At 37.9% G+C, this 72,089-nt stretch overlaps 2 protein-coding genes across 12 annotated transcripts in view; one reads left to right on the top strand and one right to left on the bottom strand.

The window, feature by feature from the left end:
- Positions 1–17,340: 17,340 nt before the first annotated feature.
- LOC139973437 (uncharacterized) lies at positions 17,341–54,145 on the top strand. 7 transcript variants are annotated; one of them, XM_071980116.1, is made up of 21 exons: positions 17,348–17,733; positions 20,633–20,767; positions 21,227–21,415; positions 22,448–22,714; positions 24,578–24,907; positions 25,608–25,670; positions 26,497–26,967; positions 29,225–29,401; positions 30,703–31,185; positions 32,311–32,517; positions 34,078–34,122; positions 35,001–35,121; positions 36,137–36,167; positions 37,150–37,191; positions 39,654–39,698; positions 40,654–40,686; positions 41,080–41,148; positions 44,190–44,225; positions 46,463–46,852; positions 47,968–48,000; positions 51,148–54,145. In XM_071980116.1, the coding sequence occupies exons 1-21, from the start codon at positions 17,646–17,648 to the stop codon at positions 51,214–51,216; spliced, it is 3,324 nt and encodes a 1,107-aa protein (XP_071836217.1). In that variant the 5' UTR covers positions 17,348–17,645; the 3' UTR covers positions 51,217–54,145. The 7 variants fall into 7 exon arrangements, with proteins under 7 accessions (XP_071836224.1, XP_071836217.1, XP_071836222.1 ...); XM_071980120.1 differs by having other exon boundaries at positions 17,359–17,733; positions 49,395–54,145; XM_071980119.1 differs by lacking the exon at positions 37,150–37,191 and having other exon boundaries at positions 17,360–17,733.
- A 2,919-nt stretch (positions 54,146–57,064) lies between these two features.
- LOC139973100 (GDP-fucose protein O-fucosyltransferase 1-like) overlaps positions 57,065–72,089 on the bottom strand; it is a 19,191-nt gene continuing 4,166 nt past the window's right edge. For 3 of the 5 annotated variants that reach the window (XM_071979506.1, XM_071979509.1, XM_071979508.1), the window contains exons 2-8: positions 69,782–70,121; positions 67,467–67,567; positions 65,070–65,244; positions 63,227–63,359; positions 62,431–62,626; positions 61,726–61,956; positions 57,065–59,434 (exon numbers count right to left, since the gene is read on the bottom strand). In XM_071979506.1, the coding sequence (XP_071835607.1) occupies positions 59,270–59,434; positions 61,726–61,956; positions 62,431–62,626; positions 63,227–63,359; positions 65,070–65,244; positions 67,467–67,567; positions 69,782–70,091 (1,311 nt within the window). In that variant the 5' untranslated portion in view covers positions 70,092–70,121 and the 3' untranslated portion in view covers positions 57,065–59,269. Of the gene's footprint in view, positions 59,435–61,725; positions 61,957–62,430; positions 62,627–63,226; positions 63,360–65,069; positions 65,245–67,466; positions 67,568–69,676; positions 69,693–69,781; positions 70,122–71,523; positions 71,736–72,089 lie in introns of those variants that run through there. The other 2 variants (XM_071979510.1, XM_071979511.1) reach the window with 2 other exon arrangements.

Below are 72,089 nucleotides of genomic sequence, written 5' to 3'. Positions count from 1 at the left end.
CACTTGAAATATTTAACCAGTTACTCATTACACATTTGTTACAATAACACCAACCATATAAGTTCGAGCGGGTACATCAATCTTCTATAACAATTCTGAATCTCGTCTTTTGATCATTTTTTTCCCTTTAAATCTTGTAATATCGTTATACAAGACGTTGCATGCTCAGTATATAGTATAAATAAAACGTTTGGAATTGTTATTTTCTCTTCACTACATGAACTTGAGATTTATTCAAACATTTCCATAAGTTGTACTTGACTTGCGTGGTCCTCAAGAGGAAGTCGTAACTTTAAAATTAATGTATTCGAAATTTTAGTACGTGCTTCATAACCCTATCAAGTGTCGTCTCGATGGGTTGAGAACTATATAGTCTTATGGGTAACGAACCGGATTCTATAACTCCTGTTTATTTGCCCGGAAACCACATAAAATTATGTAAACTTTATCTTTACTGGCTTTGAGCGCTACAACTTTATTTCACCGATAGGTACAGTCACATGAATCACACATTGTGAGCTCCCACCTTTCAGAGGATTTTCATCTGCTGCCTTATGGCATCGGGCTGAAGTTGGCGAACAATAACAGCGACCAATAGCAGCGAACGTTAAGCATTACCAGCGACCATTACCAGCGAACAATAAGAGCGAACACTAAGGGGAAAATGATACTACGGAGAAGTTTAAGGGCAATTCCAATGTGACAAGGGGAAAAGTAAAGTTTTAAAAACTAAACTAATTGACACACTTATTTAACAGAGTCATGGGTGTGTTATCAGACAATAAAAGTTTTCAAATTGTGCAAGTAATAGCTGGCAACCCTCTCTATCACCCCATCAAAACCACCTTGAGAAAAGATGTCATCAGAGAGGGCGATAATAACGCCAAAACTCGACGCAAAGTCTCATCTACCGTTTATATACGGGTTTTCAACACGATTTTTGGCTAACAAATCAAATCTGTAACTCAGTATCATTGGGGTCCCCAAAGTAGCTGACGTTACCCACTATCACCCCATGCCAACAAACCTCGGGGGACGGTATCTTTTAGGGTGTTATTAACACCCAAACTCGACGCAAAGTCTCATTTACAGTTTATATACGAGTTTTCAACACGATTTTTGGCTAACAAATCAAATCTGTAACTCAGTATCATTGGGGTCCCCAAAGTAACTGACGTCACCCTCTATCAACCCATACCAACAAACCTAGGGGGACGGTATCATTTAAGGTGTTATTAACACCCAAACTCGACGTAAAGTCTCATTTACAGTTTATATACGGTTTTTCAACACGATTTTTGGCTAACAAATCAAATCTGTAACTCAGTATCATTGGGGTCCCCATGGTAGCTGACGTCACCCTCTATCACCCCATACCATTAAACCTCGGGGGACGGTATCATTTAAGGTGTAAGTAACACCCAAACTAGACGCAAAGTATCATCTACAGTTTAAATGAGGTTTTTCAACACGATTTTTGGCTAACAAACCAATCTGTAACTCAGTATCATTGGGGTCCTCAAAGTAGCTGACGTCACCAGCTATCACCCCATACCAACAAACCTCGGGGGACGGTATCATTTAAGGTGTTATTAACACCCAAACTCGACGAAAAGTATCATCTACAGTTTAAATGAGGTTTTTCAACACGATTTTTGGCTAACAAATCAAATCTGTAACTCAGTATCATTGGGGTCCCCATGGTAGCTGACGTCACCCTCTATCACCCCATACCAACAAACCTCGGGGGACGGTATCATTTATGGTGTTATTAACACCCAAACTCGACGCAAAGTCGCATTTACAGTTTATATACGGTTTTTCAACACGTTTTTTGGCTAACAAATCAAATCTGTAACTCAGTATCATTGGGGTCCCCAAAGTAGCTGACGTCACCAGCTATCACCCCATACCAACAAACCTCGGGGGACGGTATCATTTAAGGTGTTATTAACACCCAAACTCGACGCAAAGTCTCATTTACAGTTTACATACGGTTTTTCAACACGATTTTTGGCTAACAAATCAAATCTGTAACTCAGTATCATTGGGGTCCCCAAAGTAGCTGACGTCACCAGCTATCACCCCGTATCAACAAACCTCGGGGACGGTATCATTTAAGGTGTTATTAACACCCAAACTCGACGCAAAGTCTCATTTACAGTTTATATACGGTTTTTCAACACGATTTTTGGCTAACAAATCAAATCTGTAACTCAGTATCATTGGGGTCCTCAAAGTAGCTGACGTCACCAGCTATCACCCCATACCAACAAACCTCGGGGGACGGTTTCATTTATGGTGTTATTAACACCCAAACTCGACGAAAAGTATCATCTACAGTTTAAATGAGGTTTTTCAACACGATTTTTGGCTAACAAATCAAATCTGTAACTCAGTATCATTGGGGTCCCCAAAGTAGCTGACGTCACCAGCTATCACCCCATACCAACAAACCTCGGGGGACGGTATCATTTAAGGTGTTATTAACACCCAAACTCGACGAAAAGTATCATTTACAGTTTATATACGGTTTTTCAACACGTTTTTTGGCTAACAAATCAAATCTGTAACTCAGTATCATTGGGGTCCCCAAAGTAGCTGACGTCACCCTCTATCAACCCATACCAACAAACCTCGGGGGACGGTATCATTTAAGGTGTTATTAACACCCAAACTCGACGCAAAGTCTCATTTACAGTTTATATACGGTTTTTCAACACGATTTTTGGCTAACAAATCAAATCTGTAACTCAGTATCATTGGGGTCCCCATGGTAGCTGACGTCACCCTCTATCACTCCATACCATTAAACCTCGGGGGACGGTATCATTTAAGGTGTTATTAACACCCAAACTCGACGCAAAGTCTCATTTACAGTTTATATACGGTTTTTCAACACGATTTTTGGCTAACAAATCAAATCTGTAACTCAGTATCATTGGGGTCCCCATGGTAGCTGACGTCACCCTCTATCACTCCATACCATTAAACCTCGGGGGACGGTATCATTTAAGGTGTTATTAACACCCAAACTCGACGAAAAGTATCATCTACAGTTTAAATGAGGTTTTTCAACACGATTTTTGGCTAACAAATCAAATCTGTAACTCAGTATCATTGGGGTCCCCAAAGTAGCTGACGTCACCAGCTATCACCCCGTATCAACAAACCTCGGGGGACGGTATCATTTAAGGTGTTATTAACACCCAAACTCGACGAAAAGTATCATCTACAGTTTAAATGAGGTTTTTCAACACGATTTTTGGCTAACAAATCAAATCTGTAACTCAGTATCATTGGGGTCCTCAAAGTAGCTGACGTCACCAGCTATCACCCCATACCAACAAACCTCGGGGGACGGTATCATTTAAGGTGTTATTAACACCCAAACTCGACGAAAAGTATCATCTACAGTTTAAATGAGGTTTTTCAACACGATTTTTGGCTAACAAATCAAATCTGTAACTCAGTATCATTGGGGTCCCCAAAGTAGCTGACGTCACCATCTATCACCCCATGCCATCAAACCTCGGGGGACGGTATCATTTAAGGTGTTATTAACACCCAAACTCGACGCAAAGTCTCATTTACAGTTTATATACGGTTTTTCAACACGATTTTTTGCTAACAAATCAAATCTGTAACTCAGTATCATTGGGGTCCCCAAGGTAGCTGACGTCACCAGCTATCACCTCATACAAACAAACCTCGGGGACGGTATCATTTATGGTGTTATTAACACCCAAACTCGACGCAAAGTCGCATTTACAGTTTATATACGGTTTTTTAACACGATTTTTGGCTAACAAATCAAATCTGTAACTCAGTATCATTGGGGTCCCCATGGTAGCTGACGTCACCTTCTATCACCCCATACCAACAAACCTCGGGGGACGGTATCATTTAAGGTGTTATTAACACCCAAACTCGACGAAAAGTATCATCTACAGTTTAAATGAGGTTTTTCAACACGATTTTTGGCTAACAAATCAAATCTGTAACTCAGTATCATTGGGGTCCCCATGGTAGCTGACGTCACCCTCTATCACCCCATGCCATCAAACCTCGGGGAACGGTATCATTTAAGGTGTTATAAACACCCAAACTCGACGAAAAGTATCATCTACAGTTTAAATGAGGTTTTTCAACACGATTTTTGGCTAACAAATCAAATCTGTAACTCAGTATCATTGGGGTCCCCAAAGTAGCTGACGTCACCAGCTATCACCCCGTATCAACAAACCTCGGGGGACGGTATCATTTAAGGTGTTATTAACACCCAAACTCGACGAAAAGTATCATCTACAGTTTAAATGAGGTTTTTTCAACACGATTTTTGGCTAACAAATCAAATCTGTAACTCAGTATCATTGGGGTCCCCATGGTAGCTGACGTCACCCTCTATCACCCCATACCATTAAACCTCGGGGGACGGTATCATTTATGGTGTTATTAACACCCAAACTCGACGAAAAGTATCATCTACAGTTTAAATGAGGTTTTTCAACACGATTTTTGGCTAACAAATCAAATCTGTAACTCAGTATCATTGGGGTCCCCATGGTAGCTGACGTCACCCTCTATCACCCCATACCAACTAACCTCGGGGGACGGTATCATTTAGGGTGTTATTAACACCCAAACTCGACGCAAAGTCGCATTTACAGTTTATTTACGGTTTTTCAACACGATTTTTGGCTAACAAATCAAATCTGTAACTCAGTATCATTGGGGTCCCCAAAGTAGCTGACGTCACCAGCTATCACCCCGTATCAACAAACCTCGGGGGACGGTATCATTTAAGGTGTTATTAACACCCAAACTCGACGAAAAGTATCATCTACATTTTAAATGAGGTTTTTCAACACGATTTTTGGCTAACAAATCAAATCTGTAACTCAGTATCATTGGGGTCCCCATGGTAGCTGACTTCACCCTCTATCACCCCATGCCATCAAACCTCGGGGGACGGTATCATTTAAGGTGTTATTAACACCCAAACTCGACGAAAAGTCGCATTTACAGTTTAAATACGGTTTTTCAACACGATTTTTGGCTAACAAATCAAATCTGTAACTCAGTATCATTGGGGTCCCCATGGTAGCTGACGTCACCCTCTATCACCCCATACCAACAAACCTCGGGGGACGGTATCATTTATGGTGTTATTAACACCCAAACTCGACGAAAAGTCGCATTTACAGTTTAAATACGGTTTTTCAACACGATTTTTGGCTAACAAATCAAATCTGTAACTCAGTATCATTGGGGTCCCCATGGTAGCTGACGTCACCCTCTATCACCCCATACCAACAAACCTCGGGGGACGGTATCATTTAGGGTGTTATTAACACCCAAACTCGACGCAAAGTCGCATTTACAGTTTATATACGGTTTTTCAACACGATTTTTGGCTAACAAATCAAATCTGTAACTCAGTATCATTGGGGTCCCCATGGTAGCTGACGTCACCTTCTATCACCCCATGCCATCAAACCTCGGGGGACGGTATCATTTCAGGTGTTATTAACACCCAAACTCGACGCCAAGTCTCATTTACAGTTTATATACGGTTTTTCAACACGATTTTTGGCTAACAAATCAAATCTGTAACTCAGTATCATTGGGGTCCCCAAAGTAGCTAACGTCACCATCTATCACCGCATACCATTAAACCTCGGGAGACGGTATCATGTATGGTGTTATTAACACCCAAACTCGACGCAAAGTCGCATCTTCCGTTTATGTACGGGTTTTCAACACGATTTTTGGCTAACAAATCAAATCTGTAACTCAGTATCATTGGGGTCCCCAAAGTAGCTAACGTTACCCTCTTTTACCCCATGCCAACAAAAATCGGGGGACGGTATCATTTATGGTGTTATTAACACCTAAACTCGACGCAAGCTATCTGATTTATATTCAGTGTAGAGAGAATGTGTCTCACATTATAGAAAGAAGAGAAATTAATTGAGAAAGCCGTAAATTAAAATGAAGCTATTAGGAAAGCTATGATTTTTTTACGGATTACCGTTTATTATATACAAAGATACATAAGTAAACTTAAAATGACCCTACTCATATAGTATCGTCGAAATGAAATACCAAGAAACTTCCCCGATCAGTATATCCGGACCAATTCGGAATAGATTGTAGTGTCAGTGTACAGTCACATTTCACCGTATTACAAGAGTTAGTCAAAATATAGTTAATATGTCTCCAAACTTCATTCAGTATGTGTGTAGAAGGTTATCGATATGAAACCGCAATGGAGAATAGAAGGCTTAGCGATGCTGTATTCCCTTTAAATACCAAAGGAATTAATCGCCGTGAACTAAAGATGGATTTATTTGACAGACAACAAAATCATGTCGACAGTGTAAGCAAATTGTGAAAGTTCAGGCCCGATTTTCCTAAAATGGGATCCATAGAACCAATTTGAGATAACATGTGATGGGTAGTCTAATGACAATGATCCAACTGTAAATTTGGTTTAGACAAAACATATCATATAAATTGGTTAGCAATAAATGTTATCATGGCATTTTTCTCAAATTGTCTTCAATCAACCTAATTGCATATAAGCATGTGAATTGTTTTAAGACGTTGGACCACCGAGTTGCAAACACGATGATCAAATCCATGGTTTTTTGGTTATTTCTCTCAAATACGTTTGCGTTAAAGCATCAATTCCGTCACAGGATATAACGTATCTGACCTCCTTGTTCAAATTGTGCCGAAAAAAACTTATTTTATAAATGACTGGTTAAAGTGAATAAAAAAGAATAAACGGCTCATGATTCGAAATACATAAATTTACCTAATATATTGACTCGATATCTGGCATTTAACATTGACAGCACATATACAATATGTTTCTTGTATATAATAAGGGGAATGTATATATCAAGTATGGCTTTCAATCAAGGTTTACTTACTGTATAAGTAGTTGAGATATTTTCATATTTTCAACAATGTTAAGATGATGATTTGATTGTGTACCAGTTTTTGCAATCAAACGCATAACGGCCAAAACTACGTGAAAAGCAGCTGGGCTGATATCTTTTCAAGTTATACGTACATTTCATGAAGTTTTAAGTTGCATTGACTTTTTTAGTTACACATACACACAACAAACAAACAACAAACAAACAAAGACAAACTCCACATGAATCTTTATAGATCTTCCGGCATTCAGCAGTAATCTGATAAGAACCTAATTCTTCAATAGACATGCAACAAACGACAAGTAATGAAATTAATATCTAAGTAGAAGAGAAGAGAAAAGACCATGACTTTTTAAGCAAATTACAGGGTATACTAATTATGGATTACCAAGGGCGTAGAAACCAAGGGGGCTGGGGGGCGCCAGCCCCCCAGTGAAAAATGTGGAGGGGCGGAAGTATCATTCCGCCCCCCCCCCCCGCTTCGCAAGTCAGAAAACCCCTTTTTCATTTCCAAATGAGAAAAAAAATCTCATTTGGAGCACCAAATTGCATCTAAGGCCAGGTGAAAATACAAAATTAAGTTTACAAAATTGAGTGAGTGTTGAAGTGTGCTATATTGCACCAAATTGCATCTGAGGCCACCTGGAAATGCAAAAAATTCCAAAAGGGGAGGGGGACACTCCCTCCCCTTAGACCCCTCCCCAGGCCGGCCATCAGACTTCAGCCCCCCCCCCCCTCTCAAAAGTACCTTCCTACGCCACTGAGTAACACTATGACCAACATTCTTCATAATCCAATGCAAACTGCACGAAAAGAACCTTCGGTAGTTACATACAACTTACTGCAAAAGATAAGTAGATGATCTTTGACATCCATATTTTGAACTCACCATAATTATGTCTCCATATTAAGTGAACACTATGACCCAGCATGGTGATCACCAGGGTTGTCACCACGCCGGGCGGCGCCGGGCGGTGCTACCCAGCTCTCCAAATTTCCGCCCGGTACTCAAGGTCAATTTCAGCCTTACCGCCCAGCACAAATTAGCCTACAGTACCGCCAATAAGTAACTTGGTAAAGATTAGCGCGATTCAGTGCAAAGCGCAGCTTATCTTCTAATTAACCCCGCTCCAAATAAAGGAACGCTACTTCCCCGCACTCCAAATAAAGGAACGCAAATTCCCCTCGCTCGCTATTCACCACCGACACACAATGGGAGTGAACCGATCGATACAACGCTATTCATAGCGTGGAGGTAGCGTAAACCGATCGCTTGTAACCAACACACGTTATATGCAATTGTTTATTGTAAACATCCAGAGTAGGCCTACGAGCACGAGTACGAAGTTTACGAACTTTGACTGAAAGAAAGTTTTAAACGAGAATAGTTTCATGTTGAAGGGCAAAACCTTCTTATACATGTTTATTTTATTTCCCGATATGTTCTGGTTACCAGAAGTAATAAAAAGCAAGAAGGAAACTTCGTGCCTTATCCTTTCGGGGTTACATATCACTTTTAGTAGTAACATTAGGCCTCGCGTTTTGTGTGGACTTTAGGCACATTAGGCTAGGAAACGTTGCACTGAGTACTGTTCGAAAAACATGTCGAGCCAAGACTCGGTGCATTGGATACTGTTCGCTGTTTAGCTATGCATGTAGAGACGTTCCACTGCCAATCGTTTCTTGGCGATTTGCCAAGTTTAACTAAGAACAAGTGTTTCACGCACATTGTAAGAATGTTGTACAGTACTGTAGCATGCAAATCATCAGACGACAGCCTGCTGTATCAATGATTTCCCGCGTACAATGCCGTACAGGTAAAATGTCAATTCCTTTTTGGGGGGATTTAATGGTCATGCATACTAAATGAGAACAATGTGCATTTGGAACAGTAACACTGGGGTGAGTGATGAGGGGCTCTAAATACAAAAAAATACCAAAAAAGATCCCAGGAAAATTCAGTGATCCACATGAAAAAACAAAGGTATCTCAGAAGAATTTTGAGGATCAAAACCCTTTCTAAATGCCACCATTATGCATGTAGGCACCATCAGGATTTGAAAAATTTTCAAAAGCGCGCGGATCACTGTCACAAATTACCCGGCTCTAAAAATGTTCTGGTGACAACCCTGGTGATCACCCATATAGGAGAAGCATTTTGAGTGTGTTCACATAATTAACCCAGATGACCTCTGTATAACCTTTGGCATAAACTTACTAAACACCCATATGACCCACTACTCAAGGACACTATGATCAAGTTTGGTCATCTTTCATTGATGTGTACACATGCTCTAACTTCACTGGAATGAAAATTTTAAAAATAGCTCTTTCGACTTTTAACTATTGGTGTATCATTTAGAGAGACCTGAATCCAGGTCAACAAAACGTACCTACACAAGTCTGTGTAATCAACAACCGATGAAACCTCAATTTTTTTTTCCAGTCACTATCGGTTTAATCCGTACTATATCGTTAACCAACTCCTTTAAAGGGCATAATCAACAGGCATGCAGTTACCTAAATCTTGTTTTCTATCGTCGGCTAAATTCTTCGATCTCCTTTTATGTTCCAACAAAGGTACCCTCGTGATGTTTCAGAAGACATATATTGGATATGAAGGGATCAACTTGTATTTTATAAGTTACAAACGTCATATAATGAACAAAGGGTGTATGCGTGTTCCCTTTAAAGTGCACTCAACCAATGATAATGTTTCTCTACCACAGATCTAACACCTGCTGAATACAGATCTGATAAGATACACTGACCATCAAAAATACAAAAGCAGGAGCACTAATTCAATTAGTACAATTGTATCCATGCATGATAAGGCTATTTATCCCAGGTTGTGATGATCACTCTTGTTCCATGTTCTGAAGTTGCCCTTCATGAATTTTGAATATGTATTAACCAGGTAACAACGCCAGGGTTCTCGCCAGTCCGATTTAACCGGGCGGGGCTCCAGGTTTGAATTTGATTTTGGCTCTCGCCGATCGGTTCGAAAGTTGTGCGCCCTAGCTGTTTGAAAGTTGGGTGCCTGGTTTTATAGCTGTTATAATAATCAACGTTAGCAAGTACTACTGAAACATTTTGACCTTTTTTAATGTGAATAAAACCATCGACTAAATATTCACACTTTTCAGTTCACTCTTCCTATTCCCAACTGCAACCACGGCAAATAACACATTCCAGGTATCACGTAAGCGCTTCAGTATAGTGATATCGTGACACAAACGATCCCTGCTTTTACACAGCAAAAGGTTGCGAACGAAGTTTGTGTTTTCTTGGTACTGAGAGATGCAAGAATGTTTGTATTTAAACATCGTACATAACCTAAACCAGGGCAGGAAAAAAATGAAGTCACAACTGAATCACCGTGACACACACAAAAAATAAATAGTCATTCAGTTTATGTAGCAGTTTATGTAATGTTGACTCAAGTCAATGGTCAGCTGACTATTTTTCTTTATACTGTAGAGTATAACCAACAGCAATGTCCAGGTTATTGCCATACATTTGAAAATTTAAGAAATCATAGCTTTGTAAAGTAGCGCGAATTTCAAGTGGCTTGGCTGCTGGAAGAATCACCAAGACCAGTTTATTTTGTCTTTATTATTCGGCAGTCATGTATAACTCTAAGTTATTGAAAAATATTTGAGCATTTATAAATCATAGCTCGAAAAAGTCAATTTCAAGCAGTTTGCCTACTTAGAAAAGACGAAAATCGCGGAGTTTCCGGGGGCTTAGACCCTTGGACCCACACAACGAACTTTGCCCCTTGACCACACGCCGAGAGTGCGATCGCTACGCTACGCGATCGCGCGGATACCTTTGGCATCCGAATTGATCATCGGCACTTGAGACCACCCGGTTTGACAAAAAAGCGGGCGAGACCCTGCAGGTTTTAATTTTAATGACAAATTCCAAAAGTAAGATTGATTTGTAAGCCAAAAACTGTGTTGAAAAACCGTATACTAACGGTAGATGAGACTCTGCCTCGAGTTTGGGTGTTAACACCCTAAATGATACCGTCCCCCGATTTTTGTTGGCATGGGGTAAAAGAGGGTAACGTTAGCTACTTTGGGGACCCCAATGATACTGAGTTACAGATTTGATTTGTTAGCCAAAAATCGTGTTGAAAACCCGTACATAAACGGAAGATGCGACTTTGCGTCGAGTTTGGGTGTTAATAACACCATACATGATACCGTCTCCCGAGGTTTAATGGTATGCGGTGATAGATGGTGACGTCAGCTACTTTGGGGACCCCAATGATACTGAGTTACAGATTTGATTTGTTAGCCAAAAATCGTGTTGAAAAACCGTATATAAACTGTAAATGAGACTTTGCGTCGAGTTTGGGTGTTAATAACACCTGAAATGATACCGTCCCCCGAGGTTTGATGGCATGGGGTGATAGATGGTGACGTCAGCTACTTTGGGGACCCCAATGATACTGAGTTACAGATTTGATTTGTTAGCCAAAAATCGTGTTGAAAAACCGTATATAAACTGTAAATGCGACTTTGCGTCGAGTTTGGGTGTTAATAACACCATAAATGATACCGTCCCCCGAGGTTTGTTGGCATCAGGTGATAGTGGGTAACGTCAGCTACTTTGGGGACCCCAATGATACTGAGTTACAGATTTGATTTGTTAGCCAAAAATCGTGTTGAAAAACCGTATGTAAACTGTAAATGAGACTTTGCGTCGAGTTTGGGTGTTAATAACACCTGAAATGATACCGTCCCACGAGGTTTGATGGCATGGGGTGATAGATGGTGACGTCAGCTACTTTGGGGACCCCAATGATACTGAGTTACAGATTTGATTTGTTAGCCAAAAATCGTGTTGAAAAACCGTATATAAACTGTAAATGCGACTTTGCGTCGAGTTTGGGTGTTAATAACACCATAAATGATACCGTCCCCCGAGGTTTGTTGGCATGGGGTGATAGCTGGTGACGTCAGCTACCATGGGGACCGCAATGATACTGAGTTACAGATTTGATTTGTTAGCCAAAAATCGTGTTGAAAAACCGTATTTAAACTGTAAATGCGACTTTATGTCGAGTTTGGGTGTTAATAACACCTGAAATGATACCGTCCCCCGAGGTTTGTTGGTATGGGGTGATAGAGGGTGACGTCAGCTACCATGGGGACCCCAATGATACTGAGTTACAGATTTGATTTGTTAGCCAAAAATCGTGTTGAAAAACCGTATATAAACTCTAAATGCGACTTTGCGTCGAGTTTGGGTGTTAATAACACCTGAAATGATACCGTCCCCCGAGGTTTGTTGGCATGGGGTGATAGAGGGTGACGTCAGCTACTTTGGGGACCCCAATGATACTGAGTTACAGATTTGATTTGTTAGCCAAAAATCGTGTTGAAAAACCGTATATAAACTGTAAATGAGACTTTGCGTCGAGTTTGGGTGTTAATAACACCATAAATGATACCGTCCCCCGAAGTTTGATGGCATGGGGTGATAGCTGGTGACGTCAGCTACTTTGGGGACCCCAATGATACTGAGTTACAGATTTGATTTGTTAGCCAAAAATCGTGTTGAAAAACCGTATATAAACTGTAAATGCGACTTTGCGTCGAGTTTGGGTGTTAATAACACCATAAATGATACCGTCCCCCGAGGTTTGTTGGCATGGGGTGATAGCTGGTGACGTCAGCTACCATGTGGACCCCAATGATAATGAGTTACAGATTTGATTTGTTAGCCAAAAATCGTGTTGAAAAACCGTATGTAAACTCTAAATGCGACTTTGCGTCGAGTTTGGGTGTTAATAACACCTGAAATGATACCGTCCCCCGAGGTTTGTTGGTATGGGGTGATAGAGGGTGACGTCAGCTACCATGGGGACCCCAATGATACTGAGTTACAGATTTGATTTGTTAGCCAAAAATCGTGTTGAAAAACCGTATATAAACTGTAAATGCGACTTTGCGTCGAGTTTGGGTGTTAATAACACCATAAATGATACCGTCCCCCGAGGTTTGTTGGCATGGGGTGATAGCTGGTGACGTCAGCTACCATGTGGACCCCAATGATAATGAGTTACAGATTTGATTTGTTAGCCAAAAATCGTGTTGAAAAACCGTATGTAAACTCTAAATGCGACTTTGCGTCGAGTTTGGGTGTTAATAACACCATAAATGATACCGTCCCCCGAGGTTTGTTGGCATGGGGTGATAGCTGGTGACGTCAGCTACTTTGGGAACCCCAGTGATACTGAGTTACAGATTTGATTTGTTAGCCAAAAATCGTGTTGAAAAACCGTATGTAAACTCTAAATGCGACTTTGCGTCGAGTTTGGGTGTTGGTAACACCTTAAATGATACCGTCCCCCGAGGTTTGTTGGTATGGGGTGATAGCTGGTGACGTCAGCTACTTTGGGGACCCCAATGATACTGAGTTACAGATTTGATTTGTTAGCCAAAAATCGTGTTGAAAAACCGTATTTAAACTGTAAATGCGACTTTATGTCGAGTTTGGGTGTTAATAACACCTGAAATGATACCGTCCCCCGAGGTTTGTTGGTATGGGGTGATAGAGGGTGACGTCAGCTACCATGGGGACCCCAATGATACTGAGTTACAGATTTGATTTGTTAGCCAAAAATCGTGTTGAAAAACCGTATATAAACTCTAAATGCGACTTTGCGTCGAGTTTGGGTGTTAATAACACCTGAAATGATACCGTCCCCCGAGGTTTGTTGGTATGGGGTGATAGAGGGTGACGTCAGCTACCATGGGGACCCCAATGATACTGAGTTACAGATTTGATTTGTTAGCCAAAAATCGTGTTGAAAAACCGTATATAAACTGTAAATGCGACTTTGCGTCGAGTTTGGGTGTTAATAACACCATAAATGATACCGTCCCCCGAGGTTTGTTGGTATGGGGTGATAGAGGGTGACGTCAGCTACCATGGGGATCCCAATGATACTGAGTTACAGATTTGATTTGTTAGCCAAAAATCGTGTTGAAAAACCGTATATAAACTCTAAATGCGACTTTGCGTCGAGTTTGGGTGTTAATAACACCATAAATGATACCGTCCCCCGAGGTTTTTTGGTATGGGGTGATAGAAGGTGACGTCAGCTACCATGGGGACCCCAATAATACTGAGTTACAGATTTGATTTGTTAGCCAAAAATCGTGTTGAAAAACCGTATATAAACTCTAAATGCGACTTTGCGTCGAGTTTGGGTGTTAATAACACCATAAATGATACCGTCCCCCGAGGTTTGTTGGTATGGGGTGATAGATGGTGACGTCAGCTACCATGGGGACCCCAATGATACTGAGTTACAGATTTGATTTGTTAGCCAAAAATCGTGTTGAAAACCCGTATATAAACTGTAAATGCGACTTTGCGTCGAGTTTGGGTGTTAATAACACCATAAATGATACCGTCCCCCGAGGTTTGTTGGCATGGGGTGATAGCTGGTGACGTCAGCTACCATGGGGACCCCAATGATAATGAGTTACAGATTTGATTTGTTAGCCAAAAATCGTGTTGAAAAACCGTATATAAACTGTAAATGCGACTTTGCGTCGAGTTTGGGTGTTAATAACACCATAAATGATACCGTCCCCCGAGGTTTGTTGGCATGGGGTGATAGCTGGTGACGTCAGCTACCATGGGGACCCCAATGATAATGAGTTACAGATTTGATTTGTTAGCCAAAAATCGTGTTGAAAAACCGTATATAAACCCTAAATGCGACTTTGCGTCGAGTTTGGGTGTTAATAACACCATAAATGATACCGTCCCCCGAGGTTTGTTGGTATGGGGTGATAGCTGGTGACGTCAGCTACGTTTTTGCTCCCCAATGATACTGAGTTACAGATTTTATTTGTTTGCTTGATGTGGTTTTGAATAACAGTATATATATGCTACGTTTTACTTTCAGTTGCCGAGTTAACTTAATAACCCCCTGCCCGACATCGTCCCTCACGGTTGTTGACATACTTTGGTAGAGTGTAATGTCAGCTTTAACGTTCACCCCACCCTTCTTCATGTTTCCCATTAAGCTTTGTTTCCAAATATATTATCTTTTACCCTAAACTTACGCTTTTCGCTGATATTCGGGGCAGGTCTGATATTTTAAGAGCTAAAATTTTGCTTTACCACGATAATGAGTTAGGCCATACCCTGACTTTGGGGATATTTTATACCCCGTTCCATAATTACGAGTTTGTCGGGTTTGAATCTCTTATAATAACTTATTTAATACATGGAACGTCCAAAAGCCTGTCTTTCCCTCCTAATTGCAATCGATTGAAAGCATTCGATCATTCAATTTGCTTTAAACACATCATTTTTGCCACATGGCTCATTACGAAGGCCACTACACAACTCCGTAGTATCATTTGCACTTTCTAGCATTTTTTGGTCGCCCTTATTGGTCGCTCTTATTGTTCGCTACTATTGGTCGCTCTTATTGTTCGCCAACTTCAGCCAGATCCTTATGGCGACAAAACGGTGATCAAACTTGAGGCCATCATTCAATAGCCATGCCGAGATAGTAAAGTGGGAGGAGTCAACTCTGCAGATGTGGGCCATCAGTATATAGCCATGCCGAGATAGCAAAGTGGGAGGAGTCTCCATTGTAATGTGGGCCATCAGTCTATGGCCATGTCGAGATAGTAAAGTGGGAGGAGTCAACTCTGCAGATGTGGGCCATCAGTATATAGCCATGCCACATAGTTAAGTGGGAGGAGTCTACACTGTTGCAGGGGGTATTGGCCTCAGACGTCACCCCTAACGGTAGTTGAATGCAACTCTTTTTCATAATGTTATGGCCTGGATAACTCAGCTGGTAGAGGGCTGGGCTTGTAACCGAGAGGTGGCTGGTTTGAACCCGTTCATACTAGGAGAGAGAGAGAGAGAGGTGGAGAGAGGTGGAGAGAGGGAGAAAAAAACAAATTTTTGTGAAATGTTAAAATTCTAAATCAAACTCATTCATAAATCAGACAGTATTGCATGCGTCGAGTAACTATAATGCCCTCCAAAAGCTCATTTAGTAACCTGATTACAATTTGTTATTCTATCCTTGATCTTACACTCAATCGAAGCAAAACACGCATTTACTATGGAAATCTCAGACACATTAATCGTCTTTCCGGGTGAAAATGTCCACATATATTTCCTTTCTGCTTTCAGGTTTGTTTTGTAGTTGAAACGGAAAGGAAAATATAACTGAAAATTGCTCTTTTGAAATACATTCAAATACTGGAATTTTTGGTTCGGGATGCAGCACAAGGGATAAATTTTCTCGGACTTTTTGAGATAGCTTATGCGTTTACCACTCAAATAAAGTCATATGTATAGTTGGTTACATCATGGTAGTCTGCACTTGTAAAGTTGAAATCTCTAAACATCGAAAACTCGAAACGAAGCATAGTCGAAACATCGAAATCTGGAGAAAAAAAAATCCGAAACGAAAAGGTCGAGATAATTGAAAGATATAAATCACAAAACATCGAAATCTCAAAACAATAAAGTCGAAACATCGGTATCTTGAAATATAATTTTCAAAACGCAAAATTCGACAGTTTGAAACGAGTAAGTCGAAACATCGAAAACTCGCGCAATGTCCTTCTAGAGCCAAGATACGTCCTGTTACATTTAGAGTAAATTAAATGTTGTTAAATGTTACATTATAATAGCCTAACTAAAGCCTTGGGCGTTTTGCCCTGGCGATATCACAGACTTCCTTCTGTGCTCCAGCTTCTTGGGGTAGTTGAAGCTTTAGCCAGTCAAATAGGTTATATTCAAGCAGCCGTAACTTGTCAAGACATTGAGGTAGGGTTTTCAACTATATCAATGGCGGGACTAATTTCTCTTTCATATTAGTTTCACATTGTTTATCAACAGGAAATTCTTTTAAAACCACGAAAACGTAACTACATACTTAGAAGTAATATTATTTTTACTAGAACTGGATTGGAACCGATAACCTCAACTTTGGAGGATTACAGACACTCATTTAATCGCACTGTATTTACTTAATGAGCAAATTAAACATAGTCCAACCATTTTTTCCCTTTAATTCTGCGGAATGGTACATGGTATGATAGATTCCATATCAACACCTCCTTGGTGGTGACATATGTCTTTTGAGAATGAAGGTAACGGCATTCTATTCATTTCAATGTATACACACTTTTGTGCTTAATATCATCTGAAGCAGCACAGAAAAACCGCGGTGTTAAGGTCACTGTTTATTCGATTAGATTAGGTGAAAGAAAGAAAAAAGTTATATGGATCGACTTCTATTCCACACACGTTATTATAGCGTGGCCACATAGGTTGTAAAGGTGTTTGCCGTCACGGTTGAATGGTTTCCGTAGAACAGCAACAGTTAAATGCACAGTGAAGGCTCGTCTGGTTACTCCACCTAGAGTACCTGAAACGGTTGACCGAACAGAAATAGGTGACTCACAATGCAGTCTAAAGGAAGCAACGTTTGTGTGCAGCCGCATAGCTAAATAAAGCAAGTTACGTTGCGATATACATAAACAGAATACTGTAGACTATAAACTGTACATAGGTAGTCTACTGAAGAGCAAATATTACAAATGGTAGGTAACAAAAAGTATCTCCACTGACCGGTGTCTTCAGTTTTCAGGATTCTTATTGAATTTGAAACATCATCAAAAGATAACGATGGGATTTCGTCACTCTGCAACTGCCAAAGAAGTTTGTCTCTCAATTTTACTGTTGATCTTTACCAGCCAGTGTACAGAGTGTGCAGGTAGAAGTTTTATTTATTATTGCTATATATATAGCTCAGTCTATACTTTCCTTCCATTACGATACATGTATACATTTAAGGATGACTTAAGGTATATTGAAGTCTATACATGTTAAAAGTAGAATAAAAAAATAGTTTATAGTATCATTTTTGTTTATTTATATATTCCTTTAAAATAAATCCACGGAATGGTACTTTAAGACTAAATGAATGATAACGTTGGCTCCTAATCAGTGTGTGTCATGATGTTAATATTTTATCCTTTCTCGATTAGGAACTCTAAGAAATCAACCAACACATCAATTAACTTCATAAATATAAACAGCTAGAGCGATTTATATATCGCACGACAGGTGTGTCGGTTATGTTTTCTTTATAACCCTCAAATTTTGACATATAAGTAAACGAAAAACTGACTTGGAAATTATATACAATACAAAGGAGCAAAGATATTAATGGCTAGAACAGGCTTCGAACCAATGATTTCCGGGTTGAAATCCATAAACTGTATGTTTTGCTCGTGTACATTAAAATAAAAGCTGTCTGTAAAAGTAAGTTGGCCTGACGTTTCGATCCTATAGCAGGATCTCCTTCAAAGGCTACATGACAAGTAACAGTAACATACGGTACAAAAACACACAGAATACAGACATGGTAATGAGCATGGTGAACACAAAGAGATAGATGTATAAGGGGATTAGTAGACAAGGGATGGAGAGAAGAAAGCTAGATTTCTGAGCTTCTGACACAAAGGAAAATGGTAAGACATGGTGAAAGCGGCAGCGGGATGATTAAATGATAAAAATGAAATGAAAAACTGAAACCGGCAAGAATAAAACTGCTGTATTCTGTGTGTGTATTTGAACACAATTCTATTGTGTACATGTTTATGACTGATTAATGCAAAATCTAAGAACTAAACAGAGCTGAGCCACAGGGTAATCCTGAGCACAGATACAACTGTCAATATTACAGCTAATAAACCACACTAAGTCTTGGAGCATATATAGAGCAACAACTTCCTGCTAAGAGCCGGGAGATAATCTTCTTTGAAAAAAGTAAACATGGATTTTTCAATGCATTTAAATTTGTATGACCTGGATTAATTCACTACAGCTAGTCCAGTTATGTGTCATGGTACCTGGTTCTTGGGCTCTATATATATATATATATATATATATTTTAAGACATTCACATTCCACTTTAATTTGCTATTGTGAAGGAATCGAGAGGATGAGGGAAATCAATGAGTCAGGGTTGATGGAGCCTGATAGCAGTCTTGTGTAATTCACCTTTAAATATATCATATAGTTTCGAAAGGGACAAGATATATATGTTGCCATTTATTGTACGTCAAAAGCCATAATTTCATCCTCTCAAGAATTCATACCACATGTACATTGACACTTTTTGACAATTTTTTTTTTAAACTGCCGTACAACTTAATGGGAGGGAAGCAAGAACTTGCACATAAAAAGGGGCTTTCAAAGGTGTTGTATTAAAGAAAGGAATGTAGACCATACTGTATAGGTGTATATTAAAATCTTTGAAGGATATATTTAAGAGAGTTGGACTTTAAAGAGACACTCACTTTTAATTGTAATCTATACAGTAAGACTTGAAAAACATCGTGATAGATATACGATCTCAACTTTCTTGATTCTTATTTGATTTTTCATCATTTCCAGAAACATAAGTAATTTCTCCCAGTTTCGAACTTCCGGAAGAAGCTAGTTATTTCCAATTTCATCCATTCTTCCGGAAGTAACCTGTTTCTTCCGGGAGAAACCGAACACTGTAAAGTCTTTTCATGTTTTCCAATGGAGCATTGTGTTGTATGCTTTGGCACCAGGGGCTACCATTGGATTACATTAGCAGCTCGCTGTTTAGACAGGGTTTTCAGCTAACAATGTAAAATGTGAGATATTCTCATTTATATATGAGTAGCATGCACAGTAATTGTCTGCTACCGGTGTTATCCACTTATCCCTTTAAGTGGCTGATGAAGTTTCGACAGACGTATAATAGCTGTAATAGCAGTATACGGTTTTCCATTTATTGCATAAACTACATCGGAATTTCATAAACTACACTAATAATTTTTGACATGTGATATATAAGGTTACAGATGGCGTCATTAATTTTGGAAGAAGCTATGGGCCTGCATATTTTTTTCGACTGAAATGTACGTATGGGGGACGATATGCTTACAAATCTCGTTTGTAGGCAAGGTACATAACGGCAATAGGCCCACTGTTACCCAAATCGCGTTCCATAATGTACGTCACATACGACCACGAAACGCCGACGAGGACGAACACATATCCAGGTCCAGCAAGGAATGTATAGTAATTTCATTGACAATGTAGGAACGTTACGACCATGAAATGTTGTACATACTTTAAAACAGCCTGTCAAGATGTGATTGATTCGGAATAATGACCATGAATTACAATCACGTGTAAGGGTTTTCATGTTCAACTGAAAAGTAAAAAAATAAAGTTAATCCATATTACAGTAAGACTTATTAAGAGGTCGATGTTTCATATCAAATCTACGAGTACGTAAGCCAGCTTAATCGTACTAATTGGTACTGGTAGGCCCCTAGCCTACTTTGTAACTTGTATGATATGCTTATTATAGACTTCAGGGAACCCAGAGCCTATACTTTGGTCGGCCTTTGCTAGTGTATTGCGATATTGTATTACTAATGGCTCACTCGCCTAGGACAATGGATATCAATGACTGATGATTTTCGTTTGCTACTGTACATGCTGAATGAAAGCAACAGAATGTTGATGTCTTTGTGTGACCTGATACCTTCCTGGTCTATCAATAACCCCCCCCCCCCCCACCCAAAAGGGCAAGTTTTATACAATTGCTCTTATCTTGTTCACAGATAATGATGTCCGCCTAGCTGGGAGTGCGAGATCCTTTGAAGGTAGAGTGGAAGTAGAGTTTGGTGGATCCTGGGGTACCATTTGTGCTGATGGATGGGACTTAAATGATGCCGATGTTGTTTGCCGTCAGCTTGGTGAGAAATTTGTAGCCTTAGTAAATTAAATGCCTTACACCATTCCCTGTTTCAGAAAGAAATCTTGATTTTCATATCAGATTGACATGCATGCCAAACTTAATGTTGACAAATTATTGCTTTTAGTGTTGTGAATAAAGAGAGGCAAAGAATAAAAAAGAAAAAAAGTTTTCATAATTACACCTTTTGGTTGCTTCAAGGTAATTTGGATAGTACAGTATAAAAGGGTTTCTATCATATAAACTGAAGATATTCTGTAACGGTTTACTTCTACAACTTTCAACCAATGCTTTATATTCTGTACAAATAATGAACAGTTCAGACTGAGGCTGACTTTCTTGTATGATTCTAAGCTAACATAACCTCAATCCATACAAACAGTAGGCTCCAGAACTTATTAATATCAAGTTTAGCTGAAACCATTTTTTGTAAATTGTAAGAAACTTGTTTTTCTTGCAGGATACGAAAGTGCATTGCTTTCCCAAAACAGTGGTAGAGCCTTAACTATCCAGGACAATGATATAGTATTCCTGACACAAGTCAGTTGCACAGGTACAGAGAGTCAGCTTTCAGATTGTCCGGGATATCAGATCCAGCAAGACCTGACACGTGAAAGCTGCAACCTTGATGCAACTGTCTCTTGCCAAAGTAAGTTCAGATCAGTGCAGTCCATCTCAGCCTCCTTTTGTTCAGTTCAGTTCATTTCTGTAACAGATTACAAGATATTATGATGGACATTGTATCTTGAGATGAAATTGTAGAAAAGATGTCTTATGAAGCCTGAGGTAGTAAAGTATGAATGATCTAAGCTACCTCAAATAGAGTAACAACTACTAGTGTTCCAATAATCTCAACTAGTCTCAACCTATATGTGCCAAGATAGACGCAAACCAAACAACTACTGTATATCTATATTACATATATTATATTATATACATATAGATGTATATAGATATAAAATATATCTAGATATATACTCTAGATATATACTCTACATTACTCTATGTACAGTACTGTACATACAGTACTGTATATAGAGTACTGTACGACAGTAGCTTATATAGCACCATGTGCATACTGTACTATGGTAGAAAAGGACGAACAAGATTATTGTGACACTTCTGTCCATGTTTTTAAATTATTGTGACACTCAATCTACATGTGTGTTTCTTAATGGCCTTGAAGTCATTCAAATGATTTAAGTGTGCAAGTCATTTAGCCTCTGAAGATGATCCTGCTAGGATCGAAACGTCAGGCCAACTTACTTTTACACATTCTATTACACAGGCTCTCTAGTGGATAAGCAGTTTGCTAACAGTTTTATTTTATTTTATTTTAAAATGATAATTGTGTTAATAATGTGTGACCATAGTTAGTGTCTTTATAAATTATTGTTAGTTACAGTATGAACGAAACAAACTTATATTTTAGTATACAGTATGTCATTTACACAATCACATTACTGTTACATAGCTATTGTAAAGAAATTGTAATGTTTTCGTTTATTTATTACTTTGTTTCTTCAGTTCGTTTGAGTTGTACTTTATGTTATTAGTTTTAAGTAGGTTTTTAATTACCTAATGCAGGCATGATTGTTTTTAGAAGCAAAGTAGTGAATTTTCATCATGAAAATGTGAATATTAAAGTAACGTTTATGTTTCTGTCTTTTTGTTTGTACAGTACCACTGTATGAAGGATGTTACATGCAAAATGAAGTTTGGGTCGAACGTAGTGTCTTCATTGAGGATATTACTATAGAGAAGTGTTTGTCAGCTTGCAGGTTAAACAAGCACACTTATGGACGGTTAGGAGAAGGTTCAATTTGCCAATGTGGCTCTGATGATAATTTTGGTTCCAGACAAGCAAGTAGAGTTTGTTCAACATCTTGTCCTGGCAATCCTCTTCAAGAATGTGGTGGAGGAACAGGCATTTACAGTTATTACAGAGGTCAGTACTTGTCAACTTGCTGTCTTTAAATTTGAATTATAAGAGCTACAAAGTTGAACTGAAATATTTTTAATGACAACAATGCTTGTTTTGATCTTGAATGTGGCTGCTCTTGAGTGTGGCTATAACTTCTCTTGAATGTGGTTGCTCTTGAGTATGGCTATGACTGCTCTTGAATGTGACTGCTCTTGAATGTGTCTGCTCTTAAATGTGTCTGCTCTTGAAAGTGTCTGCTTTTGAAAGTGGCTTCTCTTGAGCATGGCTGCTTCTGAGTATGGCTATGACTGCTCGAAAGTGTGACTGACCTTGAATGTGACTGCTCGAAAGTGTAACTGCCCTTGAATGTGACTGCTCTTAAATGTGACTGCTCTTAAATGTGACTGCTCTTGAACATGGCTGCTGTTGAGTATGGCTATGACTACTCTTAAGTGTCACTGCCCTTGAATGTGACTGCACTTGAATGTGACTGCTCTTGAATGTGACTGCTTTTGAAAGTGGCTTCTCTTGAGCATGGCTGCTTCTGAGTATGGCTATGACTGCCCTTAAATATGACTGCTCTTAAATGTGGATGCTCTTGAAAGTGCTGCTCTTGAATGTGACTGCTCTTGAATGTGGCTGCTCTTGAGCATGGCTGCTCCTGAGTATGGCTATGACTGCTCTTAAGTGTGACTGCCCTTGAATGTGACTGCTCTTGAATGTGACTGCTCTTGAACGTGGCTGCTCTTGAGCATGGTTGCTCCCAAGTATGGCTATAACTGCTCTTAAATATGACTGCTCTTGAATGTGGCTGCTCTTGAGTGTGGCTTCTCTTGAGTATTTTTGCTCTTTAGTATGGCTATGACTGCTCTTGAATGTGGCTGCTGTTGAGTGTGGCTGCTCTTGAGTGTGGCTGCTCTTGAGTGTGGCTGCTCTTGAGTGTGGCCCCTGTGACTGATATTGAGAGTGGCTTCTCTGGCTGTACTTGTGGGTGTCTGCTTTTGTTGCTTTTCATTTTAGTTCTTCTCCATTTTGTTTTCTTTTCTTCTGACTTAATTAAATAATACAATCATTTCTAGTTTTTTGAAGATGCTCATATCACTGATCAATAGGCAGCCCTGCTACAATTACAATTTAAGACTGAAATGTTTGATAAATTACTTTCTGAACACATGTAGTTTTGGATGTATGAGCAACCATCCATTGCAAATTGCTTTGACCGTGAATGCAATGCCTCCGCACAAAATGGTCCTAAATCCATCAGCTACACCGTCCTTCTCACCTCCCACTCCATCACACTTTACGTCTGTACACACTCACCATTTCCTTCTTTCTCCATGCTCCTTACTCTGGTCACTGCTAGGCCTAAGTTGGGTAGCAAGAAATCTATCATAAGATGCTTTTACAAGAGTCCTCGGTGGGAAACTTCCTAAAGCGTGGCAAGTACCATATATCTGCAGACAAGAGGTACCTGCAGTACATGAACCCAAACTTGATATATCTGCAGGCAAGAGGTACCTGCAGTACAGGAACCCAAACTCGATATATATTTGGAGGCAAGAGGTACCTGCAATACAGGAACCCAAACTCGATATATCTGCAGGCAAGAGGTACCTGCAGCACGGGAACCCAAACTCAATATATATGCAGGCAAGAGGTTCCTGCAGTACATGTACCCAAACTCAATATATCTGCAGCCAAGAGGTACCTGCAGTACAGGAACTCAAACTTGATATATCTGGAGGCAAGAGGTACTTGCAGATTGGAACCCAAACTCTGAGGGCCACATTTTATATTGTTTTAATACATGATAGTATGATAACAATTTTGATATCTAGACATTATGATTATTTGTACTTTATCATTGTTCTGTCTTCTTATTTACAGCACTTCTTGGCTCAGAGAGTGGGACGTATACAGATAGCAGTGGTAGTATTGTTTCTCCTAACTTCCCTGGTTTTTATGAAGCAGGAATGAACGGAGACTGGACGATTATGTTTGATCAGCAAACTACTATACTTCTTGAATTTGAATTTCTTGACATTGATGTTGAAGATAAACTGGAAATCTTAGCCAGACCATCAGGGGATAAGATAACATTTGATTCTAGTACTGTGTTGCAAGAATACAGACTGGCAGGAAACATCTTTGAAGTCAAGTTCACAGCTAGCGAAGATGCTCGTGACATGTTTGCAGGCTTTTGGCTGCGCTATTCAGGTAAATTTACCTGCTACTGTATGCTTGCTTTGTATAAACATTAACCTACATCATTAAAGGAGGGTACAGTGTGAATCAGGGGCAGACCGATCGCGTAATTTGGCAATGCTGGAGTGTTCAGAAGAATGGGGAGGGTGCCACTTACCTCTGTAGCATCCAAAACCATTGTGAAATTTGTTACAGCTACTGTATATACTCTGTCTTGCTGGTGGAGTGTTCTAAGTGATATCTTTGTAGGTGGGGAGGGGGGTTGGGAGGTAGAGTGCTGTCAGTCATTATGTGATGTGAGCAGAGGCTCACCCAGCTACTTCACATGTGAAAATTACAAATGTGTATTAAACCTGTCTTATTGGAACCAAATTATGTGTGTTCATTTGTAAACACATTGGGTTTCTTGCCACAGGATGCTAGAAATTCTTGTGACAACCTGTGTTCCGGTGTTTCCACACTTTTCTGCAGTAAAAAGCTGTTGTAGTGTGTCACAAAGAGTGGAAATTATGTCTGTCTCAATGTGTGTCAAAATCACACTTGTTCAATCTATTTAATTATTTTCTTGCAAGGAACAAAACAAAAAAAAAAAATCTTGGAATATCAACAGGAGAACGAGCTCTGAAACTATTGAAAGGATCTGTAGTGGATCATTCAAGCTGCTGTTTAGATTAAGTTTTTTGAAATCTTTTCATATTTAATCTGTTCCTAGATTTAAATGTGATGCCACCCACTGACTCACCTGGAGGTATGCAAACCGTTGCCAGCGGCACAGGTAAGATACATATTTAATAAATCTCTGTCATTTCCAAATACATAACTTGCTTAAATTAACGTGTGTAATATAAGGTTATCATACGTCACAATGAATCAGGGTTGTCCCATGTTTTGGCATTGAATGTACTTATTGTGTGGACACACTAAACTGTCCTGATTTTAAAATGTCCCAATTTTCTAAAGGTCTTTAAATTAACATCTAAAGAATACCACAGTCTTGAAGATATCCACAAACTCAAAAAAAGTATGCTAAGCAGATTTATTGTGTGATACAGTAGTAGCTCTGCACAACAGATTGTTGACTTTGATATACACTCGGTATGCAAATGTTTGCAAATGTATTCTAGGTCATGTTTACTCCAGGATTAATAACATCTCTGAGTTCAGTCCGGTCGGAAATTATATTTATAGTTGGTGATTTGATTTGGAACTTTGTGTTGAATAATTTGGAAGTTTTGTGTTTTTTCGATCCTTTTTGTGTCAAATTACAGAGCTATGGCTTTTATATGCAGGCTGATAACCTTTGACCCATTGACACTATGAATATATCCAAACCTTTCTGAATCTGACTACCTGTACAGTATTTTCTCTAATGACATGTGTAAAGTTAAATTCCATGTTCATCAATTGTATGAAGAAACTTGATCGCAGATTCCCACAGAAACAAATCATGCCTGTTCACAACCTTTTTAATTCATGTATCAAAGCATGAATGAATTATCACTTTAATCAACTTCATTTGTTACTAACTGACTGTAGCATTAGTATAACTTTACTCTATCACCAGACACCAGTTTTCTTTTCCCCTCTGCTCTTTATTTCAGGGCAAGAATGTGGTGATTTTGGATCTCTCTTTAGTCAGATTCTAAGCCCTAAAGACATTAGCAACGACAGGATTCTCTTTTACAACAGAACATTTGATTGTGACCTGATTCTAACAGGTCTTAGAATGGATGTAGAAGAACCAGTGACATTTAATCTCACTCTTTGGCGAGAAACAGGTGGTACAATATCACCGATAAAATCTGTCACCATTGACACACGCTCAGCTGCAGTGAGGTCGGTAGCATTTTTTCCGCTCAGTGAAAATGACAGATTGATGATACGTAAAGGAGATCGAATCTCCTTTGATTTAGGAATATCGCCATTCCTCGCAGCTAATCCAGGGAACTCGGGTCAGACAAACTTCATCATTTTAAATAACTTACCATTAGATGTGATATCACCGTCAGACCTAGACATGATGCTGGAGGGAGGAGAAGCTGCTCAACTCTCTGTTGTAATAGAAGCCAGAGGTAAGATACCATGCTGAGCAATTTTTGATGTATTCATCTGGTCGTGCAGAATCACAAAATGTCTGTCTGAGTGTCCAAACTCAGCTTTTGAGGTATGTCCGGCCGGTGACTAACTGTTGACATCAGATTCAGATTACATTGTAACTAAATACCCCTAAAATATGATAACTTGATCTTTCTTCCTCCACGTTAGAGATACTGAAATGTGATACTGAAAAGATACTGAAGAGATCCTGAAATACAAGATAGTGGTAGGCCTATGATCCTACCCAAGGGGGAGTTTTATTGGCCCAAAGCTGATGTTCTATTCACTACACATATCTTCTACAGTTTACATGATTGCTCTTCTATTCACCAAACCTACACATTTCTCCTACAGTTTACATGTTGCTGTTCTATTCACCTCACCTACACATTTCTCCTTCAGTTCACATATTGCTGTTCTCTTCACAAAACCTACATATCTCCCGTACAGTTTACATATCGCTGTTCTCTTCACAAAACCCACACATATCTACCCTACAGTTTACATATCGCTGTCCCAATCACCAAACCTAAACATCTCTCCTACAGTTTACATATTGATCTTTGCTTGCTGATTTACATCAAATTTGCTGTCCGGTCAACTTGAAAGTAAGACGTGATTGTCTGCAGGGATAACCAGGAATATCCTTCAGATATGTATCCTGTGTGGATATGTTTAATACTAGGGAAGTTACATAATTTTAACCACAGCACTCTGATGGGCAGGGAACCGTAAAAGACTGTCAGAAGGACTATGTGAGCATAATTAGGCCTCATTACTTTGTTCATTGATTGACACCATGGTAATAAAAAATAATAATAAAATGTCATCACTCTCTTTGTCGTTAGATAGAAAAACAAATGGTGAGGTATCTACACAATTACAAAATTGAATTCAAAGTCATCCTTTTTCATAGCCTCATCATAACACTACTGTACACTTTGTGATATATCATAGCTTCAGCATAGCACTGCTATACACTTTGTGATAACACTACTGTACACTTTGTGATATATCATAGCTTCAGCATACAGTAGCACTACTATACACTTTGTGATATATCATAGCTTCAGCAAAGCACTGCTATACACTTTGTGATATATCATAGCTATAACACTACTGTACACTTTGTGATATATCATAGCTTCAGCATAGCACTACTATACACTTTGTGATATATCATAGCCTCAGCATAGCACTACTATACACTTTGTGATATATCATAGCTTCAGCATAGCACTGCTATATACTTTGTGATATATCATAGCTATAACACTACTGTACACTTTGTGATATATCATAGCCTCAGCATAGCACTACTGTACACTTTGTGATATATCATAGCTTCAGCATAGCACTGCTATACACTTTGTGATATATCATAGCTATAACACTACTGTACAATTTGTGATATATCATAGCCTCAGCATAGCACTACTGTACACTTTGTGATATATCATAGCCTCAGCATAGCACTACTATACACTTTGTGATATATCATAGCGCCAGCATAGCACTGCTATACACTTTGTGATATATCATAGCTATAACACTACTGTACACTTTGTGATATATCATAGCCTCAGCATAACACTACTGTACACTTTGTGATACATCATAGCCTCAGCATAGCACTGCTATACACTTTGTGATATATCATAGCTATAACACTACTGTACACTTTGTGATATATCATAGCCTCAGCATAGCACTACTGTACACTTTGTGATATATCATAGCTTCAGCATAGCACTGCTATACACTTTGTGATACATCATAGCCTCAGCATAGCACTACTATACACTTTGTGATACATCATAGCCTCAGCATAGCACTACTCTACACTTTGTGATATATCATAGCCTCAGCATAGCACTACTGTACACTTTGTGATACATCATAGCCTCAGCATAGCACTACTATACACTTTGTGATATATCATAGCTATAACACTACTGTACACTTTGTGATATATCATAGCCTCAGCATAGCACTACTGTACACTTTGTGATATATCATAGACTCAGCATAGCACTACTGTATATAACATAGCTTCAGCATAGCACTACTATACACTTTGTGATATACAGTATCATAGCACTACTGTACTCAGTTCAAAATGACACAAGAACAGTTACAATCACAACTTTCTAGTAAAACATCTTACCTCCTTTTTCTTTTTTTTGGACTGCAACGAGAGTCAAAAATAAAAATACTTTTCATTGCTTACAGAGCGGGCAAGATGTGAGGATGTTCGCCACGCCAGACTGATATCAGAGTTTCCTACTATCCTCGAGGGAGATTCTGTGGAGGTGGTATGCGACCAATACTACCACCTGACCAATTCATCTTCAAGGTCTGCTATCTGTGGAAGGGATGGAAACTTTGATCGACAAATTAACTGTAGTAGTAAGTTGCTCCCATTTCTACAGATTCTCTTGTTTAAACTTGCAGTTACCGTAGGGTTGTATTGTCTGTGTCACTTTCAATAACTTATATTTAACAGCTGCACAAAGCCACCCCCTTCCACCCCCTCCAATCACCCTCCAAGACCCCTCCACCCCACTTGAAGCCCCTCACAAAACCAGCAAGACTGAATCAATATCAAACAACTGAGAATATTTCGGCACACCAAACTATTTAGCTTCGTGACCCCAATTTTCAGCTCCATCTTGGCACTCTTCCAGCGGTAGGTGTTGTTGCCTATAGGAGGGACCTATTTTGGCAATCCTCCAGTTGAAAAATTAAGTAAGGAGGCATTTAGGAACTATTTATGCAAAATTTACCCAAATTACAGTATGTGTGATCCACTCTGCTAACTATATTGAAAGCGTACAACAATGTCAATACAATGTAGAACATTAAAGCAGCTTTTTGGCATCCTTTCCTATGATTTTCTTAACCTCATTGATCCCACAATGCCATAAAGACATACTGTACATAACTAGCTTATCTTTTCAAATCTTACTTCAATGGTAGAAAAAAGTCGAAAAATTTACAACTTTGAACATTGTTTTTCTCAAAAATGTTTTCCGTTAGGATAGCAATAAACCCCGCCCATAATATGAATATTTAAATTCTATGAATGTCATTGAGTAATGAGGTAAATAATTGTCACTTTGCTGGCGTTGTAAGCAACACAGTACACCAATATGTACTACAACACCATGCTTTATTTGTGTACATTGTGTATGGCTGTGATACCGCCGCAACTTTTTTGGATTGCTGTGAACGAGTCTATTTTAAGCAACAGCTCATAAATAAACATGCTAGCTATTCACTGATTGGTTGAATTCAAACTAGTGGATTTGGGGAACTGCATGTGATTAATTTTAAAAGAGGAATTTGTCGGAAGACACGCTACTCATTATCTGCAGAAGTCCTTAATTACTCGCCAATTAATGCTCCTGGCAGGTGAAAAATCTTGGCTAATATCTTAGTTTGCTGTGTTGTGATAAATACATGTAAAAAACTTGACGGACATGTCAAATGGGTGGGAAAAGGATGACAAAACAAATAGGTGCTTTAAATCACAGTATAAAGAGCTGTATTAAACATGTAAAGATTTACATGGTAAATCATTCTGCATATTCTGCCTAAGTCCTAGTTTTCTCAACTTGTTTTTATTTTCATTATAAGCTATGAAGCAGTCTGAATAAACTATACATGTTGCCTCATCAACGCCTTTCATTCAATTTTTAATCCTGCAGAAATCTGTCCCGAATTCATTGGTTCTACGGAGAGCCTCTTGGACAATCGTACCAGGACTGACCCAGCGGGTCTCATCTTGTTAAACATCGGTGAACCATTCTCCTGCAGGGGTAGCGTGACCTCCGTGTCGGTTTATAGTGAACCGAACAGAATATTTGTACTGAGCTCTTGGGTGCCTCGCGGTAACGCCTTCGAGCTACTCGATGAAAGCTCTGTGTCAGTCGGAGCTAGTGACTTTGCCTTACCTGGATTACAGAGGAACAGTATCTTACAGAAAGAATTAACTTTCTTGGAGGGCAGTATTCTTGGTATATCATACACAATAAACAACTCAATCATTTATAGTTTGGGGCCGAATGATCCGGATTTAAGGGAATATCTGGTCTGGCCACTTCCAGTAGGAAACACGCTGCCAAATGAATTGTCCTCGGAGGCTTCAACCAATTCATCAAGAGCCTTTTCACTCCGTTTGCGACTTCAAGGTATGCTGACATATTATATCTTTCATATTTCTTTCTTCTATCCATCCCTTTGTCTACTAATCCCCATACATATATCTCTTTGTGTTCACCAACCTCATTAACCTGTCTGTATTCTGTGCGTGTTTTGTCCCTTCTGTTACTTGTCATTTAGCCTTTGAAGAGGATCCTGCTAGCATCGAAACGTCAAGCCAACTTACTTTTACACATCTTGATATCGTAGCAGTATAGTAGGTGGTTCTAAACTTCCTTCAGATCTGATGTATTGTTCACCCCTTCATAAAATTACAAGATGTTTCAACAATGGACATGTGTATGTCCTTTAAAGTTGTGCTAGGCCTTGAATAGACTATTTTCTAATCACTCAAATGGCAAAGCACACAAATTCTAAAAGGACAATAATGCTTTAAGAACCGAGGGGAACAAACATCTGCCCAACCATCTAACCTCTGCCTTTGCCCCTCCCTCCGCCCCCCTCACCTGATGTTGCAGTTCATCTGCCCACACTATTATCAGTACAAGCTTGGTGATGTATTTCTTTATTCTCCCCTGGTGCAGATCAGTGATATGAGTGTTGTATATGATGTGACCTGGCCTCTTGAATTGTCAGAGTCATGTAATACTGACAGAAGCAGAGCATAGTAAGGGATGTCCTGTCCTGGCAGTTTCATGTCATGATTTGAGTCTGCTATTTAACTTAAGTTTTGCCATATATTCTTGTTTTCAAATTGCTGTAACTGTCACAGTGTATTTAGATCTATTTAATTCTTAGATCTTAACACCCTACAAAGTTTACCATTTAACCCTTACAACATTGCTGCAGTAACTGTTGTGCACTAATTAAACAGATATCTAACTAGTGTAGATATGAACTAGACATCTGATGAAGTAATGTTGCAAAAATGTTTGTATTCATTGTGGGGTAATTATTGGATTGAACAAATAAATATGTGAAAAATGACTTTTTAGTGACTAAAATAAATATCTTATACGGTACGATCAAATATTTTAAAAGTTTTGAAATGCATTAATTCTTGTCTGTGCCATTTATTGAATGCCTTTTTCGTTACTTTGAAAAAAAATGTGTGACAATACGTCTTATCTTTCCTTCGTTCTTCTCCATTACAGTTGTAAGTAAATGTTTTCTGGATCAGCTTCCTGTGCAAGCTGTCGTAAATGCCAGTTCGCCTGAGGTCTTAGACTATATTCCAGATGGCTTTGTTCAAGCTGGTGACAGCGTGACTCTAACGTGCACCTCAGGGGTTCAACCTAATGCAGACAACTTTCAGTGTGAACAAACTGGCAACTTTGACGTAACCCCGGAATGTAATTCAAGTAAGTAACTTTTAAGCTGTTGCTCAGGTCTATTTTCATTGCTGTTGCTATGCAGCCACAATGTTGCCAGATTGAGTCCATGTTGTATGTATAGATTAATAAGCAGATTTTTCAATGGCTGTTGCCAAGTGATCATTGCCTGTGACAAATTGTGGAATCTTTTCATTATTTTTCAGGCACAGCTGACCAGTGGTACCCAACTAGTTGTATAACAACCATATATGTTTTAGAGCCTTCTATGCTCAACTTTATTATTCAGTCCATCTGATATTTTTGGCTTTTTTGAATTACTTGTTATCATTTTGTTTGGTTGTACTTGTAGTTGTTAACTGTTATTATTAGCATGGCATGGATCATGCTAATATATTAAAGTAATTAATTCCCATAGTGTGTATACATGTAATAATTAGGCTTGTGTAATTTGCATGAATTTCTTTCTAAAGAAAAGGAAAAAATAGAGGGATATTCCGGTGGCTGAAGTTTATTGTCTGATGAAGTTACTAAAAATTTTCCTCATCCTTAGGTCAACACTGTAGATGTCCTCATAGCATTTTGTTTGGCAAAGAGATAGGAATTTAAAACAAATTGGTGACAATGGTTTATAGGCATTGAAGACTCGCCCCAAACCGTGTGCCACGCTCTGAAAAAGTTAACTTTCCGTTGCTTGAAAGTGAAGTTTTCTGCTTGTCGCTACAAAATGCAGACAGTACAGTAATGAAACGTGATAGCTTGTTATCTTTAGCTGGACCTGAGATGTCCATTGCTGTATTGTTGGTACACTGTGCTGTGGGTATTGACCGCAGCTGTATGTAATGACTGTACACTAGTGTCTGATTACCGACGGTAGCAAGCTGTGTGCGTATTTTCTGGGATCGATGGTAGTGTCTAACACTTCTGTTACACCTCATTGGAAACTAGGTCAGATTACCGGCATAAGACATTTTTTTTGGCCCGAGTCTTCACACCCTTTAATGCATCTGGCAACAACAGAGTGAATAATGCCATCACGACAGTTCTGCTGGAAAATGTTTACTTTTTCTTTTATAACACATTTAACACATTTATTCACACTTCACAGAGGAAAATACAGTTTTTGCCAAAAAGTTGCATTTTTGACGAAAATCCTAGGTACAGAGAAACCTTGATAACTAAGCCAACATTTCAAAATTAATCAGGTGTCAAGGATTTAGTTACTTTTCAAGGATTAGTCAGTTTTGAAGGATTAGTCCGGGTTTTTAAAGATAAACCACTAAGAAGTTTATAATGGGAACGTAAATTTAAACTGCTGGAAGACATTTGCTGCTTATGACATCACAGACTACATAATATGATCCACTTCAATGGAGAATAAAGGGTTTATTCAAAATGAGTTACATTCAATCAACCATATCTTGAGTTAGTAAACAAGATATGGAGAGTTATTTTTCCACAAAATGTGTTGAATATTTTTGTCAGATTCCATTCTAGTGAAAAAATTGTTAGCCAATATGGAATACCCTTCAATAATAATTACTTGATAAACATTGCTATATTACCTGTATGATCTTGTTAATTTCACAGCTTCAGGAACTTCCTTTACTCTACTCTGGACTGTCCTTGTAATGGGTATGTAGATTTTAGACCATCGGTTTTGGACCTTACCCCCCACCTTCCTCTCCTTCTCTCCCCTTCATCCACTTCCCCCACCCATAAACAGGATTGTGCACCTAGCCACCACAGCTTTTAAGCAAACTTATACTATCATAAATCCTAATAAAATAAAATAAAACTGTTAGCAAACTGCTTATTCAGTAGTAAGTTGTAAGTAAGTTGGCCTGACGTTTCGATCCTAGCATGATCTTCTTCAGAGGCTAAATAACAAGTAACAGTAACAGAAGGGACAAAACAACGCACAGATATCATAAATCCTAACAGTCGAACTTGACCATTCTCGTATGTATCTTCTTTTTTTTTTTTTATTTGCCCTGATGACACACCATTTATCATAACTGGGGACAAAAGAACCACTTGTGTATGTACACAGCTGTCTGTTTTGTGTTGTAGCGTTATATCTGTGGTGTAGGTGTTTATAATCACCATACCAGTATTCAAACAATTGATACGATTAACATTTTTGGTCAGCTAGAATTCAAACATGTGACATCATCTGGGATTAATATATTAGTCCTTTGCTACTTACCTATGCAAAGTAATGACTGATAGATGGAGAATCACCAGTAGAGAGAAACACTATAGTGTAGCTTTGTATTCAATTGTTTATTCTAGCATCCAAGGAAGAACACGTTATGAGATTGTCTGCCCCCCCCCCCATAAAAATGTGTCTTATATGACTTAGCACCCCATCATACGCTGTGAATTACAGGTTTTATTACTCCAAGTGCAGCCTAGAGGATTGCTTCAGTAGGTAAATAAAAGTTGCAAAACTGGGATGCAAAAGTCTTGGTTGGCACAACAAATTAACAATTTTACCTCTTTTCCTTCAGCTCTGGTTGTATTAGGTGTTGGTTTCTGTGGAGTCATTTGGCTGGCCCTCTATTGGTTGTGCACCATTCCTGAATCTGGACGAAAAGTTGATCCTGTGGAAGAATATATTCTGAACAGAAGGTACAGTTTTACATAGATGGCATTTCATGAATGTATACAGAACAGTCTTAAAATGATATATTATCCAACACACTGGAAAAACAGGGAGAAAGATGGCATTGACAGCCACATAGTCTTCAGTTGAAGAATATATTCTGAACAGAAGGTACAGTTTGACATACATGGCAGTAATGAATGTATTTAGGACAGTCTTAAAATGATATATTATTACACACTGGAAAATATGATATATTATTACACACTGGAAAAAATGATATATTATCCAACACACTGGAAAAACAGAAAGAAATATGGCATTGACAGCCACATAGTCTTCAGTGGAAGAATATATTCTGAACAGAAGGTAGAGTTTTACATACATGGCATTTCATGAATGTATACAGAACATTCTTAAAATGATATATTATCCAACACACTGGGAAAACAGAAAGAAAGATTGCACTGACAGCCACATAGTCTTCAGTGGAAGAATATATTCTGGACAGAAGGTACAGTTTAACATTGATGGCATTAAATGAATGTATTTAGAACAGTCTTAAAATGATATATTATTATACACTGGAAAATATGATATATTATTACACACTGGAAAAAATGATATATTATCCAACACACTGGAAAAACAGAAAGAAATAAAGCATTGACAGCCACAAAGTCTTCAGTGGAAGAATATATTCTGAACAGAAGGTAGAGTTTTACATTACATGGCATTAAATGCATGTATTTAGGACAGTCTTAAAGTGATATATTATGTCCACACACTGGGAAAACAGAAAGAAAGATGTCATTTATGTCATTTGAGACACTACATGTTCATCTCTATCATTATGTTCATTTCATTTTGATAATATTATCTTTACTCATAATCAGACAATCCCTTTGAAGTAAATGAATATATAATTACACACCATTGTTTCATTGTATCTACTGGTTAGCCAATGGGAAATGTTATTTTTCCCCATTTATTTCATAAACCTACTGTTGTGTTAAACTGTGTTAATTCTTGTGTCGACAGGAATTCTGACGAAATTCCCGATGTTTTACCGGTAAGTAATAATATTTATAATAATAAGTCAGTATGGTTGTGAAGTTATGGTATAAGTTTACAACTTAGAGTCAACTTCTCAAATGTGTGACCATTTTAATATATATATTGTCAGCAAGATTAGTATCCACACAGAACTGTCTCAGTTAGCCATAAAATTTGGTATTTGAGTCTACAAGCTGATTGGTCAGTAACCTTCCATTGCAGTATCTTAGAAAATTAAAAACATACTGCAGCGTCAGTTAAAGTAAGATTTGTTTTCCAAACGTTTTACATATAGTAACTGCAATGAAAACCAGTACCACAAGAATTTGTGATAAAATCGTAGATACTTGCACTTATTTTTATGTTGGGGGTTGTGTAGGGGGGGGGGGGTTGGGTGGCTTTGCCCTGCTTTTGCTACATGTTGCCCAAATATTGCTTTATCTAGTTAGGAAAGTAAATAACAATAGTTTATAGTTGGTAGCAATCAGGTCATGGGTTACTTTTCCTTACTACATTGTGATGAATACAAGACAATAAATTTTACCTTAATTTTTGGAGGTACACCAGATCGAAAAAGATTGCATCTAATCGATTGAATTATTAATTGAAATGAGTGAAATTTAAGAACTAAGTGATGTTTCATAGAAGTGGCAAAGTTAGGACTTACAGGATTATGAACTCTATCTGCGAGCAGTAGCTTAATACTTAGGCAGAAATTCACTATTAAGGAAAGTGGATTGAGGTTATGAAAGTTTCTTTTCTTATAAAATAAAAATTTGGTGATAAATGTGCAAGAAAAAACAAATGTAGACAAAAATAATTGTCTGTTTGACATAGATGTAGTCTGCCATGTGATAAATGCTCTGCTTTTCTTAACAATTTATGAAATATTTGGCTCAGTGTTTCTCATTCATCGATTCTACTTTTTCCCTCATTTTTTGCTTGGTTTTCTGCTTTTTTTCCCTCGTTTTTGCTTCATTTTCTGGGTGCAAATCTAGAGCAATGGCTTTTACATCAATGACGATTTTTTCTTTAAATCGGTAAGCTTTATTGACTGACAGTGGCTTTTTTTTTGAGGTGGTGACATGTTGTTTATATTACTAGTACTAATAATAATAACATAGGGAACAGATGAGGGTAGCAAGCATGATTTATCAAACACTTTAAGGCTATAGTGCCCTCCTTTCAATCTCTTGCTTTTGATGTGTTATGGTTGCACAAGATGACATCATAAAGTAAGAGTGTATATTACTAGCACAAATCCATTTTTCACTTTTGTCTTGTTGTTTGCGACTAGTGTGGATCGTCTTAGAAAATTTTCAAATGTTCTTGGTTAAGCTTGTCTGAATCACGATCGTATGTTCCATTTCACATTTTATCGCTCCGTTAGTAGCGAGAAATATCTGTTTAAGGCTTTGGAGTGGCAGAATTCCCCCCACACCAGAAATGTGAGTGTGGTTGGGTGGGAGGAGGGATGGTAAGGGGGTGGGGGGGGTGCTAAAACTCTTCATATCTTTCTATTTTTATTAAATTATGGTGTTTGTCTTTCATAAAATCTCTAACACATTGTATATTAATTAGATACATTCAAATCACAGCATCTACATTAGGGAGACAGTTTCCCTCATATATATGTTACTGTATAGTATAATGTCACTTTGGTTAATCCTTTCTACTTCAACATTTCTGTTTTCGTTTCATATTTTCAAGATGAAATTAACCAGCACTTAACACTGATACCATTGCTAGCATAATGTTTTCATTACTGGATGATACAGATTGATTGATAAACGATAAGAAGAAAACGTTTAATTTATCGGCATATACGGTTCGATGATGTCATATTTAGACTTGATCAAGTTAAAAAGGGTGTGAAGACTCGCGCGAAAAGAAATGTCTAAAGCCGGGAATCTGACCTAGTTTCGAATGAGGTGTAACAGAAGTGTTAGACACCACCATTGATCCCAGAAAATACACACACAGCTTGCTACGATCGATCATTAGACACTAGTGTACAGTCAGTACATACAGCTGGGGTCAATACCCACCGCACAGTGTACAACGATACAGTGATGGACATCTCAGGTCCAGCTAAAGATATCAAGGTATCATGTTTCATTACTGTACTGTTTGCATTTTGTAGAGATACAAACAAAATGTCACTTGCAAGCAACAGAAAGTTAACTTTTTCAGATGGCCGCACGCGGTTTGGGACGAGTCTTCAATGCCTTTAAGTCTAGTTCCGTGAGAAGGAATATTACAAAGATGATATCTCCCAAGTGGAATAGGACATGCTAGCTGTTTGACAAATGTGTTCATCTCAACTATTAACATGACAAACATATTCATTGTTTAGACCAATGATGATGATAGTTGGCCCTGCTTTCTTCTTTAACTAACATTCTCTACTTTTTTTCAAAATGTTCAATATTATGTAATTGCTCAACTAATGATCGTGTTTGTTGACATAACACAATAATAAATTAATAATCATATCAAACTGGAATAAATTTGTGGGACTTTATCTTAAGTGACTAGCTTATCACTATATTTCATTTAACAGTGTGAACATTACACAAGTATACATGTGAATAATACTATATTAACAACAACAACAACACCCATAATCAGATGTGAAAAAATAATGTGGTATTATCAGTTAAACTAGAAGCATACAATATTGATGGGCCTAAGGTGCTTGCAAAATGTATCCTTTTCATTTCAAGATGCTAATATGTTCCTCATCTTTATATTTCTGAAATCCCCTCAATTTTTCTTGGAATGCATTGATTAAAATTATAATTCCACATGTGTAAAAATATCACTCCACATGTTGTGTGGACATTCAAATTTAATCAAGTTGAACGTCTTCTAAAGTTTCCATACGCTTGCAATGTTTGATTTTTTTTGTATTTTTGTTATCTTTTTGCTCATCTCCACAAAGCACATCTTTCTTCCTGTTAACAGTTGTGTAGATGAAATTAAAGCTGTTGACTTATTTTTGAATGTAAGAGGATTACTCCAGATAAGCTGGTTATGAGATCTACTACCAGATAACAACATTTGAAGTTGATACATTTTGCCCTGAAAAGTGAACTTGACAAATCTTGATTTGTTGCTTATGTTAAAGTGTCCTCTTTCACCTTTCAAATGTTATTTATTTACACTCATTGTGTTAGTTTGTAATTCGATCAAGTAAGTCATTTCACTCTGTGAGCTCTTGCAGAACAAGTAGAATTGCCTACACAGTTGTGCTTGTCAGTTTCTTTCTTCTTTGAAGGCACAATTAACTATTGTTCTTAGCCATTGTAGGGTTAGTAGCAAAAGAAAAAAGAAGCAAAAATGTTGGAATTACTTGACATTTTTGTTTTAGTTTACCTTCAATGACAAAACTTCACCCTGTAAGGTTCAGTTTTTTGAACTCATCCTGTCAGTGAAATAAATTAATATATAATAAATTCAATTAATAAATTAACTTGTAAAATTGTATTTTATTTTCCAGGGTGCAAGTGAGAGTGGAAGTGAAGATTATCCTGAAATGCATGAGGTATGTACAACAAAATTAAGGAATAGGATCGTAGAGACTTGAAAAGAAAACTTCCTCTTAGTCTTGGTGTTTGAACTTTGACATTACAAATGGATGTAAAGGAATCAGTTTTGGAATGGTGAACAGAAAATTCAAATTCTTCGTCTATCGCAGTGACATTTTTTGCATCCTAGGAGAAGAAAACCGTGTGATTTTAATTTTTCAATATATACTTCAATCAATGACTCGGTCTTTCATAGGAAAGAATAGCAATAGCATGTTTGGAAATGGTTTTGTTTTACGATACCATTTCCAAACATGCTATTGCTCTAACGGTAAAACATTTTTCGTAAAACGAAACCATTTCCAAACATGCTATTGCTCTAACGGTAAAACATTTTTCGTAAAACGAAACCATTTTCAAACATGCTATTGCTCTAACCAAGTTTTTGATCAGAAACACCATTCATTGTGTTATGCTTAAGGGAAATTTCAATGTTTCTATTGCTTTAACCAAGTTTTCAATCAGATACAACCATCATTGTGTTATGCTTAAGGGAAATTTCAATGTTTCTATTGCTTTAACCAAGTTTTCAATCAGATACAACCATCATTGTGTTAATATCCATGCTGTGCATGTGTTTCTGATCGAAAACTTGGTTAGAACAATAGCATGTTTGGAAATGGTTTCGTTTTACGATACCGTATATTTGTTGATATAACTGCATTATTTGGCTGCTTATAGAAGCCTGTGTGGTAACTGATGTATGCTTTAATTTAGGATAGTGCCATGGGAACTTGAATTTAGCTAGTAGAACTTTTTAGCAAATATTCATATTTTAGCAAGTGGCTGAAATTGTGAGATTCTGGGCTTGTGGCGAGTTTTTCAGACAGTAACATTTTGCAATGATGAAACTGTTTGTCATTAGAAACTTTGAACCCTAAACTTTCTTTTTAAATTTGTTTGATTCCACAGAATGACTATGGGCCTCCTCCAGATGCTGATCAGGTTTGATAGTTCTACTTTTGATTGAAAAAGGAAATATTTTGGAAGAAAATTGTGATCATATTTTTTTGCTTACAATTTTTTGGTGACAGTTACTTTTCTGCTTAGAGGGAAAGCAAACATTTTGGGAAATAGCAATTGGAATCATATACATTCTGTAAAATTTGTGAAGGATGGCTCAAAAGAATCTGTCAAATTAATTGCTGGTGACCACTGATCTTGTTTGGCAATCGCATCAAACTTTGAATAAAATGCCTGTTATTATCAATAGAAAGGAATATTTCATTTCATTAAAACTAATAATTTTTTGACTAAAAAGGAGTAAAGAGAGAACTGCTACATCTCATCTATTGTCTTTGCAGCTTCCTAAGTTCTTTTGTTCCTTCCTCCCACCAGGATGCTTTGCCACCCCCCTATGATCCACACACTGACTTCTTCAACAATACTCTGCCACCTCCACGATCAGTAAGTTTATGTAATTCCTTTGTCAACCTATGACGAGGAAAATCTTTAATTATCACTCTGATTTGGTGATGCTACAAATTAAGAGACATCTTTGGCACCATATTAAACAAAAAAGAGAAAAAAAAGATGCAGCAGCTGCAAATTAAGCTGCAGGCAGGCAGGCTCAATCAATATCACACCATAGAGATTATATCTGTGGACCAGCAGTGCCTATGGTGGTGTGAAACTGCACAGCACCAAAAATAATCATTTGTGCAGCCTGGCTGCAGGAAGCTGCAGCCAGCCTGAATCAATATCACACCATAGATATTGTACCTGTAGACCAGCAGTGCCTATGATGGTGTGAAACAGCACAGCACCAAAAATAATCATCTGTGCAGCCTAGCTGCAGGAAGCTGCAGCCCCTCAGTGTCCTCATTTTGATACACCATAAAGATTATATCTGTAGACCAGCAGTGCCGTTGGTGGTGTGAAACTGCACAGCACCAAAACTAATCATCTGTGCAGCCTGGCTGTGGGAAGCTGCAGGCCCTCAGTGTCCTCATTTTGACACAGTAAATTAGTTGAATGTCTTTCTTTGGGATATCTTTCTCATTTTCTGATCTTTATAAGTAAAATATTTGATCATTTATCAATATATTTTGAACACTGATCGTAGAGAATGAGAAGAAACTGGGCAAACATTAAGCCCTCATACGGCTCTGCAAGGTATATAGGCATTGTATTGCTTTATAACTCCCTGAAAGTGTTCACATCACCAGGTTGCACATGGACCTTGTGCTCTAAGATTTCTTTGCTCAGGAAGCATTAATGGGGGATGGTACTGTAGCCAGGTGAAGTTAATGGTCTGATTAAATTTTCTTGGTTAGACGTAGAAACACTCATTCATTTCATTTAGAGTATGAGGCAGTGGTGGTCTGACTCTGGAAGTGTACTATGGAGGGGGCACTCTCCTCCGAGGGGGCAGGTCTCTCGCATTCTGCAGTTGCATCCATGCTTGGGTGGGTTTTCAACGGCCTTTGTTAGGACTTTTTTATTGTGGCTGTTGGTAATAGCCTTTGTGTTTCTCATGCAGCTGTAGCTTAATTTGAGAGTATTTTTGTTGAATATTTGATGGAGCCTGTGTCCTGGGGGAAAGTGCTTGGCCACGAACTTCAAAAAAGTTTTTCCAATGTTTGTCTTTACAGTTTTGCTAAATGGGGGGTAAAACCATGTGATTTTTCTGGTTCTTTTGTTCCTTTTTGTTGAGGCAGGCCGGGTTTCTGGTTCGAATTTGAGGTCGCAGTCATAGCCATTTGAGTTGAGTGCCTCTTTGTATGCTGGTGACGCTTCATTGAATATGCTTTCTTTGCATGATAGGCTGCTTAATCTCTTATTTACCTTCAGGCCAAACTTGTTGAAAAGTTGAGTGACCTCTATTCGTTTCTTGTCGTCTAATCGGCCCGAGCGGGTCCTAAGTGCGGCCAGTCCGTCGTCCAGTACAAGCCCACGTCAGCTGGGTTGAGGTGCTGTTTCAGATTGTGTAAGATGAAAAGGCCAACTAGTTCACACACCTCCGCCCCATCGTGGCTTCCCATAATCACGTCGAACAAGTTTTTGCTGTCCTTCTTGGTCCACGGGTTGGCGTCACCAAAGAGAATGGACTTTCTGGCATGCATTATTACTGTGTGGTCGATGGCAGAAATGTTAACATAGGTTTTTGCCCAATTGAGGGCGTCGGTTAGGAGCTTTTCTGTGATTGACGGATAGAAATCGACTATGTCGAAGATCATGAAGGTTCGGTGGTGTTTATCCTTCAAGGATTTGAACCATTCGATGACGATGGATGTGTTTCTCCACTGATTAACCTCTATTGTGATGGTTGATGTTATCCAGAAACACTTTGCTTACCTTGCCCATTTCACTTTTAGCTGGGTTTATAAGTCTGCATGGCACGCAATTTGGGAAGTTATTTTTGTGGTCCCTTACTGATATGAAGGCTTCCTTTTCGACCATGTCATTGATATGGTTGTCGATGTCTAGCTTCTTGGCAATGGTGTGGAGGTCGTTGCTGATATTGGTGATGACAGATGGGTCGGCTTTCTTGTATTTCTGGGTTATGTTCTCTGTTAGTAATTACCTGTATTTAGTAGGTTCAACTGCGTATATGTTCCTGGTTCTATCAGCGGGAACGAGAATTTTGTCTAGGGCACGGATTTTCCTCATGTCCTTTCTAAGTGTCGCTTGAAATTGGCTGCTATTGCTCCTGAACTCAATATTTTCGGCTATGGCAAGCAGGTCATTCTCGAATGGTTTAAGGTCTGGAATATATGGTGGACTTCTTTTTTACTTAAAGCCATAGTAGGTCCTGTTGATTTGGTCGTCAGTGTCATCCTTGTCCAAATAAAATGCTTTCCATCTAATTCTTTTAATAAAGCTTTCTACTTTCTCTATTAGATTGAGTTTATATTCCTGTGGTGAAGGTAGCGGGATGTTTTTCAGAGAGTAGCTGAAATTTATGCTATTCATAATTGGTTGCATTGCGCGGTGTCCTGCTTAGAAAGAGTGCTCGACCAGTGGGAGCGTACAGAATTGCATAGAATGTTCCAAGTAGAACACGACAGAGTGCTCAATTCCACGTTATGAAGAAGAGCGTGATGTCAATTTTGATTTTTGCAACCAAACCTCTACTCAGAGTTTCATGCTTACTAGCAATCGTCAGGAGGTGTACTAAAAAGCTATCTCTCTTTCATCTTAGTTTTGACTTTATTTTGGGGGTGTTTTGGTTGGTGTCTGCAGCTTGCCAGGATTTCTGATCTTTTGTTCAAGAGATTAGGGCTAAAATGATCTATTATTGCTAGTTTCTTGGCCTGGCATAGATTACAAGAACCAGAGCTATTGATCAATGTGTTTGATCTCCTGACAATATGTATGATATATATATATATATATATATATTTATCTTTGATCCTGTATTACACCTTTGTGACTGCCTTTGTAAAATCAAATCAAATCAAAAGTCAGTATTATGTGGTTAATTCTTCCTCACCAAAAAAAAAAAGGTCAGGTTTGCCAATGTTCCAGCCAGCGGACAACAGGTATGAAATACCTTGCTTTTGGTAGATTTGTTACACTTCTCTAAGCTATTGTTAGATTTTGTTGGTTGGTAGGGGAATAATTATGCAGCTAACAAGTCCCATCAACAAAGTTACTGTCTTTCGTGGTGTCCTGGTTGGTACAATCTCATGTCTGCTATTTGCTGTATGCTTCATCAGATTTCTTCGGTCTTAAAACTATTTTCATTAAATGTCATATTTATACCTTTTTGGGGGAATCATTGTTAACAATGCTGCAAATAGCATTTTCATGCACCTTGTGCTTCTGATGGAGGACAAACTCTTATTTGGTGCCATGGTTCTCATATGGAGGGACTTCTTGTTTTTTGACAAACAATTTTAATAGATTGAAGCTAGGGTCTCGAATAAGGATCAAGAGAGGCAAGGCAATTTTCTCAGGGTATGTAGGAAATTGCCTTTGGTTTTATTGAAATGGCAAGGCATCATTATGGCAAATTTCAGCTTCAAAACAGTCACCCACCATGATGGCAATTTTAAAGGAGAATCCAGGCCTTTTTCTAAAGTGATAGAAAACATGTACCCAAAATAGAAGTGTACAACCTTTTCTCTTCAACATGTTTTGACTAATATTCCCAGACAGAGCAATAAGATGCAGACAATCACATAAGCCCAACTGCTTAACGGTTGTTTTCTGGTGCCAAAAATATGGCTTAAGCTCTGGACAATCTTTGAGCCACAATTTACTTTGATATTGAATTCTTATGCTTTAGATCCTTAGGACGGCAACTTCCTCAACTTAATGAAATATTAGTCATGGTTGCAGTTGTTGCCGTTAGTAACTGGTGGTTTTTTGAGGGCAGTACCGCAAATGATGCATACAATGATGAAGACTTGCCGTCAGTTGAGCCCTAAGTGAAACTGACTATTTTCGGGGGATTCCCCACAGCTGATAATGTAATTTTATTTAATAATTGATTGACATCATGTTTGACTGTGCTCTTGGTTCCACTTTTGTATCATTGCTTCTTTTACACAATATACCCTCTTTTACCCTGTGTGGAATGGGCACACGTAAAGGAAAAAAAAGCCGCACTCTTCAAATTACATGTATTGCGCTTTCTAACGCATGTTGTAAAAGTTATGTTTATTGATGGTTCATTGCTGTGCTTTTAACATTATCATTATGCCCTCATGAAGTGGAATAAAGTATATTACTGCTGTATAACATTTAAATCTTAAAACCCTTTGACAGATCTTAATTAAATTGCCGTTTTATGCGGATTTTATATTACATGGGCAGATCTAACTTGCACCTTTTTGAGCTGCAAACTCTCTGCATTGGTCGTCAAAGTTTGACGTTAAAAGTGATATCTGTTAATGTTTGAGTTTTCACTAAAGCTAACTAATTCATCGGTACCTGCAAAGATGTTAGGTATGCTAAGATTCATTGGTGATAATAACATTGTTATTGAATCTAATATTTGTGGCTTTATGAATCTCTGCAGGATTAAACAGTTGTGCGAAGGTAAATGAATTATTCATATGACTAGGAAATGTCAAGCAGTGGGAAAAGTTGTTCCTGATAGTAAAAAGAACAAGGTTAAATCAAAAACTAAATTTGAATCAAATTGCAAAGAGTACATTTTTTTGGTAGCAGCTTTGATTTGTCTATTTAAGACTTTATGAAACCGAAATTAACCATGTAGATATATAGGGTTGAAGCTTTCAGACTAAGAATGCATTTATGAAGAGATGTGAGATCCTGATGTGGTGAATGTAGTTGCATTTAACCTCTGCAAGATTTACAACAATCAAGATTTTATTCCACAGATGAGGCACGACTTTTGTGTGACCAGATAGCAAATTATTTATAGGAAACAGAAGATAAATAGTACAGGGAATAAATTATCCACTACTGCTTCATAAAATGTTATGCAAAATGGGCAAAAATGCTGTCCAAAGTGGGCAACTTGCTATACATGTTCAAAGAATGTATGGTAGTTTTTGTACACAAGACACCATGGTATTTTATTACAGACCTTAGTATTACAAAATTTGAAAATTCACTGAAGTCATGTGGTTTACAACATACCAACTTTATCCTTGTATCTTGAACTTTTGTGCTGGTACGTTTGTTACATGAGGTTTTATTGCGGATGAGTCTTTGATAAGTCTGAGAAATTACCAAACCTTTTCATGGATATAAAATGTTGTAATGTTGTAATAAAATGTAGTAATCTCATCTCTCTTAATTTCAGGCTGACGATGGCAGCGCAAGTCCTCTCCCAGCCAGAATGACACCGGTTGACTATGCAGATCAAGGGGAATTACAGGATGATGCAGTAAATACCTTACCAGCTCAAACTGAAGCACCTCCTATCATAACACCAACTACACCTGACGCTCCAGCTCCTGACGCTCCACCTCCTGACGCTCCACCTCCTGACGCTCCACCTCCTGACGCTCCACCTCCCGATGCTCCACCCGCTGATGCTCCACCCCCCAGTGCACCACCCCCAGTTGCACCACGCCCTGATGCAACACTAACTCCTCCCCCGTCCCCACCACCACCAACAGTGACAGTGGCCCCTGCTGAAGCTTCCCCTCTGGAGGAATATGTTCAGCCAGCAGCTCAAGTTTCTGATGAGGTAATGCAGCTTGTCTTACATTGTGTATGATAAGAAATGTTGACTTTTATGACTATATTACTTTGAAGTTGTATTGTGTTCATTACAATTAAGGCTACTGTAACAGAGTTATTTGTCATGTTATCTGTTTCCATTAGGCTGTCACAAATCAGTTATGCAGGCATGAGCCTTTCCCGCGAATTCTCGGAATATCCGTGATTTCTTTACTACCTCGGGGACAAAAACAATTATCCTAACACACTGTAGCATACGCAAACTGGAGCCTATACTGCATTTTTTTGCAAAGTTCCAGGATTTTTTTTACTGCAGGCTCATCCCTGGTTGTATGTCTGACTTGACTTTTTGGTTAGGACAGGATTTAAAATGGTGACCTCAGTTCAATGCCAACTGAGTTATCCAGCCCGTAGTTGGTGGCAACTCATATGAAGCAGTATATTCGCTAGGAGTTCTAGTCAGGAGCCACAATAACTTGTATATACAGTGTAACAAGGGATAGCAGAAACACATGTTATTCCAGAAACAGTCATGAAATACCAAAATCACATGTACCATAATAGCAGAAACAAATGTAACACATGTAATACCAGAAATATGTGTAATACCAGAAATATTTGTAATACCAGAAAACATGAGTAAAACCAGAAACAGATGTAATACCAGAAACCAACTTAACTTATGAATGATATGAATTAATATAAGGTTTCCTGACTAACTAAACGCATTGCTGTTTTGAAGTGACACTTGGGACAAGAAATTGTTGTTTGGGTGTGAAGTCCATGGATCAAGTGACATATATACATATGGATGTGTCAATTTATTGATTGGATATCATAATGAACTGTTAACAGTCGCAGTTGTTTGCTCACTGATGTGTTTTTTATATTTCTAAATACCTGTGAATTATCTTTTGATAATATCATTTCAGTGTCAAACTTTGTGAAGTCATTTTTACTTTTCCAGACCAGGATTAATTACACTTTGCCACTGGATGCCAGATAAAACTATTCCTAGAAGAATATTAGCAGGTATATCGTACTGCTGTAGGAGTTTAGGACTGATTAAATGTATTTGTGTAGCCTCTTTTATTCTTATTTCTTTCACTTCCACCTCATCAGATTCCTGACATACCACATCCACCTCCTCCTGAGGTAAGATTGTTTAACATAATTTGATTGTTTTTATATTAATATTAGCACCAATAACTTCAACTAGTATAGTAACACAAAGTATCAGCAATCTTCCTTTCTATAGAAAACCAGTCTCTGACCAACAAATTCTTCCTCAAGTTTCATCTATATCATGAACTCACATAATAATTATTCACCCGAATCTTTGCAAAATGATTTCCGTCTGTAAACATTTGTAAGTGACAGAAGGAAAAACAACTTTTTATTCCTATTTCAAGTCTCAATTATGACTACACTGCAGCAGTATGCTGTGTTTTATTTTATGATATCATAAATTAATAGAATGTAAGAACCCCAGTCATCTTTCAGTTAAAACAATTAATTTCCATAGCAAGATTTTTTTGCACATCTTTATGAAAATTAACGTAAATCACCTGGGACTCTTTATAAATTGCATTGCATTAGCAATGACAAATTAATGTCAAAATGTTGACCTAGTTGGAAAGAAGTTACCTTTTGTCAATCAATGACCTATGAACCCTTTTAATCAAGATAATATCCAAGTTACTTGTTTAATTTTTGGCATTTCATGGTATGTCTAGTCAACTCAGTGAGTGAGTGCGCCTGCGTAATATTTCCAACAACTTGTCACAGTTATTGAGAGAGTGTTGTCCAAAAGCCGCATGTTTCAGTCCTAGCAGAATCATCTGCAGACTAATTCAAACTAACAAACTACAAACAGAATTCATTAAGATTTGAAACTAGACATTATTTAGATTTGCTGATATCAAAAGAAAAGATATGAATAAAGATTTGTAGTGAAATAGATTCCAACACCCTTACATGTTACCCTTACCCTAAAACACATATGTTGCGGCTAAACTTATACATCAACAAAAATCAAAGATGTATGTCAGTTGGAAGGACAAGTGTTCAATTTATGACACCCAGTTGGGACAATTTTTTCTATACTGTAGTGTCATTTCCCGCTTCAGAGCACTCGTATTGTCAGTATTAGCAGTATGAATATCATGTTTCTATCAGATCAAGGTTAGGAACTGTTTGTACTGTCAATACCAGTGCTTTGAGAGCATGATATTGGCCAGGAGTATAGTTTAGAGAGGTACTAGCATTAGGAAATTGTCCCAACTGGCTGATTAATGACCCCCATGTAATGAATATTCAACAGTTGACCTGTCCCTATCCATTACATTATAGTTTCTATGGCTGCTAGCAAGATGATAAATGTTCACTACTGACAATTGACACATGTTCAGTTTGACTGAATATTAACAGAAAACAACTATGTTTGCACTATACCTATCATTCAAATGTAACCACAACTGTCTTTAATAAATAAATTAATTCATTATTTCATTAATTGTATGCAATATTATTTATGTTCCTTTTAACAGAATTGAATCAGAATCACTGGAAACGAAAGAACACTTGCAATCATGTGAAACACGCCTTTGTGAGCCTTTTTGCAATGATAGCTACCGCATATATAGGGAAATATCCCTCCCTGCAAAATTCTCTTCCACTGCTCAAATCAACATCTTTTCTGTTTTTGTGTTGCTCCTTTCTAAATTGCAGCTAAAACCTGTAAACTTAGTTCGTTTAGAATGTGTGATATGGATACAAGTCAGTTCTTTATGCAAGATCAGGAATTTTAGCATCAACTTAACAGTCTGTGAACCAGTTGTTTTCATTATGTTTCTATCTGATTTTGAAATTAAATATTGAATATGATGAAATATTTAATCAATTGAGCATGATACAAAACAAAAAGTGCTGGTTTTCAAATGCTTGTACACCACCTCTCATTCCATCTCTACCTACATCTCTCACTCCATGTCTACCCTCCATATCTCCCCCAAGTACCCCCCTCCCTCCATATTCCTAATTTGGTGATTGATGTGTTACCTGTGAAATGTCTTGTATCTTACTAAGTGTACTATCTGACTTGCAATGAATGTATGAGCAATATGGAGACATCTGTGTTAAGTGTTTCATTTGTTAGAGTTATCTATTTAATGTACAATGGTTTTGACTTCTAATTTTCTATCATGGGTTTTTAAATCAGTAAGTTTCTTTACCCATTAGTGCGAAGCAACTATGCAAGTAAGACAGTTCTCATGATAACAATTCTGACCTGTGGCATGTTGTAAGAATTGATCATTGAAGGAAAGCAAGTGGGAATGTTGGGTCGTGATGTAACCCTCATTTTGCTTAAGTGGCTAAAAGCATATATACTCTGGTGACTGGGTTCTATTACTATTTCCTGACGCATATGGTTCATACACTTCCCTAATCAAGGGGGGGGGGGCATGATGTATCTTTTGTAGCTCAAACAGCCACTGTTCTGTATTTGATGTCGTGTAACAACTTGTCAAAATTAATATTCCATATCTTAGGTAAAACACAGCATACTAGATATTATTGAAAGCATTGAAGAGGTATATAATATGACTTTTTTTTGTATAGATGAGGGGAGTGGGGTATGACAAGGAGGGATCACATGTACATTAAAGATTTATTATAATAACTCTTTAGTATTTTCGAGTTATGTAACATTCATCCACTAATGAAGTGGGTATCATAAAATGATTAAATTAAATCACAAGTTGTTTTCTTAGCATGTGGACTCAACTCAAACATATGTACTCAAATCAACTGCTTTAGGTTTTTGGAGTGGTAGAACCTAGTTCCTAGAAAGAAAATATATTGACTGTTTTAGAATCTGAACTACATTACCCAGCCATTTTTAAGTCATGTTTACTTTGAAATGGATTGAGTTGTATCGTACAACATTTGTTTTCTCTTGTGAAATATCATTTTTTTCTTTAAGTTTTAGTGACAGAGACCTCCCTCACTTGCTTTGACTCCTTATGCCTCAGTAAAGCTTTCAATATGGCTAATTATCATACATGTCTGTTGAGAGATGAATTAATACAGAGTATCTTACCTTATCATATTTGCATTGCTTACACAATTAAACTCATATGCATGTATTTTCATAAAACAAACCATTATTGCACTTTTTTACTAACATTTACCACAAATGCATTTTCCATGTTCGAAAATATGAACCGGCAAAAATCTATATGTTTGCTCCAATCCATATTTTGCTAATTTGCCATTTCAATATCTGCTTTGGATTTGCAGGACTGGATTAACAATGAATTACCTCAGCACAACAACTCCTTGCACCGTATCCCCACCACCAAGCTGTGATATGAAAATAGCTGGTTCAGGGTGCTCTCAAGTATATATATACATGTCACAATCATTTCCATATTGGTGAATGGCTGCTATTCTGGAGAACTGAAATTCATAATATTTTTTTATAATTCATCATCGCTGAATCGTCACCTGTGTTACGTATCCATGCCAACGGCATCATCGCTGTCCATCCTTCGCTTTCATATGTAGCATGGAGTCCTTCATGCTATGCAAACACTACAAGTGTGTTCTTCTGCTGGTAAAGCTATCTCTCAGGAGAAAAGTGTCTGACTATTGGGCAATGTTTTAACGGTCGTCTGGTCATACCTGAAAAAGACCAACTTTCATTTCCATTTAGAAAAGATGATTTTTAAATGAGTAGCTTTGACATGACTAGGTTATAGAACGTAGCCAAATATAGTAACTGCAACAATTTGCACACAGCAGGAAGGATCATTTTGGTCATTTGTCAACCCCAAACACAGAGTACAAGTATAATTTATGCTAACTTAGCTTCTCATTTTTCACTTAGCCATTCTGTCATGCCTAGTTTAAGCAGTTAAGGTTTCTATTTTCTAATATTCGTTTTAGTATATAAGATGGTGATATTTGTCCGTTTTTATTCTGTTATAAAGTCCTTCACTCAAACCCCATGTTTTAATTTCATACATTTTATTAAATTTTCATGTTAATGCACTTTCGGTCCTTGTGGTTAGATATTATGCACAACCTGAAGCTACTGGCAGCCGGTACTGCCAGTAACTTTCCTTCCAAGATGCTGGTTATCATTTGATTACATCTAGCTCACTTGATTTGAAGTTTTACTCTGTAAGTATTACCTATTGTAAGTTAAAATAATATAAAACTGTTAGCAAACGGCTTATCCACTAGAGAGGCTGTGTAGGAGAAGGTGTAAAAGTAAGTTGGCCTGACGTTTCGATCCTACCAGGATCTTCTTCAAAGGCTAAAAAAAAAGAAGATATTATTAAACAAAGTACAGATGTTGTCCGCCACAGAGACTGGCTGGGATAATCTGTAATGCCTCACCTTACCACTAAATATTAACTCATCATTGACCGGAGTCTACGTAATAAATTCAAACATACTTTTGTGTGAGATTGTCTTTCAATATACAATTTGCGTCATAGATTATATACAAGCAGGGAGTCGACAACTCTCTGATAGATGTAAACAGTATAAATACAGTTTATATGCTCTCTGTCTAATAAAACACACCTTAATTGTTACACAATATTTTACTGATCAATGTAAATTAGCGAGAAATGTTTCGCTCACAAACAAATATCTGTCTTGGATGGAATAATTTGTTTCAATATTTGGACAAAGACTCGTTCAAAGACTGGATGGTAAACCAGACAGACCTGAAATCTGACGGGAGTGCAGTTTGACCACAGCAACGATTGTCCGTAGCCATATATAATTCAGTAGGAAGAAAACAATAATGAGAGTAAATGCCACTACAGATCACCACTTCAAGATTTTCAAATAACAATTGAAATGATAAAGTTGGCAACGATGTCACTTGGCAGCGTGATTATATTGATATATATGTCTCCCAATGATGAACATAATTTAGTGTAACCTTTTCCAGATTTTTCTATCCTTTAATATTAAATCTGTAGATCAAAACTAAGCATGTTAAAAAGTCCTGAAATAGGCGACTCAATAACGGAGACTAAATCTACTAACTTGATAGCTAAGAATTGAAATGTTATTTTGTTTGTGTTCCTTGAATTATTGAGGTTTGTATGGACTTGCTTCGAGAAATATTAGTTCGTGCGACTTGTTTATTGTTAAGTTTTTTCATTTTTATTAAAGCACAATGTATTAAATGTTTAACACGTTTTCTTGTATCGTTAGAACACTTTTTATGAATTGACTTCCTCATACTTTCTTATTTTATTAAATTATTCGGTGTGTTTGGTTTTGGTTTTTTGGAATAAGGGACTCAATACAGTTGGAAGTATGCAAGGTTGGCATAGATTTGAAACAGGATGCAACTCATCTATACTGTACAGATAAGTGTAATTAATAATAATATTCCTAGTTATAGTTAATTATATTACAGGTTAATGATCAGATTGCTAAGCTTGAATGTAACTAACACGTTGCTTCACATGAGGAGAATGTAGTTATTGCTTTGAATTGCTTTGAATATTTCACTGGCACAAGTTTACAAGTAATGTGTGAAACACCATTTTGTCATACAGGTGTTGTACGTGTATAGTAGTAGCTGGAGAATTTCATGCACGTTTCATGTAAAAAGCACAATTTAAAAACCATTAATGAACAAATTACAGAATTTACAAAGTTCTGACTATCCATCATATTTTGGTGGACATCAATTTTGATCTGTTGTTGGCTTAAAATATCGGTACTTTGGGTATACCATGCATCGGGTACCCTGGCATGGGTACCCTGCATTTGGGTACCCTGGTTCAATGCTCTGCCTATTGCTATACGTTAGAATAATTCTATTGAATACTCTCAAATCCTAGTTGAGGTCACAAGTACGTTGAGTTGTCCTTCCAAACCATTTCATAGTCTTTCAATATTTATGTATTCATCATTTAGTTAAGCTGCCATCTTAAGTTCAGTGTTCACATTTTGTAGTCGAACCTTTCCAAATCCTATTTTATATATATACATTTTGTTTTCTGACAAACAGCCTTATTACACATATTACGTTCCATCATCCATTGATGGCAAGAGAGGCACTTTTTATATCAGTGAGGTATTTTACTTGGCAATATAAGTGAGACTTTAAAGTACTAACCAATGAATCCTCCACGTTTTATTTTTTGAAATAAATTTTAAATGCAACAAAATAATTGTAATATTTCACCACTCATGTCGCTTTTTTTTTCAATTATATTAAAATTGAGTGCTATATTTTTAAATATAAATACAGTACACATTATCTGAAATATTGTGTTTCGTTTGTTTTCAGTCGATTGTAAGCAACATTAATATATGTGAATGGGCGGAGGCTTACAAGTGACGTACATTTGAACTTATACTACTTATGTTAGGCTATATAAATGATGCATGGAAATGATAGCACCATTTTGCATGTAAACCGCCTTGCCTAAATTAAATTTATTCAAACGGTACGGGAAAGCCCTCTCCATAGACCTTTTCTCCAGGATTGGCATCAACCTCTAGCGTATTGTTTCCCTGTTCCTTCCTCCGGAGTTCTGATAGCATTAACATTTGTTTAAAAATCCTGAAAAACTGCGGCCGTTTTGCTGGAAAAAAAAACAATCAAGGACTGGAATTTTTCGTACCGTCCATACAGAATGCAAAGAGCCTAGAACATGTACAGTTCAGCGACGTTGCCAGGAATTTGAAAGGGGAGCACTTTTTGCGATTGGTATGGGGGAGAGGTTTAAGGGAAGGGGTGTCCCCCTCCCCTTTGAGATTTTTTGAACAATTGAAGGTCCTTAGATGCGATCTGGTGCAATGTTTTCCCAGTTTCATCATGATCATATGATATCATATTATCAGCAGATTTTGTTTCCTTTTTGAATTCTTTTACATGTTCTTTGACATATTATATCAGAATGACAAACATAGTGCTCTTGTACAATTTTTCCAATAGGATGACTCTTGTTTATTGTCCAATGTCTGGACTTTAATACATTTGACGAACTTAACTGAGGGACAATATAAACTTTCTTATTTTGTAAGACAGCCAGATGTATAGTGGGCCTAAAAACAAATATGGTTATCGCAGTGTATTAGCAGTGTAATAATTATTTATAGGAAGCGCGTATCACGTACGATTGCTAGCTTAGCTTCATAACAGGCTAATCGTGCAACAACTTTGGACGAATCATAGAAAGGATGAGAACGAACGTTGACGACGTTGTTTTGCATACGGTTCGTGACATTCCATAGAGTGCGGTTAGGTGTAGGCAATATGTATTTTATTACGCAGTGGCCAACTGTAGGCTTGTAATAGGCTATAGGCTAAATTTAGCTAATTGCATCTGCCAAACTAAGTAAGTGGTTGAATCAGTAGGCGTGCATGTTACTACGATTATAATCGAGTTAACGGAGCTGACGAGTATTCAAGATCAAAAGAGCACTGACAAAATACCATGCTAAAAAACAAGTTTTTAACATTTTTTCGACACTGAACTGAGGGGGGGGGGGAGCAGTTGCTCCCCCTGGCTACGTCCCTGGTACAGTACTATAGCTATTATATTCGTGGAATATACCAGGGATTTACAAGTATAGCTCTAAACGTGAAATTGTTCTAATGAATAATGGTATTAAATGATTATTTCCCGACTGATTTAGGTAGTAACCTATATCTTTATTGGAAAGACAGATGTAAATGAAATATTTTGTAAAGGAAACGGTGCTGCCGCCATGCAGCCAAACCCATGTATGGGAGTGAGGGGACGGTCTGGGGATCATCCCCGGAAAAAGAAATGAGACATAATTAAGATGATACATTAGGTCTTTATAAGTAGCTCCAATTAGAAAGTTGTGTTTGTACATAGTGTGCTTTTACACCCAATGTGCTTGTGCACTCAATGTACATGGCTTGATCAGTTTGTACTGTGAATAAGAGAACCATTGATCTGTATAAACGGACGTGTATCAACACCGTAACACATGTTAGACCTGTCAGCAAATGCTGGTGTGGAAAATTACTAATAGACGACTTCATCATTCAAAGGCTGTTTCAACTAATGACTGTATAGGAGTCTAAACAACTGTCCCTATGTTTGACTGGTCAGTATACCTCTTGTAATGATGGTTCAAATTGCAGATTTTTTTAAAGCGTTTTGCAGTTAAGTGCGTCATCCACTTTCTCTTAAAATGTGGACGAAATTACCAAACCTTTAGTGTAGTCTGGTTAGTCCAGTCAATCATTATGCATAGGCTTATGATTGTGTTTAGTATTTTCTGATTTGAAGTCCTCAGTAGCAACATGGTTATAAATGTAACACATGTAAAGAAATTATAACACATCAATTTTAACTGATGAAGGGGTACTCACCCTCACTAGCTTTAACTGATAAAGCCATGAGAATTGGGTGTTATAAATAATAAATTTAAAATTTCCCCGACTGATTAAGGGTAGAGGCCAGACCCTTCATGGTTTTTACAATGGAGGGGTTGAGGGGGGGGGGTGCCCTTGGTCATTGAAGTCGTCTCCTATGTAAGAGGTCAGGGTCCTCATATTTCCTTTTTTTATTAATTTGTCAAATGTTGCATTCTGAGACATATTAAAGGGTGTGAAGACTCGCGCAAAAAGAAACGTCTAATGTCGGTAATCTGACCTAGTTTCGAATGAGGTGTAACAAAAGTGTCGGACACCACCATGGATCCCAGAAAATACACACACAGCTTGTTACCGTCGGTAATTAGACACTAGTGCACAGTCAGTACATACAGCTGCGGTCAATACCCACAGCACAGTATACAACAATACAGCGATGGACATCTCAGGTCCAGCTAAAGATAACAAAGTATCACGTTACTGTCTGCATTTTGTAGCGACACAAACAAAATGTCACTGGCAAGTAACAGAAAGTTAACTTTTTCAGATGGCCGTACGCGGTTTGGGGCAAGTGTTCAATGCCTTTAAGAGTAAAGGTTAGGTCTACTATAGCCTTAATAGCTAAAAATTTTGCTAAAAATTACTTTGTGCGAGGTTGAAAAATAGGGGTGGGGTGAAGGGTACACCTGTAGTTCTGGTCCTAGTCTTCACCAGCAGAATGCAAAATTCCCTGACTGAACCATCTGATGATCGAAGATGGGGTAAGGGGGATATTATCTCCAATTTTGATGCTTACGAAAAAACAAACCCGGAACAGAAGAATCGATATGTACTTCAATTATTATTCACTTGAAAGACAAACTGGGAGGAAGGAACAGCTAAAACATCTAAAGTGGTTGCAGAATATCACTTGAAATGGCTTTTCTCCCCTACAATGTATGGTAACAAGATTGTATGCACTATACGTTTTATTATTAAAAATTACTTTTACTTATTATTAATTGTATTGAGACAATTGAGATGAAATAAGATGAGTATAAAATCAACGTTCCCCAACCCTCTGCCTCCCCTCCCCCCACCGACAGAATGTTACAAATCCTATTGCACAGTACATAAGTATACAACATATGTATACAGAAGTAATGTATAACTTTAACTGCTAAGGATAAGAAGCAAAGAAGAAAAATATGGCACCCATTTTTCAGCAAAGCACCCTCCGTTTGGTCAAAACTTTTCAAAGAGGAACATAAAAGTTTAGCCCCCCTCCCCTTCCCCCCTCGTCTTAACACACACTCTCACCAGTGCAAAAAATGGTGGTTGTTCACCTGATGGGGAACACAGCTCAAATAGGGGCACAGTTCATATAAAGTATCCATTGTGGGAATCAAGTTGGTCTCTTTTAACTGCTAGCATAATCAAATGGACACTGGAGAGGAATCTTAGACAAACCTATAGTGTGCTCTACTTGTGGATAATGGTTTCATACCCTATTAAATCAAACATTGACTTCATCACATTTCAAACAAAACTGAAATTTAAAACACTGCAAAAACACAGTATAATTACAAGTAAAGCTGTAAAAACGATAAAAACACTACAAATAAATGCTGCAAAAATATTAGATATCAATCTTGGTACCTCAAAGGAGAAAAGTGTGTTGAGATTTCATACTTCCACTTATGTCATGAAATACTTGAAAGAGACGTAAAGACACCTTAATAAAATGGCTCAAAGTAACTCAGAACTTTGAACATTGATCACATTAGTTTTGTTTTCCTCTCTTTTTCTTCTAGAATGGGACTATAAAGATTCTTCTCAAATAAAAAAAAAAGCTATTTAAAGCTAGCAATTTTACCTGTTAGTTTAATGGTTACAATGTATCATCAATTAAAATCAGGACTGCACAAATGTTATCAAAGGTATAATATCAAATATATAGAGTGATTTCAAGTGTTCTATATTAAAACTGATAGTGTACATAAATATATTACTTTATAAAAGTCATGAAAATATATTTAGTCCCTTACATGGTAAGAATGGAGCTTGCGTTTGGCTCAAAGATGGGAAAGAGAATCGATAAAGCCAAGGTTGAAATTTCAGGCTCAGACAATAAATGAAAAATATAAAATGTTGCCTCTTGTCTCAAGTAATGTCACAAACAATGACACATAATATTGCAATCAATAATATATTGTGTATACCTCAAACAGACTTTGGCTTCATACATAGATGAGTTATTGACATGTTTTGGTTACTTCACCAAATATTTAATGATGAAATAGGACTTTTTGAAAGAGGACTTTATGAAACATGACTTTATAAAACAGGACTTTTACAAAAGGTAATGGAAAGTTAGTAAAAACTGAAAAGTAACATAGCAACAACTTAAACAAACACATACGTTAAAATGGTAAGAGTTTGCAAATTTGAATGAACACTTGGTAGTTATTATAAAAAAATATAAAAATAAAAGGTCGCAAGTTCACAAACTGCTCTTCAGATAAAATCTTGTATTAAATGTATTAAACATTTAAGATAGATCTAGTAATCTTTACTTCTAGATTGTCTTACAGCAGCATATTCTGGTTGAACATTTTAAGAGCAACTCTTCAGAAAAAAAAAATAGTTAGACAAACCAACAAACATGACAAAGAAAATAAAAAGTATTTATCATAAAATGAACTGAGTACATATACGGATGAATGAAGACAATGAAAGACACATGGTGCCGATACAACATGTCCATTACTATAAACATTATAGAGACTGAATACATAAAACAGATGAATGAAGACATTGAAAGACACATGGTGCTGATCAAAGGTGTCCGTTAATATATACATTATAGAGAATGAATACATAAAACAGATGAATGAAGACATTGAAAGACACATGGTGCCGATACAACATGTCCATTACTATAAACATTATAGAGACTGAATACATAAAACAGATGAATGAAGACATCGAAAGACACATGGTGCAGATACAACATGTCCATTACTATATTCACTATAGAGAGTGTTATCAGACAGGATAACCCCAAAATGTGGACAAACGTCCTCGAGCATCTCGTTCCCGTTTGATGAATGATGTGAAGGTAGATATGCAGTTACCAATGAAGTAGTCCGCCTCGCCTAGCATGATCAGGTCTAGATGTGGACTTGTGGGGTTGTAATGATGTACAGTAACCTGCAGGAGAGGATGATACCAGTGGCATTAGGAAAGTTTGGCCATATTTCTTCTGAGGGGATGTTATGCAATAGCAAAGCAGAGTTGAGGAGGGCAAGGGGACAACCAACTATTGTCTGGACTTTGGCCTGCCCAAGGATGGCCAGATTTTTTTTTTTTTTTAATTTAGAAAATAGAATCTGCATGCCCTCTTGGAAAAGTTTTGGGCCATCATTAAAAGGAAGTCTAGCTATGCCTCTGTTGCTAGGGATGTATTAGGGGTCATATGGCATATTGTCACCCTGAAACCCATTCATAGGATGCAAACAAGTGTGAACCATTTCATGACTATATTGTGGTATTGAACTTACAATTAGGTAATTAATACACATTAATTAAAATAATTGAATTGGTAAAAAATTCAAATAAGAGATATTGCAAAGGAATATGAGAATGCTTCTACACAGCTCTTCAATAGAATTTGATACGAGTCATAGCTAAAACTTGGGAGCCTAGCCTTACTGCTACTATTAGGAAGAAGGATAACTTAAAACTTACAACTTAATGCAAAGAACTGACAAGAACAATTTTTTGTTAACCCTGACAGGTTAGAGCTTGAAAAAGGATGTTGTCATACATAATATGTAACTGTATTAATGCAGACAGTAACTATTAATTTGTGGTGGCACTCTGCTTAGAAAGTGTCGAAAGCGCCCCTACAGACCATTCTCGCCCTCCCCCCTGACCAATACCCATAGCTCCGCCACTGTTCCTGATCAACACTGTACACACCTTTAAAGAATACTACAGTCTATTCCAATGAGTGTTGACAATGAACTCCTCTGTATATTGTTGGTAAGCCCTGGTCTGTATGTAACCTGGCTATTGTGTTACACAGTGTGCATTCATGGAAAGCAGTTATGACAGTGATGCCCTTCAACCTGTGATTAACTGTGTTATGATTGGTAAACCACAACAGAGACATTTATAAACAACAAGTGTGGTAAACTGGTGTTATTGCAAACAATTTCACAGGTAGAAATCAAATAAAAAATGTTGATAGAAAACTAAGTCCCATGAATGATACCTGTCAGACACAATTACTAACTGCTCTTCCTAGGTGAGCTGCTGCAGAGCCAAGAAGCTTGTTTGGAGGCTGCTCATTTGACTTTTGATAGAAAACTAAGTCCCATGAATGAAACATGTCAGACACAATTACTGACTGCTCTACCTAGGTGAGTTGCTGTAGAGCCGAGAAGCTTGTTTGGAGGCAGCTCAATTGACTTGTTATAGAAAAAATAAGTCCCATGAATGATACCTGTCAGACACAATTACTGACTGCTCTAGGTAGGTGAGCTACTGTAGAATCAACATTGTATGGAGGCAGCTCAATTTACTTTTGCATAGTGACAAATTTGACGTATCTTCATGACACATACCATAAACAAAAGCCACTGCAGTTTGTCCGTGTGTACCAGAAACATACATTTGGTCAACTATGAATCTCTTAAAATTGGACCTCCTTCGCCAAGCAAACATTGTCAACAATTTTCAAACACATTTAATCGCTGGGAGGAGCAATAGGTCGACTGGCTTTTCAACTTGTGTGACCTTTCACCCCTTCTCCTTGCTGTCTTTCCTTGACTCCAATACCAACTGATGGTTCAAATGTCAACTTTAATTAAGGTAGGTTGATTGACTTATCTTGAGTTGATCTACCTTGTTTAAAATTTGACAAAATTTGTGTAATGAAACCTTGACATGGGCAACAACTGTCATGGAAATTGACAAAGTGATAGATGTGTTTTTTAAAATTTCAACACAAAATGGACCTTGCTCCTATTATTGGATGAGTTGAGTATACACATTGTCACTTAATAAAGCTACCTCAGGGGCGTCGGAAGCTATTTGGGATTGGTACGGCAGATAAGAGTGTGGCCATCTATCATAATTATCGGAAGACGTTTGGTAGGTCAAACTATGCTACGCGCCACCATGGTTGGCGCGTAGCGCAATGGAGAAAATTTTGACAAAATGACTCCCTGATTGCGGGAAATGGCACTTCCCAAGCTTGAAAACAAGACCCCTGCCATGCCAGAGTAGTCACATTTAGCCTACTTGCTGTCATCATTATTGAAAGTAATTGAAAAATATACCTCCCAGATTATTTTTTGCCATTTTTTGTTTTCTTAGTCCTACTTTTTTTTTTTTTTTGCGCCGTGAAGATTGGTCCGGCGTTCGCCGGACCTGCCGTACCGGCTCCGACGCCCCTGTACCTTCACTTGGCAAGCCGAAAGAGCTAACAAACTTACATTCAAGGCATGGAGAGTTTCTTTAAAGTCCTCCTTGTAAGGATTATCATCTGATGCAATGTAGAGATGTCTTAGGTCAAAGGTCATAATCGCTTCTTTGGTCAAGTCCAATATTTCCTGAACAGACGGATAGCACATTCCTTGAAAGATTCTACCGTGATTGGATGATTTGCACTGAGGTGAAGCAAAGTACATGCTGGAGACTCCAACAGCTGTTTGACAGACTCTGTCCTGTTATAGAAGAAATGAAATAGAAGACAAGAAATATTAAGGTCATGAACTAGAACAAATTTAAGGAGATTTACTTCATCCTAGAAAGATTCATTCAAAGCAGAAAGTCATATTTGTTATTCCGACATGAACCAGTTAATGATCTATTCAAGATTAGTTAGTGAATTCTTTACCACTGCATAGTTGTTCCTTTATTTTCTTCTTCTTGACTTGTGATCGCATTGACCAAAGTAAGAATTGGCAATGATATCAAATACATGAATGATAGACTAAGCACTAACTTCAGACATGCAAATGATGTATCTTCAAATAAGTTTCGAAGAGATGGTTGGCTAAACTATGTTCGAGATAAGAAGCACGGTGTCTTGTTGTAAGCCAATTTATTGCAAATCATTTAAGTTTGTTTAAGGAAATGAATAACTTGGCTTAAAAACAATTCAAATCTTGGTAATTTCTTATAGTTAAACTGATTACCCAATCTTCACCAACTCTAAGATGTATTCCAAGGTACTTCTCTCCTCCAAATAACATTTGCTTGACCTTATCTGCTTCTGCTAAAAGGGATGAATTCCATTTGATGTACTTTTGTATAAATTTGTTTCCTGGTAGTGATGGGAAACTTCCTGGTACATTATACATAGCAAGGACAGGATGCTCTGAGCTAGGGAACCTGCAGACCATAATAATTAAAATCATGGATTCATTCAGCTTTCAGGTTCAGTTAATAACTTAGAAATAAAATGCAAATTAACCAAGTAAAAACTAAAACAGTCTTCCATGGAGATATGATGAGAGAAAATAACAAATTGATTAGTAACAGTTCCCATCCAGTTGCTTGTCAACTTAAATGGCTGCCAAACTGATCACTGGCACAAAATGCCAACTAATTTGTTACTCTAAGTTACTCTAAGTTGTATATTGCTCAGCACTTGTTCTACTCTGCTAGTACTAGCCATGTAGCAAGGAATTTGCCAAGGGAGGGGCGAACCAGTAGGCAAAATATCAGAGCCGTAGATTTGGCATTGGAAACTATCTTAGAAGCATAGCGCCACCACGGGTTGGCGCGAAGCGTACAATAAAATTTTGGCCGAAAATGCCTCCCAGATCGCTGGAAATGGCACTTCCCAAGCCTTGCAAGTCGCATCTAAGCATTTTCTATTTGAAATTCCTAGCGATATCATAAAAACGTACAAACAAAATATGCTGGAGGGGGGGGGTGGGGAGGTCGCCCCCTTCATCCCCTTTGGCTATGCGCCTTGCTAGTACCAACCTCTCTATCCATTGCTTCCGCAACAATTTGACTTCACTTTCTAATGAGAGGTCCACTTCATCGATCAGGTCAAAGCTGATCACCCCATCGAAGTCAACGTTAAAGTAATCCCAGAAGGCTGAGTGCGGCAAACCTGTGATCAAGCATTTTTGAATTTGATTGATTTATTGTCCACAATCGGAAATAGGACTTACACAGGTCGTAAACGAACAAAGAAAAGAAAAAAGAAAAGCAATAGTAAAAGATATCAATAGACTGCGATACACATACAGTAATACAAACATATAGCAAGTCCTACGAATAAGAAACTTATCTTCTCACTTGTGAATTAAATATATGGATAGAATTAGGCAAAAATGAGTATCTGTAGCGGCCCCTCGAGTGTATGTGGTGGGCATAAATGCGGTTGTCATTGTAGTGCTCAAACAAAGGGTGTTGGGTCTTGCATGATATGCTTCAATTTATTGCAGACCCTCTCATGATACAAGTACTCTAACGATGGTAATTGAGCACCGATTACCTGATGAGCACCGTTGGCACCGATACAATTGAAAATGATGAAAGGCAACCATCTACTAGGGAGGGCATTGTGGTCAAGTGGTTAAGGCAGTGGACTTGTGATCTAAGGATAACAGGTTCGAGCCCTGGCCAGATCATTGCGCTGTGTCCTTGGGCAAGCACTTTATCTCCATTGCCTCTCTTTACCCAGGTGGGACTTATGGGGTGACTTGTAAATACAGTTGCGTGCGCCGGTTTGTGGCTGCACCCTATGAGAAGTCCCTCAGGGGGCATGTGGCTGTGGTGCACTGTGGTGCCCCAGGAGAGAATTGTGCACACTTTGGTGTGTAGGTGTGACAAGTAACCAATGACCAGGGTTAAAGCAGCATTTTGCGCCCTTTTCTATATTTCTCAACCTCACTGACTCCACTATGCCATAACGACATACATAACTAGCTTATCTATTTAAATCTTACTTCAAATGGTGGCATAAAGTCGAAAAATTTGCAACTTTCACTTTGTTTTTTTCCAAGATATTTTCCGTTGGGATCCCAATTAACCTCGCCTATAAAATGAATATTTAAACACTACGCACATCATTGACCAATACGTAATCCAACACCAAGCTTGATTTGTGTACAGTCTATATGGCAGTTGTACCAGGGAGTTCCGTAACAACTCCCTGGTTGTGCCAACGCAAAGTCTTGAATCTATTTTTAGCAACGGCTCATAACTAAACCTGCATCTCTGATTGGTTGAATTCAAACTAGTGGGTTTGGGGTACTGTATGATTAATTTTAAATGTGGAATTTTGTCGTGGATACTTTTCTCATTCTTTGCAAATATCCTTAATTACTCGCCAATTAACGATGTTGGCAGGGAAAAACTTGGCTGATATCTTAGTTTGCTGTTTTGTGATTGATATATGTGAAAAACTCGATGGACATGTCCAAAAAATAGAAAACGGCAACCAAATGCAAAATGCTGCTTTAAGTACAGCACATCGAGACTTTATTGTAAGTTGCGCTATATATAAGAACTGTTAATTATTATGATTATGATTATTTTCTCTTTGCTGTTCCATTGTTCCATGTTCAGCATTCCTTGTAGAGCTAACCCCAGGGACAGCCTTACAGTTGAATATTAGTCTGGAGAGGCGTTGAAGTCCGATGGAAGTTCAGGAATGCGACACATTCCAAATTGCATAATTAAAATATAACATAAATGATTCCAACAACTTTGCTGATCCTATCGCTTTATATGTTCCTTAACAAACAATCTTACTTTGTTACATCTAACAACAGTAAGTAACCAATCTCATATTTCCAAATCTCAATTTACTGACCATATTTCATTCGACACCTGTTGTTGTCTACTACGTAGTCCCGACAGTAACCATTTCTTCTTCCGGCCGGCCAGTAACTCTCACCGTAGTGTTGCATAAAGTCTTCACCTTTGATGACCCTATGAAATTCTAGAATCGGATCTACCTGAAACCAGTCTGTAAACGTGGTGAATGTCTGTAGGCACATATAAAATATTGATGTACAGTGATTAAACCTTGTCATAAGTCATTCCACTATTGGTCATTTTTCAACTGAATTGAAATGTACTTGCTGTACATTATGATCCAGGTGACGAGAAATCGTCACAGTGTGTGAGTCTATAGCAGTGAAATTAGTTAAATAAATAATGAATTAACAGAAAAGTAAACGGTAGATATAATCGCCTTATTGTGATGGTGAATGGGGAATCAGGGAAGCTTAGGGGGACAGAAGATGAGTTGTGAATATTGTGCTTTAACAGAGATGAGTGTATAAAAGTAAGTTGGCCTGACGTTTCGATCCTGGCAGGATCTTCTTCAACGGCTTAATGACAAGTAACAGTAACAGAAGGGACAAAAACATGCACAGAATACAGACAGGTTTAATGAGCATGGTGAACACAAAGAGATAGATGTAAGGGGATTAGTAGACAAGGGATGGAGAGAAGAGAGAAAGAAACCAGCAGGGGAAGAGGAGAGCCTGTTGATTGTATCGTGAGACTTGTTAAACACAACCCACGTTCATGCTGTGGTGTCATAACCACTGGTACAAACTTAGGGTGCATTTGGGTTTAGGACTAAATTCAAGTCAACACAATGAATCAATGATGCTACAAAATTAATCTGTCTAAAATCAACTCCAGTGCTGGTTTCTTGCCTTCTGTACACGTCAATTATTTTCCCACTAGCTGCAACTATCAGCAGTACAGGTACTGTACATGGTACATCTCCATGCATGATGACCTCCAGTACATTATAATAAAATAGAGAGTACAGTAGGTGTCAACCAGCCTGACAGCTTGATTGGTCACAAGTGCTTTGTCAATGTGAGGTGACACTGTACCGTGAAAGGACAATGCATTGTTGACACTATTGTAATTAGAACTTGACAGTTTACTTGTCAACTTCCATTGTTTCATGAGGGCAGTAGGTACTGTAGCCTGAGGTCACTGCCATGGCAGGCAGACTGCAGTACTGCAAACGACTTTGTCCTATTGAAAAAGTTATGATTGTAAACTGATATGAGTGTGAACTTTTGGCATTTCATATTGAAATTATTGTGGCAGCTATAGAGCCTCCATGGAAGCTGAAATTTTTAATGTAAGTTACATGAATAACGTAGGATTAATTACTGCAATAATTAGCTACAGCACTTTGCAATCAATGAACATGCAAATAAGTGAATGTGATATAAATTAGTGAATGCGATGCAAATCAGTGAATGCCATGCAAATTAGTGAATGCGATGCAAATTAGTATGCGATGCAAATAAGTGAAGAAACATAGCGGAGATAATGGCAAGATAATTTAGGTTGAATTTGAAAGACCTCTTCTGGATCTTCTACCGTTTGTGAAATAGTTTCTTCTTTATATAGTTGTACAGTACAGCCTACTGTTACAATAATTGTGGTTGGCCTGACGTTTCGATCCGTTTCGTTTCGAGGAAGATCCTGCTAGGATCGAAACGTCAGGCCAACTTACTTTTACACATTCTCTTACACGTCAGGCTCTCTAGTACATTAGCAGTTTGCTAACAGTTTTATTATATTTTAACACTTGTGGTTAATAACATCAAGAGATAAATGCTACTAAAATATATTTTTTTTGTAAATGCTGATACTACTATACTCACTAAACCAATGCGGTGTATTCATTTTTATCTGACAAATTATGCAGTAGACACTATAGGATAGTCTAATACATACCAACATCATACTACTGTATATTTAACCCGTTCTGTTTTAAGCCTAAGTTGAGGACAAACAGTTTGTTAACTTTATGACATCTATCATTTTCACTATATTGTGATGCTGCACTACTACTACTACTACTGCTACAACTGCTGCTGCTGCTGCTACTACTACTGCTACTGCTACTGCTATTACTACGTACTGCTACTACTACTACTACTACTACTACTACTGCTACTACTACTGCTACTGCTACTACTGCTGCTACTACTACTGCTACTGCTACTACTACGTACTGCTACTACTACGTACTGCTACTACTACTACTACTGCTACTACTACTGCTACTACTACTACTGCTGCTGCTACTACTACTACTGCTACTGCTACTACTACTGCTGCTACTACTGCTACTGCTACTGCTGCTGCTGCTACTACTGCTACTGCTACTACTACTACTACTACTACTACTACTACTACTACTACTACTACTACTACTACTACTTACTGATAGATCTTCCCGCAGAGGTGGCAAAATCAGAGTCCTGTTAAGCATCTTGGCAAATGACAAACCACCTATCATTTGTTCCATCTGGTTCCCAAATCTACCTGAAGGATATCATTTAGCAGAATTTACTAATATAAAGAACATGCATAAAAAATGATAGAAATATACTTGTGCAAGACATATTTTTCATCCCTCATGACAACCACAAAGTCTTCTAATTTCCTTTAAGTTTCAAAGCCCATTTTTATAGGAACCTTTTCAAAGGAATAATCATGTGAAAAGTCATGTTTTTTCTTCCTAGCACTGTAGATAGAGATATACAGTATATATCAGGAAACTTCATTGTCTAGACCATACAGTTAATGGGCGTAGGAAGGTACTTTTGAGTGGGGGGGGGGGGGGGCTGAAGATCGATGGCCGACCTGGGGGAGGGGTATAAGGGGAGGGGGAACCCCCTCCCCTTTGGAATTTTTTGCATTTCCAGGTGACCTCAGATGCAATTTGGTGCAATATAGCACACTTCAACACCCACTCCGTTTTGTAAACTTAATTTTGTATTTTCACCTGGCCTGAGATGCAATTTGGTGCTCCAAATGAGATTTTTTTTCTCATTTGGAAATGAAAAAGGGGTTTTCTGACTTGCCAAGTGGGGGGCGGAATGATACTTCCGCCCCTCCACATTTTTCACTGGGGGGGCTGGCGCCCCCCCAGCCCCCCCGGTTCCTACGCCCTTGATACAGTTGTTTCCCTGTGTCTTTAGCATGCTGACTTCCATCAGTTACTGTAAGATGCCTACAGAAGTTGTCACCCAATCCATGTAATCATTACAGATAGACACAGGCTTAGAGTAATCAAGCCTTAGATATATGTGATTATAAAATAAAATGTCAGTGGTGCAACCGCTTTACCATTCCTGCTCTAGGGAACTGCCTGCACCTACGATATTGTCTGTCCCGTCCTACCAGCATCTGTTCACTTTTCTAAGGGATTCATGTTGAAGGTACATAGGGGGTTGAATTAATATTGTATAGGCACCCCATTTATCACCACTGTAGTGCAAACATTATGAATAAATTTGTGTTTACAGAACCAGTGCCTGAAACCCGGTTTCCACATTTGGCAAACCAGAAAGTACAAACAGCAGAGAAGAATCATTCCCACAACACTGCACAGCAGTAATTTGAAAAGGTCAAATGAATTTGGTTCCTAGTCACAGGCTTTTGGAACTATAAACCGTTACTGGTTTTGTGTAGCTTGCACACATTATAATTACTGTACTCCAGGTCATCCCCCAGCTATGTTGATCTAACACAGTTCTGTAGACAACCTGACTTGCCACACCCTATTGTACCTGTAAGCTCACATACATGTAGTAGGTATGAAATCAGGACTTCAATTACAATCACTGTGTCGCTTAAATTGAGGGAAAAATCACTTGATTTATGTTCCATGAAAGGTAAATGTCTCTACTCCATTCAACCCTCATTAAATCCATGTATACTAGTTAGTCGATCATGACCAAGGGATGCACAAAGATATATCACTGCTTCACCTACATCTAGACCAGCATACTGGACTACTGCATGTACGATACCAGTCATGGAGCCTCATATACATACTGTAGGCTGCATGTCTCAAGATTCGACACACAGCTAACGACCAAGGGATGCACATAGTGCTTCACCTACACATCTAGACCAACATACTGGACTTCTGCATGTATGGTACCATGGTCATGGAGCCTCATACTGTAGGTTGTACAGTATGTCTCGAGATTCAACACACAGCTAACGACCAAGGGATGCACATAGATATATCAGTGCTTCACCTATACATCTAGACCAGCATACTGGACTACTGCATGTACGGTACCAGTCATGGAGCCTCATATATATACTGTAGACTGCATGTCTCAAGATTCAACATACAGCAATCGACCAAGGGATGCACATAGATATGTCAGTGCTTCACCTACATAGCTATAGACCCAGCATAGTTGACTACTGCATGTATGGTACCAGTCATGGAGCCTGATATACACACATACTGTAGGCTGCAGGAGATAGGACTAGATTCAACACACAGCTGATCATTTAATATCGGCAGAGATTCATATTTACAGTATGAGTTCTCACATGTAGTCTTAAAGTATACAGAAGATAAATATATACATTAATTTTAAGGAAAGAATAATGGAATTTTAAGCTTACCCATACATGGACAAAATATGATACATCATTGGTATCCAGGGGTGGAATTCTATATAGACTGCATTAATAATTTTAAGGAAAGAAGTAATGGAATTTTAAGCTTACCCATACATGGACAAAATATGATATAACCATTGGTATCCAGTGGTGGAATTCCTTTGGTAGCTCCTACTTTAAGTGTTTGCAAACCACTCTGTGATTTAATGTCGTCGTGCTGTATGAGTATGTCCTCACCACCATTGGCTACATCTTGCTTGGATTGTATGTGTTTGGTATTGATTTCAGCAAACTCAGATCGGACTAAAACGTGCGACTGAGATACAAGAAGGACTAACAAGAAGCCTAGACTGTTAGGTTTGAGTTTCAGTATATGCCTTGGGAGTGAATATGAATGGTGATATTGGACATAAGACATGGTGTCTACTTCAGGAATATGGAAACTTATCTGAAAAATAAAAGAGAGGTATGGAAGCTGATCACAATCATTAAACAGAGACTGAAGGCTTACAGGTTACAGGATTGCGGGTGCATTGCAAAAATGTTACCAGAAAATACTGTACAGTAGGTCAGCTCTAGGTAATATAATTAGGAAAGTGCTAATATTTATTGGAGACGGGTAAGAGATAGGAAGTAAATCAGCAGTACGATTGTCTCCATTTTGCCGAACGGTAGATTGAAGTGCTTGTGTACCATGTTTACTTCACAAGTAAGCATGCCATCGACACAAAAACAGATCAATTCAAGTAATCGACTCAAATACTCTGAAAATTCAAATGATCAGTAAATTAGTCCACCAGGAATTTTCCTACATACTACATGCTAAATACTGTATGAAGTTTCATGCATTAAAACAATATTGTACAGGAAATGTTATGCAACAGAGAGTGTAAAATTATTTTACTGTATCTTGGGCACAATACTACAGACTGCATGTACAGACATATAAGTATCATTGTGAAGTGATATCGATATTAGCATAGAGTATTTGTAATTGTTGTTCATCCGGGCTGGCATATTATACCACATGAATTACAGCGTATTATAAATAGAAAAAATACCTCCATTTCAACTCAACTAGAATTGGATTATTCTTAGTGTAGATAAAGAAGTCCTCTTTTTCAAACAAAATAAAGCTTAACCATAAACTTCTTCAATTTATTTGACACATACTGTACAGTAAAACTGATGTATACAGTGCTACCTTCTATGGTATACTCTACCTACAGTATTTCACTGTACTTGTCAAATAGTTTTAATGCTCAGTTTTGTAACTAAAATTCTTAAAATTTATGTACTTTAATATTTGTTTTTTTATTCAACATTAAAATCTGACATGAACTACAAAGCTGCTATCATTCTTTTTTTTTGTGCTCCTAAACTAATCCATAACCTTGGAAATTTGCAATGTTAAGAACTGTTTGATGGGACATTAGTTCATATTTTTAAAATATGATCAAGTAACTTCATCAAAGTTTGTTCTAGATTGGGGGGTTTGCATTATGCATCAGTCTACTGTATACACAAAAAGAGAGTTTCATGCATTATCCAAGTGTACAATATGACATCACAGATTAATTATGCAACATTGCATAATTAATATATGTCTAAAAACATAAAATTGGAACAATTTTTTTTTTAATCTGATTGGATGGGGCTACACACAATGATGTAAACTCCTTTTTTTGTGAGCTCTGTAAGTACTTTTTAAAAAAAATCTTAGTCTGAGTTAACCCCTTGATGATATCTTATAACCATAGGGCATAATTTTTACATAACTTGCAGAGGTTCAAAATTTATTTGGATATGAAAGGCAGTTTTGGTAACAACAAATTAAGAAACATATTTACCCATGGAGGCAACACTCTCTGGCAGTTGGGGTAGATCCAAAAGGTGGGGGTAACCTGTGATGACCCAGAGGAGGGTCAAGGGTCGCAGTGCTTCTATGTTACCAGCTATTAGGCCAGGTAGATGGGAAGGTGCAATTTAGTAGAGTTGAGAGAGGCCGAGCGCAGTGAATTGTGAAATATTGCATTTTGTTCAACACAATCCAAACAATTTGTTTTTGATACTTTAAATATTTTCCTAATAATCTTGAACCCAATATTCACAGGTCTCTCTTTTGTAGTTTGTAGGCTTTCATACTGCACTCTGCAAACTTAACCCTGCATTCTACAGCACTGATTAAATTATGCTATTTTCTGTTCATGATTGTGAAAGGACTTTAGAAATTTCAATAAGTAAAGTGTGGACACTAGACAAGTACTGTACTGAACACATCACTTTTGTAATGTATATAAAGATATTTTTTAAGATTAGCCTTCCACGAAAGAACCTGGGAACGAAAAACCAAACGACTGATCTGCTCTCGACCCCAGTCCCCTTGCATCCAGGCTGTCACTGTGTGATCAAAGTT

This window comes from Apostichopus japonicus, chromosome 9 (assembly GCF_037975245.1).
Source record: "Apostichopus japonicus isolate 1M-3 chromosome 9, ASM3797524v1, whole genome shotgun sequence".
Lineage (NCBI taxonomy): Eukaryota > Metazoa > Echinodermata > Holothuroidea > Aspidochirotida > Stichopodidae > Apostichopus > Apostichopus japonicus.
Note: the sequence above shows the minus strand (reverse complement) of the source record. Positions and strands in the feature narration are given on the sequence as shown.

Excerpts from the sequence above, each read along its gene's own strand:
- LOC139973437 (XM_071980116.1), top strand. The coding sequence starts at position 17,646 with ATGGGATTTCGTCACTCTGCAACTGCCAAAGAAGTTTGTCTCTCAATT. Across the intron at positions 21,416-22,447 it reads TGCAACTGTCTCTTGCCAAA|TACCACTGTATGAAGGATGT; the intron begins GTAAGTTCAGAT and ends TTGTTTGTACAG. Across the intron at positions 26,968-29,224 it reads TGTTGTAATAGAAGCCAGAG|AGCGGGCAAGATGTGAGGAT; the intron begins GTAAGATACCAT and ends CATTGCTTACAG.